Here is a 72,009-nt window from a genome sequence, read left to right on the forward strand (position 1 = left end):
GCAGTGTATCAGTCCGTGGTCATCAAATATTAAGACCAACTCAAAAAATCTGGGTGTAATTTTTAACCAGCACATGAATTTTGAACAAAACGTCAAGATGCTGACTAGGTCATGTTTTTCCAGCTGAGAAACATTGCAAAATTAAGATATGTGGTGTCTGCTTCTCAGCTGGAAACAATTATCCAATCTTTTATTTCATCCCGTCTAGACTATTGCAATGCGCTTTTTACTTGCCTTAGCAAGTCAGCACTGAATCGACCCCAGTTGGTCCAGAATGCCGCTGCTAGGCTGCTGACTAGATCCCGCTGAAGGGATCATATAACCCCCATGTTGGCCATGCTTCACTGGCTACCAGTTAAATTCAGGATCAATTTTAAAATCATGGTGACGACTTACAAGGCATTACATGGTCAGGCTCCTGCATACATTAGTGAACTGCTGTCTCCATACTCCACCGGTAGGCCTCTTAGGTTTTCGGACCAAGGACTGCTGGCTATCCCTCGGTCTAAACGGAAGACGAAGGGTGATCGTGCTTTTGCCACTTTGGCGCCTAGGTTATGGAACAGCCTTCCCATTGATTTCAGATATGCAAACACTGTGGACACTTTTAAGCGGTGTCTAAAGACTTATTTGTTCAGACAGGCTTTTAATTGGTGCCCAAATTGCTTTATGCTGTTGTTTTTACCGATGTGTGTGTATGTGTGTGTGTATACATTTGCTGCTTTTATTTGCACCTTGTGAAGCATTTTGTGGCCCTTGTTCTTGAAAAGTGCTATATAAATAAAGTTTACTTATTTACTTAATCGTGATTAAGGAAGAAGGTATAAGCAGGGTCAGACTTAGATGTTTAAAGTTTGTAATCAGCATGGGTGTGCCTCTTGAAGACTTAGACAGATGTATCTAAAGTTCCAGAAAGCAGAAAGGCTAGATTTGGAATGTATGTGGCACAACTTGAATTCAAACAAGGTAATCAAATCACAGATGAGGTGTTGGTTTTTACTGCTGATCTGCTAGCGATAATTTGGCTGCTATGGCGGATGAAGAAAGCGAGACCTGGCAGTGTCATTCTGCTTCAGCTTCTGTCTTGTTGGCTTTGATGAGCCGTAAATCAGAAGCACGTCAGATCTAGTGAACAAGATTCTGATGTATTTATCCACACTACAGAATACTTTGGTATGTGGGATGGGAAACAGTAAAATGTTCAGTGTTAGTTCAACTCGTAACAGAGTACATATGGTGCTACTATGCAACCAAGCAGGACCATATATCCTCTGTCAGAGTTGAATGTTTTACTGTGTTCTGTTGGTTCCGGGACATTCTGGGCTTGAGGGAAATTGACAGGTGGTACATCTTCGCAGAATATCAGAATCATATCAAGAGGGAATTATAAGGCCCATGGCAGGAGATATGGGAAAATTATGAAAGAGGGAGGCTTTAGCCTACCTTTCAATTCAAGAATCCATCCAAAAATTTAAATATCTATGACAGGAGAAAGGATCAATGTAATTAAACTAACAACATTAAGACTGGGGCACTGTGGGTAAATCGATGGTTAAACATGGTAGGGAAGCGCCCAGATCGGTTATGTGATTTGCATGCCTGAGTTGAACATATTATAACATTTAAGAATTACCAGAAGTAGAAGAGGATATTATTCAAAGATGTTTCAGAATTATGAGTTCGAAACAAAAAAAATCAGCAACAAATTTAAAGGAAAGTTGTGAATTTTTTGGAAGTTTTTTATTAACCAGCGGAGGGCAGTATAGGCCTCGAACCATTGACATTACCGAAAATTGTAAAAGAAGACAAAGAAGACGTCATTGTGTTTTGTCAACGCGCTTGCGTATAAGAACCTTTTACTTGAAAAAGAACGGAGTCTCGAATGGTACGTCAAATATAATGTTTTGCATATAATGTTTCATGTTTTAGATCAGTGGTAGTGTTATTGCTCGTATGAATGCAGAAGCAAAAATTATTGGTGCATACAGTTAGCTTGCCTGAATTTGCCATTTGCGTTTTGTATTCGTGTTCCAGGAGCTGTTGCCACTGCTGAAGACCCATCAGCCATTGCAACTAACCAGTCAGCAACTACCTTCTCTTCGGAGCAACCAATCAAATATCTGTGAAAGACTGAGGGAGCTGGGGGGCAGATACTGTCAAGGAGCTGAACCCTCCCACTACACAGGTAGGAGGGGAGAGGATGCAACTCTTACACTGCAAAAAATAAAGGTTAATTGGGGTTCTATATAGAACCTTTAGGTTATTTGAATAGTATTTTAGAACCATATTTCAGAAAAGGTTCTGTCATAAAAATAACAAAACCTTTAGGGTTCTTAAAAAATTCAATCATGAAATAATAGTACCTTCAGGGTTCTAAAAAGGTTCTATCGTGAAATAATAGAACCCCTGGGGTTTTAAAAGTTCAAAATATTTAAAACACAGGCACGTGAAGACAGAAGAGTCACTGACGGTTACAATCTACATTTTGACACGGTGAGTGAGTGAGCAGATTGTATCTTCTGTAACGTTGACATTAACTGACATTTCATTTGTGTGATTAACCAACAGTTAATGTATGACTTAACTGTTAGCACAGTTAATGTTAGTTTTGACTTGAATAAAGCTGACCGGTAAGTAGCTGAAGTTCAAGAATATTCACAGAGAAAAAAAAAGACTACGGCTCTGGCTATCATTAGCCTACATGCGATATATCATAGCTAACACGCAACTGGCTAGTTAAATGCTATAACTTACAAGGCAACGGAACAGGGCCCGATTTCTCAAAAGCATCGTAGAGTCATTTTAAGATTGTATTTTATTTTCCTTGTTATTCATTACAAATCTGATTCAAACTGTAAGTTCCTTAGGAGACATGTGTACGGGTTAAAACGAAACTTCTTTATTGTCAGAATCCAAAAACAATGAGTACACAAATGAAATAGATAACTCAAAACTAAATCTAGACTTTCCTTTACATTTTCCTCTTTAAACTAATGAATTGACACACGGTCGAAAAACCGTGCGGCCCCACTCTCTAACAAACCCGAGAGACTTTTTACAGTCTCTGGAGACTTCCAGACAGGTTGAGAGGTTTACACATTGTTACTTCTTTCTTAAAGGAGTACCATGGTGGTTGAACGTGACACTTCCCAGTTGTCTTCAGGCAACAACAAAACAAATGTGCATAATTTTTTTATTCTTCAGTCATTTCAATGTACTTTAAAACGTATTTTTCTAAGCCTAAATTTCCCACTATAAAAATTCACCCGAACCGTCTGGGCGTGGTAATGAGAACTGTCAGTTAGCTATGATTGACAGACCGTGCCCCGTTACTATAGCTTCCCCCATGATACGCTCTCTTTGGGAGACTGAATTTTCACAAGCTAGCTAGCTTAGTAGTATATCAAGTATCGATAGATAGCTAAGGTAAGGACGTTGACTTATATCCAATTATAATTTTTGCTATCTAGCTAGCCAAGTTAAGATAAAAGCACAACTATAACGTCCTCATAAAAGCAAACTAGTAAGCTAACGTTATCGATAACATTGCCTTATGAAAGCAAACCTCCTAGCTAGCTAACGTTAGCTAGCTAGCTAAATGAATATAACCAGAAATAATCTAAAGGCACTCTAATTTAAGTGAACCTAACGTTAGTCAAATATTTGCATTGTCTGAACAGCAGGGCGGTGTGTCCTGTCAGATTTCTTTACGGGGCGTGGAAATGGGAGTGGTTACTGTATTCGTGACGTAGAAAAATGACAACTTTCTCAACCGGTTGAAAATAGGACGATGAATTTAAAACGCATATTTCTCCAAAAATACAGAACGGACATATTTAATACTTTGCTTACTGTGTTTCTTCAATGCCTCTTGTGCAAATAGCACATAAAACCGAGAAAGTGTGAAAATCACCATGGTACTCCTTTAAAGAGACATGCGCTAATTATCTAAACCATAGAAACATAGGTCTACCTGAACACTATCACTTAAGAATACTATAATGAAATTATATGTTAATATATATACATATCAATAACATAGATTTAGCTCCTACACTAACTGTCATAAAATGAGACAGGCAGAGAGAAGAAAATAGAGAAACGGAAACCAGCAATGAAAAACAAGGAAAACAAAATTATTTAAGATCATTATTTCTTTAGCAAGCCTGTTCATATTGAAACTTGTTGCAATAACGTCACTAAAGTAATGACTGGGAATGTAGCTAACTTAGCGTCCATATGTTTTGCCATCAAGACTTGACTCAAAGCGAAGCCTAACGTTAGCTAAGTTGAATAGCCTACTGGTTACAAACCTCAGCCGGGCTCGGCGTCTAGCTGCTATCGTAACATTAAAAATCTGTTTTTCAAGGGAGACCTGGGGGGTATACTACAGGATTACTGAGTTAGCTGGATAACTGCGCTGAGTAAAACCCGGAAGCATCCAAAATATGGAACATGGATTGAAGTAAAAAGAGCCGTTCCGCGTTTTACTCGGCGCAGTTATCCAGCTAACTCAGTAATCCTGCTTCATATTATACCCCCTGGTTCAAGGGAGATCCCAAGGGAGCAGTGACTCCTCGAAAGAAACGATTCCTCGAAAGACTATCCGCCTTAAAGCTATGCAACCATTATAACACCAATATCTGATTGTGTATTTATTTATTTATTTATTCATCAACAATAGACAGACAGTGAGCTAGCTAACAATAACAGTCAGCAACATTACAGCTTGTTCAACTTTCATTGACTAAATAGTTTTTTATTTGAATTTTGTTTGTAGTTCCAAAAGGGAATAACAATAACCATGAAATGATTTTATTCTTGATTTATTACAAGTATTTTTCTATTTCTTCTTGATTTCAGATGGATGTTGAGAAATGGAGTACTGACACATGCAAACGGCTTCAAAACATAGACCTTATTGACGGCAAAGAGACTTTGTTCTTATTTTATGCTGTACTGTACTATTGCACTGTTAAATCTGAATAAATTGAAATGTTTTTCCCCTGAGATTCTTGTTTCTTCAAAACAGAATGTCACATTCAATAAATTATATTTATTATTATTCATAAATAACAACAATAATAATAATAATAATAATATTGAACTCTTTCTGGTTCTACAAAGAACCCTTCTTTCTAAAAAATGGTTCTATTTGGAACTAAAAAGAGTTCAATAGCATTCTTAAAATTTATTTAATAAAGGTTCTATATAGAACCCAAATGGTTCAATGACATTGCACCCTAAGGGTTCTTTTTAAAAATAGAATCATTTAGGAACTTTTTTGGGGGCCATATATAAACATTTCTATTGAACCCTTTTTGGTTCCATATAGAACCTTTTTTTTTTTTACAGTGTACAAAGCACTATAAGCCATTAACACATGCAAAATCTAGGACTACCATTAAAAGTACTGATATCAAAATTATGCCAAGTTACAATAAACAATATTGCCTACCTTAGCTAACACAAATGCAACATGCTATTCCAAAGCAGTGCTGCTACCCAATGCTTCCTAAATTCTTTCAAGTAACTTGGCCCTGTGTTTTTTCATCTTATCACGTGAAGAGAACGTAATAAATGTTGAAAAAGTGAAGGGGTCTGAAAACTTTCCGAAGGCATTTCCATTTATTAATCATTAATTTATACATACACACATCACTCACACTCGCGCTCACACACCATGGCCTAGATGAGTACTTGAGTCTAATTACCTGATGACTTGTGGCTTTCAGTATTTCAGCATTGTGCCATGTTACCACCCCAAGTGTACATATATTACGAGAACTGCATGTGTGATTGCGGTTCATTTCTTATTTAAATGTGTTCTTTATAATTTGGCATTGTCTCTGTTGGTATTCAGGGATGGGTTTCTCCAGTGTACATAGCATGATCAAGTTTACTTGTCTGGGTGTGTCGGCTTGAGGACTGGCTTGGCTGTGGGAACATGGCTTCTCATCCATGTCTGTCTTTCGGTTTTATTCAGATTCTGTTCTATCTCTGTCCCTGAAAACCTGCCCTGGCATGTATGCCTCATATCTCATGACTTTGTATGTGTTCTGCATTCTTCCATGAAGTGTCTTCTGTATGGTCCATGAATATGATGTGACAAATCAGATGAATATGAATATGATGTGACAGTACATGCCATTTGCGTTTTGTATTTGTGTTCCAGGAGCTGTTGCAACTGCTGAAGACCCATCAGCCATTGCAACTATCCAGTCAGCAACTACCTTCTCTTCGGAGCAACCAATCAAATATCTGTGAAAGACTGAGGGAGCTGGGGGGCAGGTACTGTAAAAGAGCTGAACCCTCCCACTACACAGGTAGGAGGGGAGAGGACGCAACTCTTAGTACAAGAGGACCCATTTGGACCAAAAGATTTTAAAGCAATTTTTATTGAGATACCTACCAGAGGAGGCTGGTCCATAGAGGCAGAGGAGGTTGCTCCTCCTCTATTTTTGAGAGGCAAGCGGGAGATCAAAATATAAATAAGAGTAATTGGTTGAAATAAACCATTACCAAATCTCAGTATCATTTATAAAATATTTTTATCTCTTCTTTGGAAAAAATCCATTCTTGAAATTCTGATTAAAATGCTTCAACAGCGACACCTGCAGGGCAAGCAAGAGGGGAAAGGGCAGTCTGTGTGAAGTGGTGGTGGGGGGCAGTGTCATGTTCCGGTGTTCCTGTCTGCGTTTTCCCTGTTGGGCCGCCAGATGGCGGCACTTCTGTTTTGTGTCCTGTTCCCCCCTGTTAATTGTATTATTGTTTGTCTCGTTATTCCATCATTGTTCCCACCTGTGTCTTGTTATCCCCTCCTTTTTTGGTTTGATTGTTTTTTGAGTTCACCTGTGTCTTGTTACTACCCCTTGTCTATTTTAGTTCTCTTGACTCGGGTGCTGGTTCCTTGTGTTTGTTTCCGATGTCTGTTTGCAAACTGTATGTACCTGCCTGTGTTTGTTCCCGACTTCTGTTTGTTTCAAACCGCCTGTACCTGACTGTGTTTTGTTTGACCTGCCCTTATGCTCTGCCTGCCCGTGTTCTGCCCTGCCCGTGTTTGTGAGTTCCTCTAGTTTTCTGTTTTATTTCGTTTTTTTTTGAGTTCCTGTTTTTTGCCCATTGTGGCCTTGTCTGTTCCCTGTTTGTTTGCCTGTTTGTTAGTAAAATCTTTGTTAATTTTCCCTTTTTGAGTTTGTCTTTTGTTCCTCTGCGTTTGGGTCCCCCCTACCCGTACCGTGACAGGCAGAGGAGGACGGGCTCCTGCTGTCCTCCTTAGGGCGGGATCTCTTATATCAATTTAATGTGCTTCATTTTTCATGCTAATCTGTTATTGGCCAAAACACGTTTAAATTATGCGCCAAGGGAGGCGTCCACCGTAACCAATCAAAAACCAGAATACAATATTGACATCGCGTTGGTCCAATGATAATTACCAAATTTCATCTTCAATTCTCTACCACTGTATTGTATTATAGCGTGCAGATTGCGAACTACTTTTAGAACACATCACTAAAAAATGACATTTTATTTAAGACTTTTCAACCAGAGGAGGGTGGTCCATAGAGGCAGAGGAGGTTGTCCAAATGTACTTTTTTCAGATTTACGTTTCCCTTTTTTTCGAGCAGTAGCTAGCTACTTGCGTTAACCAACGCAACAGTTAGCTTGTTGTAGCAGCCCTGAAGGACTGAGCAGCGAGAATGGATTTTGAGGAGAGTGGTGCTGCTATTGCTAACGAGGCAATTAACGGCAGCGTGATTGAGGTGGTCACAGAGGGGCATGGACGCAGACGCAGAGAGTGGAATGGGGAGAAACGTGGATTATTTGTTGTCACGGCCATTCCACAGTTTAGATTACGCAGCAGGTGAGGATCAAGACTGCTGGACGACCAGCTCCACAGATAACCATGATCAAAAATGCTAATTCTAGTGACACATGCACACACGAGGTTCATTCCCATCCAGAGCCCGCAGATGTGTCTTTCCCTCTCGTTCACCTGGCCCATTTTTATATTCATCCTTTGTGTTGTAATATGATATGTAAGGAATAAACCACGACGGCTGTGCGGTTATTGGAAAATAATGTAGGGTCGCTTAACCAGCCCCGAAGTAGGCTACATTATTTTCCAATAACGGGACAGCCTGGAGGAGTTTATTCCACTTCTACAACCGGTTACCAACAATGACTATATATGGTTACCTTTATATTTGTTGATTTTTATCGATTGAATCAGCTGAAAGTGAAATATCCTTCAGCGGGCGTTTGGGCATATTATTTTACCGTTGTCAAGCAAAACTCTGGTTGTTAGTTCCAATTTGCACCATTGTTAAGCAAAAACCTCTGCTCTGGCCGTAAATTCTATGAAAACAATGATTCTATCAAGAAAAAATAGTTCCTTCTCGTTTTATACCATACAGTTAGCACCAATTTTGGTCATTTTTGTCATTACATTATTTAATAAAACTGCATGAAACCATAAGGCAATCAAATCCCTAGCGCTGTCTTAACTTTTAAATGTTGTGGTCGCGCAATGTAGACATAAGGTTTTTCTAAGACCCTCTGAAATGGGTTTTGAATGCCAGCTAGCTTCATGACAGGTTCGCCATCACTTGTCACCTAGCCAATATTAAATTTATTGGTTTTTAGGTCAGAATGGTCTCACGGCACGCTTGTTATCCCGGCTAGCTAGCTAGCTAACTATTGAATTGTATTCAAAACAATGGTTACTATAAACTCAATCGTTCACAAACATACGGATGAAAATGCGTCCCGTAGCTATGAGTTAAATGCAGAACGCCCAGTGGTTAAATTGGGTTTTCTAAGGAGGGGGAGCCCTTGTTTACATATTACCGTCAATGGTCAACATCTTTCAATGCATCTTTATTTACATCTCACAACATCTTACGCCACATTTACATCTCACACCACTTATTTATATCTCATGCCATCAGTTCACATATTAGCTTTACAGTCATTTCATTTTAATTCATGAGGTTCCAAATAGGGCTGAAAGCATGTTTCTCCTGTCTTTCCTGTCTCTCTCTACAAGCTGTATGGTCTGCTGACCTCCTGGTCATGACCCACTTCTTGACATACTTTGTTGGGTTCCAAACCTCTAATGGTGGACCCACTATGTTGATAAACATTAGGCAGGAAACATTCTGTACCTTCAGCTGAGTGCGAAGTGGTGAGACAACAGTGTTCATGACAGAAAATCCTCGTTCACATTCAGCTGTGCTTACAACCATTGTATCAGCTGCTTGTTTCAGTTTTAAGAGTCCCTCCCTGGGTGTCATATCTGGATTCTGTTTAAAGTCCCTGAAGGCTTGCTTTACACTAGAGTAACTTATTTTGAAACAATCACAGAGTTCTCTTACTTCGAGCTCTCCATAGAGCAATGGCACTGGAGTAGGCCAGGTTTTAGGTGAAAGCACATTCAGCTTTTCAAAAAGTTCAAGTTCATCCTTTGGGACCATCCTTGAGATCATGCTGTTGCTCAGTTCATGGAAAAACTTCTTAGGTTCAATGAGTTTTTGCTTCGCATTTGTTTTAACCAACACGCCTTTAAAAGTGCCATTCTCAACAGCCTGAGAGACAATTTGATAGTGTGGCCCTGGTGTCTCCTTCATAACTGAAAAAACTTCAGCCTGCCTTTTTACCATATTGACAGCATCTGACAGATGGACATTCCTGTCCTGCAATGACTCTGACAAGTCTTTTAGCTCTTCTAAAGCATCAAACATAAGTCCAAGATTTTTAATAAAATCTGTGGAGGCCAGTTTTGCTGAGAGCCCTTCATACATGCATCTCTCAGCAGAGCTCCTTCTTTCATCTTTACCAGCACATGACAAATGTTGGTGCAAAGCACTGTACATGTTCCACACAGCTTCAACAGTTCTGTAGGAAGAAGCCACCCATCTCACATTTAAAACACGGCCTATCTTGCGCAACTGTGCACCCACTGCTGATGCTGCTTGATCCAGCTCTCTGAGATTTTTAGGAGATTGACTATAGAGACAATACAGCTTGTCTAAGAAACTGGTAAAGTGGTTTGTCTCTACACAGCTCTTTACAGCATCTCCTACAGAAAGTTCTAACCTGTGATTTAAACAGTGCCAGCCAACTAATAAATGTGGAAAAAAATGTGGAAAAAGTGAAGGGGTCTGAAAACTTTCCGAAGGCAGATTTCCATTTATTAATCATTAATTTATACATACACACATCACTAACACTCACGCTGACACACCATGGCTTAGATGAGTACTTGAGTCTAAAGCAGGAACTTTACCCCGGAACTAGGAACCTTTTGAGGAACTCAGTGCGTTTCCACCGCAGGAACTAGGGTCTAAATTTAGTTCCGGGGGCTTTATTTTACCCCGCAAAAAGTTCCTGCTCGGGGGTAGTACTTTCCGAAAGTACAGGAACCTTTTGGGTGGAGCTTGCAGCGCTGAACATTTCTGATTGGTCGAGTACTCGCAGCATTTTTTTGTATTTATTTTCAACCGCCATGTTTAAAAATATGCAGCCGCAAACCAATTTATTTTCATAATAACTTCAAATCAAACTTGTATGTTATGCAGCGCAGTAGCCTAGTTTTGGTTATAGCCTGCCAACGTCTTGGAATTATAACGTGTGCTCTTCTGTTCTTTTCTTGCTTTAGTATTCGTTTTATAAAATGCTAAGCATTCGTGCTGGGACAACATATTACGTACCAAAACATTCAAACGGATTAATTCGGTTGCTGAATATTTTCTTCCGGATTTTCTTTGTTAGCCCGTTGTAATTGACTCAAAACGTTTGATACAGTTATGTGAGGTATGCGGTAGTTCTGCGTAATTCACATTGGTGATGGACTAATTTATGGTGCATGGTTCGCATCTGGAGGGCACACTTCGCTGCTCGGCTAGCAGCAACTTTGAAGGAAAGCAAACGGTGGCTGTACCACCACTGCTAATTTAAATTTTCACGCAAGTCCGAGTTTTCGTTCTATTCTTGTCATTTTGCGATTAGCCTATATGGAATTGACGATGAGAAAGTAATCAAACAGCAAATTGTTTACAACGTGTGCATGTTTTCTGCTGTTGTTGCCAGTTATATTGGAAATGTGAATGCATTCTGTCGCCTCGGATGTCAAGACATGAAAGTGAATGTTCGCATAAAAACATAATGAATGTGTTTGAGAGGATATATAAAACAGTTACAATCTGACTATTGGCCTGTTATATCCTATTTGTTGCATAACAACGGTCCAAGTTCAACTACCAATGACAGTTTTGCTTGACAACGGTAAAATATGCCCAAACGGCTGCAGAAGAATATTTCAATTCCAGGTGATTAAATCGATAAAAATCAATAAATACAAAAGTAACCATATACAGTCATTGTTGGTAGCCCGTTGTATATAAGTGGAATAAACCCCTCCGGGCTGTCCCGGTTATTAGAAAATAATGTAGGCTACTTCCGTGGTAGTATGGGGTTACAGAAGAAATCATAGGACAGATGGACCGACGACAACGTCGCTTTTTCATATGTCAGTGGGCTAATTTGCCTAATCTTCGCGGGACTTTAGACCGCGGTGGAAACGCAGACAACCATGGGCTGAAGGAACCTTTTAGTTCCTTGAAAAGTAGTTCCTTGGACTAAAAGTTCCGGGTACTTTTGGTGGAAACGCGGCTTAATTACCTGATGACTTGTGGCTTTCAGTATTTCAGCATTGTGCCATGTTACCACCCCAAGTGTACATATATTACGAGAACTGCATGTGTGATTGTGATTCATTTCCTATTTAAATGTGTTGTTTATAATTTGGTATTGTCTCTGTTGGTATTCAGGGATGGGTTTCTCCAGTGTACATAGCATGATCAAGTTTACTTGTCTGGGTGTGTCAGCTTGAGGACTGGCTTGGCTGTGGGAACATGGCTTCTCATCCATGTCTGTCTTTCGGTTTTATTCAGATTATGATTCTGTTCCATCTCTGTCCCTGAAAAAGTGCCCTGGCGTGTATGCCTCATATCTCATGACCTTGTGTGTGTTCTGCATTCTTCCATGAAGTGTCTTCTGTATGGTCCATGAATATGATGTGACAGATCAGATGAATATGAATATGATGTGACAGATCAGAGTAAGTAAGTAAATAAGTGCAGTGTTTCCATAATTTTTGCCAGCACTGTATATTTTTGAGTGCACTACTGATCACAACTGAACTGCCCACTGCACAGCCCTCCTAAGTGGACAAGCACAGTCTGGACAATAGATCAGATTTTGGCATTGAAGTACCTGACTTGAAACAAGGTTCATAAATGGGGTATGAAAATGAATTTTAATTCATTCTGCTTGCGAAAAGAAGGAACTTAAAAGGAAGATGGTGACAGAACAATTTGTACAGAGTATGCACTGAGCAAATTCTTCTGTGTCTGTTAAAAACCACTGCTTTGTGTTTCACCAGTGGTGACATAAGAAGACCTGACCCCACCCATAATTTAAAATGGCAAGAAGGAGTTGGGTTGATACAGATTTAAGATTGTCTGACATATGTATAAGATCTCTGCATGTACCCTTAACATATGCAGTTCACACTAACTGCATTTAAATTACCCAGTTCCAGAAGGTTTAATCTAAAAAAACACAACAAGCCAAAACCAAACCTCTATGTTCCCTAAAAACATGTAGTGCACTACATTAAAAAGTTTTCTTCAACTTTCCAACATGAAATGTAATTAATTTCCACGGTATCTGCCATGCCTGGTATAAGGTCGTACATTCTGATAACAGAGTATCTGCTTTTTCTTTTTTTTTTTAAACTAAAAAGTGAAATAAAAAAAAAAGAAATAGCCACTCTTGGAATAGTCACAAGATTTTGTTTTTGCATGTTAAGACAAACACATCTACGTCTGCATTATCATAAAGGAAACGATAATTTAAACTCTTACATGATTATAAAAAAAACTTCAGCACACCATTTGGCACACCACACAGTGACAGGTGTGTTGGGAAAAAGTATATTCTCTTCCTTCCCGTCCCTCCCTCCCTCCCTCCCTTTCCCCTCCATCTCTCTCTCTCGCTCCTCTCTCTCTATCTATGTTCATGCAAGTTTAATTGAAGGTGGATCAACCCTGTCATTCAGACAGATTTTTCAGAGCTCTTGTACAACAGATCCCACTGCCAGGTAAGAAATATTGATTCAATATTTATGAAAATACATAAATTAAAGGAAAAGTGTACATGTGGTTGACTTCATCAGTGGTTTTAACTTTGCAATCCCAGAATTTTAACAAACTGGTAGTTTTTTTGTAATGTTCATGTTTTGAGGGATTAATAGCATGTTATGTCAGAAACAGTGATGCATGCCATGTAGATTAAAAGTCCCATATTCACATTTTTCTCTATAACAAACAATTTACATAAAAAATAAAAAATGAAAAAAATGAAACAGATTGAAGGCTGAGGTGACTCAACAGGTTCTTAATTATAATGAAAGTATGGGCACATTGCTGCTAAAGCAGTTGGTAGATGATGAACAATTCAAAGACAAAGCAACTGATAATAACAAATCAGCTTACCACTCTGAAAGACTGATGCTAACATTCTTATTTTAAATGTAAGAAATACAGATAAAATTGACCCTGAGGCAGTGGGGGATCATGATGGCCCCATCACCCAGGTTTGTTCTTATAAATACCTGGTTGTTCATATTGACAACACATACTGCTGGAAGGCCCATGTGGAGAGTCTATGTTCTCTTTTATAACAGATGATGCATTTTTTACATTGACTTAAGGTGTTTGGGGTGGGGCAGAAGCTGATGCTTTATTCTACCAGAACTAGAGAGCATAATTAGGTATGGTATGCAGGCATCAAGTTTGTATTTGTGTAGTTTAGCATTCTTGATTGTATGTATGACATGGAATATATTAATTATGGAACTAACATTTTTAGTAGCCGTTTTAGTATGTATGATTGTATTTGAATGTATGTGTCTATGATTGGGGGTGCATGCAGGTAGACTAATTGGAGACTCTAAATTGCTAAATTGAGTGTGTGAGTGAATGGTGTGTGCACCCTGCAATAGATTGACTCCCTGTTCAGGGTTTATTCCTGGCTTTCACCCAATACATGCTGGGATAGGCTCCAGAACCCCCCACGACCCTGACCAGGATAAGCGGGTATAGATAATAGATGAATGGATGGATGTGTATGATTGCATATATTGTGAAATGTATGCAGCTTATTGAACTGATGTTTTTAAAAGATGTAGTTCAATAACATGGAGTCCAAGACAAATTTCCATATGGGGACAATAAAGTATATATCTAATTTAATCTAACCTAATGAGCCAAACCTACATTGTGTGTTAAGGAGAAAATTATGAAAGAAATTGAGATTCTTGAACATGCGTTACAAAATTACAAACTAGTGGTTCTCAAACAAATACACCCCCTAATGATGGATCTGTTTTCAGCTAACGGTTTTGTTTCCTGAAATTAATTTGAAACGAATTATCATTCAAGATGGCTGTAAATGTTATGTTTATGGTTTACTGAAATTAATATTGTGAACATGCAGACATCATCTCCATGAAAATTAAATAAATTGTTATTTATGCTGACAAATGTCCCTATGGGGACAATAAAGTATATATCTAATCTGAAGAAAAATACGTTTTCACCGTACACAAATGACGAGTTACTCACACATACAAAGCACTAAAAGCCATTAACTCTTGCATTAAGAATTTAGGAAGCATTGGGTAGCAGCATTGCTGTGGAATACAGCATTTTTCATTTGTGTTAACTAAGGTAGCCAATATTGTTTATGGTAACTTGGAATAATTTTGATATCAGTACTTTTAATGGCAGGCCTAGATTTTGCAAGTGTTAATGCCTTATAGTGCTTTGTATGTGTGAGTAATTTGGCATTTTTGTATGCTGAAAACATGTTTTTCTTCAGATGACATTAAAGTAATAATCTCGAAGATTTTCATTAAAAAACATGCGGCGCATAGCTAGTGACGCGCTTTCCATCACCCACCAGTGGTTTGTCCGCCAGAGAGGGTAGGCGGAGCTAACGCAACAGGCTCGCTGTTCAACGCACTTGTGTGTGGGCAGCGTACTGTTTTTTCCGCTGTCTGCTAGCGTTACAATAACAAGGGGGGGGGTGGTGGTTATGGAACCCTAAAAAGTTTTTGTGTAATATGAGAGGTCATATTATTTGTTGATGTAGATTTTGTATTACATTTGATGACAATGTAATGTTACTAAATTACACAGCTATTTGCACAGCTAACGCTAGCTACCGGACCATGTCAAAAAAGACAACATTAGTTTAGACAACGTTGCGCACAGTATCCATCTCTCATATCAGGTAACGTTGCGTTAGCTAGCTAGCAAATGCAAATAACACAATCTAATGTCAGCTAACAATTAGAAAAAACGCTAGCTAACGCTACCGACCGGGACCGACCTCGCAAACCGTCTCTTGAATGCAATGCTACCTTGTTGCAACGTTGCAGTGTAGCTAACTAAAGGCCAGTTTAGATCAATGATTCGCAATGAGACTGGATGCAACTTGCAAAATTCCAAGACATCTGATTGTAAACGTTCTAAAACTGCATTTGGCTATATGACAAGGAGGTATTTTTGAGACCCCAGAGCAGGCAACGACTCAGCTACTAACCAGTTCACACCGCTGCAATTTTCTCTGCAACATTTTAAAACCGTTTCGTCTCGTTGCGAATCATTGATCTGAACTGGCCTTAACGTTACCGTTATTTACATTGCAATCAAGTTCACCAATATATTATAATTATCGGAATAAAGCCGGGGTATAGGTGGAGCAGAACTGGGTCTGATTTCTGTGTAAAGATGTCAAGCCGGAGAAAACTAAATAAAAGTATACGGCATTATGGATCAGCGTTGTTATTATTTTATTACGCTTCCTCATATGTTCCTTCACCCTTGATGCCCTTTTTTTGATGAAATCTCCTTTGTTTTTGTTTTATTCTTCTTGTTCTGATTGCTAATTTAACACCCAGCTCAGCTTTATTCTCTGTTATATTTTTTTATAACAGTTTAGCTAGCAAAACCAGAAACACCAGGGTTAACATTTTGCGAAAAATTCGCATTCACGAAAAATACTTTATTGTGCACGAGATACATAATTGCATGAGCCACAGTTAATCCCGCGAATTCTTCTCTGCAGTGTAAAGATGTTCATACCAGAGACTGTAAAAAATATGGACAAAGCTACTCTGACATCATCCATTGACTCTCCGTGGGTCTCTAAAACCAGAGACTGTAAAAAATATGGACACAGCTACTGTGACGTCACCCATTGACTCTCCGTGGGTCTCTAAAGCCGCGTTTCCACCAAAATTACCCGGAACTTTCAGTCCCAGGAACTGCTTTACCAGGAACTAAAAGGTTCCTTCAGCCAATGGCTGTCTGCGTTTCCACCGGGGTCTAAAGTCCCGCGAAGATTAGGCAAATTAGCCCACTGACGTATGGAAAAGCGACGTTGTCGTCGGTCCATCGGTCATATGATTTTTTCTGTAACCCCATACTACCACCGAAGTAGCCTACATTATTTTCTAATAACCGGGACAGCCCGGAGGGGTTTATTCCACTTATATACAACGGGTTGCCAACAATGACTATATATGGTTACTTTTGTATTTATTGATTTTTATCGATTTAATCACATGGAATTGAAATATTCTTCTGCAGCCGTTTGGGCATATTTTATCGTTGTCAAGCAAAACTGTCGTTGGTAGTTGAACTTGGACCGTTATGCAACAAATAGGATATAACAGACCAATAGTCAGATTGTAACTGTTTTATATATCCTCTCAAACACATTCATTATGTTTTCATGCGAACATTCGCTTTCATGTCTTGACATCCGAAGCGACAGAATGCATTCACATTTCCAATATAACTGGCAACAACAGCAGAAAACATGCACACGTTGTAAACAATTTGCTGTTTGATTACTTTCTCATCGTCAATTCTATATAGGCTAATCGCAAAATGACAAGAATAGAACGAAAACTCGGACTTGCGTGAAATTTTAAATTAGTAGTGGTACAGCCACCGTTTGTTTTCCTTCGGAGCTACTGCTAGCCGAGCAGCGAAGTGTGCCCTCCAGATGCGAACCATGCACCATAAATTAGCCCATAGTCTTCCTGGTCTTTTTGTGAAATTGAAGAATGGCAGAGTAAAATTACGGCAGTCTGAAAAAGCTAAAGGTACTATTACTAGAATTAACCTGTTATTTTACCATGACAAAAAGTGCGGAAGGTGATTTCCAGTTTGCTTGTACTGTATCACCAATGTTAATTACGCAGAACTACCGCATACCTCACATAACTGTATCAAACGTTTTGATTCAATTACAATGGGCTAACAAAGAAAATCCGGAAGAAAATATTCAGCAACCGAATTAATCCGTTTGAATGTTTTAGTACGTAATATGCTGTCCCAGCACGAATGCTTAGCATTTTATAAAACGAATACTAAAGCAAGAAAAGAACAGAAGAGCACACGTTATAATTCCAAGACGTTGGCAGGCTATAACCAAAACTAGGCTACTGCGCCGCATAACATACAAGTTTGATTTGAAGTTATTATGAAAATAAATCGGGTTGCGCCGGCATATTTTCAAACATGGCGGGTAATGGCGGAAAATAAATACAACACAAGTGCTGCGAGTACTCGACCAATCAGAAATGTTCAGCGCTGCAAGCTCCACCCAAAAGGTTCCTGTACTTTCGGAAAGTACTACCCCCCGAGCAGGAACGTTTTGGGGGGTAAAACAAAGCCCCCAGAACTAAATTTAGACCCTAGTTCCTGCGGTGGAAACGCACTGAGTTCCTCAAAAGGTTCCTAGTTCCGGGGTATAGTTCCTGCGGTGGAAACGCGGCTTTAAACACGTTTTGAAGCTCAATGGCGGGCGCGGCCATTTTCTCGATTTGGAGCCAAAACCATAGAGTTAAGCGGTCTTGTGATTTTTACAATTTGATTGACAGTCCGGTGCGGAAAAGCCCCTCAACCTGAACGAGGCTAGCTGACTGTCTGCCGTTATGTTTTAAAATATATTATCAGATGTTTACGGAGTTTAATTTCCATCCGTGACTGTACTGTGTCATGTAATCACGTTATGTATGACATTAAAAATACAATTAGGCTATGTTCAGTTATCTTCAATTTATTTTTCTCAGCAAAACGAATATGCTTAGCTAGCATATCAGCTTGCCAGTGAGCTAGGTAGGCTGTCCGTGGTTAGCTCACGCGTTAGCAATATGAACCACAGGGGAAGAACATTGACTACACTGGTGATGGTCAATCAATCGGAGATGTGTAGGCTACTGGTGATTTGACTAGGCAAATTTTCGTATAACTGTCTGGTAGATCTGTTAACCGAGCAAGTTATCGTCGTAGGTTTTCGCCAGTCAGATAATGAGCCTGCTACTACTAGCTACTCCATCGCCGTTTGTGGTGTTCACTTGCTGGGTGACGCTAGCTGACCGATCGTTCGCAAATCACTTTCTACCGAACAAAAATTAACACTCAGCGGTGATTAACAAATCTACCAAGTATTTTAATAACTGATCTGCAGGCGTGTAAATATGACAACGCACTTTGTACGGCAAGTTTTCCACCTGGTGCATGAAGAAAAATAATGTAGCCTACGTTGAATTTCTAATTATTATTAGGCTATTATTTTTTTCTTGTAAATCATCAAAACCAATGGAGAAAAGCCAATATACGCAAGGAGCCCCCAGAACCGATTCTGAGAACCACTGTCTTAAATGCCTAGCTTGTCGGTCTCTTAAATGCTAAAAACATGTTCCTTTCTAAATGCCAAGATGGTTAATTTCGTTAAATTCTGTGTGTGTGATTTCATCGTGTGTTGTATGTTATTCAGCAAATGAACCTTGAGACTCTTAATTCGCTTCGTGAAACTGAAAAAGTGTTTATCCCAAAATCGGGATTATAGTAGCTTTGTCACATGCGTGAAGCATGGCCCAGGTAGACATTTACGGAATGTACACGACTGACAAGCCGCCAAACACGTTTGACAGATTGAATGTTTGCCGGTTAAGGTTAGCTAGCTAGTCAAATGGCTTGGTAGCCGAAGTTGCGAACTGTTTTAGCACAGGCTACTACTGGACTACCAAATATAGCAAGCTGATTACGCTTTCTGCCAAGTAATTATTTGGTTAAGTAGGCTAAAGGAAATAGTAAAAATGACTCGGATACCGAAAAACTTAAGGGGAGGATTATTTTATGGTCGTCTAGAGCAGCTGTAAATAGCACACGCCATAATGAAATCACCACGAAATGGGATGCCTGCATTTTCAGACTTAGCACAGGCGGACCGTAGCCGGAGCCGCAATGGCAAGGCCAAGAAGCGCCACCGCCCACCCCAGTGACCATAGACTGTAGCCCCTACTGTAGCTGAGTCCTCTGCAGTAATCCGGAAGTGACGCAAGCTGTACCTCATTGGTCCAGAACAAATATTGGCACTGTGCCCAAATGACGCAATAAATCATGAAATCGACCCATGGACAGTCATAAGACCAATAAAATACACCTATTATGACTATTTGTTCTTTTGAGAAAAAATTATTGACTTTGTATTTTGATCGCATTTGTACCGTAGACTTACATGGAAACCGGATATGAAAACACCTATACTGGAGCCATCCGTAGTGGCGCTAGTGAGCAACCAGGAACTACAACACCAGGAAATGAGCTTCAAAAACGAAGTCTGGTTTTGGCCGCTTGGTTCATACCGGGCAAAATGATAAAGAACGTTTGTGGAAATTGATCATTCTACCCCAGGTCTGCTACAGCATTTTAACCCGGCTCGGCAGTGTAAAGACAGTTTAAGTTAGCTTAATGTTAGACAAGAATGAGTATGTACATAACGTTACTTTTATAACAACCATTTTTTATTCAGTAAATAGTGTTATAGTTGGCGTGGCCCAGGTGCCAACTGACTGACATCACACAGGCGACGCTGGTTGGATCTATGGGAAGTGAGGTCCAAAAACACACCTGCAATTACCGGTTCTCGCCATTGGTATCGCCAAAGAGAACGAAACGGAAATCTTCGAGATTGTAACTTTAACCTTGGTTGTTTTCAGCTGAATCAGTTTATCAGAACGAGCCCTCCTGCCACAAAGCCATGAAGATGCATCTTTTCATCACATTGTGTCTGCTGGGTAAGGAATCACTATGTTCACCCTGGCAATATGTGATAGCAAATAAGGGGTAATTATTTTAATGCCCCAATACAATAATTCATGTGTTTACTTGTTGTTTTATCTAGCACCCAAAATGTATTTAATTACAGAGCATAATGCAATTTACTAATAACATGATATAGAATTTATTCATTATTAAATGAAAATGTTGAGTTAGTATTCATCCACAAGAACTGAAACGCTTACTTGCAATATGTACTTTTAGGGTGTGTTTATATTGCTTTATTACATTTTCATTTGGATTTACGTAATTGCATGAAAAACATAAAGGTCTTCACATTAATATGTTGGGTGTGGAGATTTACAGAACACATTAATGTGAAGACCTTTATGTTTTTCATGCAATAACGTAAATCCAAATGAAAATATAGTAAAGCAATATAAACACACTAAAAGTACATATTGCAAGAACATGTTTCAGTTCTTGTGGACGAATACTAACTCCACATTTTCAGATCCCAAACACACTGCATGACCAAAAGTATGTAGACAACTTTTGGTCTGGGGCTGTTTTTCAGGGTTTGGGCTAGGCCCAATGAAGGGAAATCTTAATGCTGCACATTCTAGATAATTCCGTGCTTCTCCAAAAGTTTGGGGAAGGCTCTTTGCTGTTTCAGCATGACAATGCATATAGAAATGGGGTCAAAAACAAAATAAAAAAATATAAGGATGGACAACAAGTATATTGTACAGGATACATCCTAAATGCCGACTAATACTACCTGTAATGCTAGCTTATAAAACATTATGCATGCAAGGTTTGAGGTCTCACATGTATGAAAACAACATGCCCAAAAACTATACCTGCATCATCACCCAGGGCGAAACTGCAAACAAGACTGCGGTTGTGGACAGCAGTAAGCCTTATTTACACGTTAGACATTACAGGCATTTAGCAGACACTCTTTTCCAGAGTGACTTACACAACTATTACATGGCATTTATATTGCATCCATTTATACAGTTGGATATATACTTAAGCAATGCAGGTTAAGTACCTTGCTCAAGGGTACAACGGCAGTGTCCATCCTGGCTATTGACCAACTTCTTAAGCATTATACTACAGTGCTGCCCCAGTAATGCTACCTGTAATGCTAGCTTATAAAACAATATGCCTGCAAGGTTTGAGGTTTCGTATTTACGAAACGAAACCCACTGATTCACTCACGTTCATTGTGACACAAAGGACAACTTAAAATATGAATTAAATTAAATCAAATGTACTCGGATTGGGGTAGAGTGCTTTGGTAAGATATGATCATTGAGAATTGAAATAATGTAATTATCCTTTTCAGTGGTGCAAGGTTTATCCTCAGAAGTGGAAGTGAACGAATTGACTTCTTCCTGTCAAACAAAAGAGAAAATTCTAATGATGGACTGCAACTATACTGTCTCAAATACATCCAAAGCGCTGACTTGCGAGTACAGACAAGAAGACAAAGTGATCGGCAGTACGGATCCCAAAGTTGCAGTGGACCCCACCTTCAAGAACCACGCTAATGTAACTTTGTTGGATGGAAATGTGTGTCGCCTCCTCTTGATGGGATTCTCTGAAGACACGCCCAAAAACTATACCTGCATCATCACCCAGGGCGAAACTGCAAACAAGACTGTGGTTGTGGACTGCAGTAAGCCTTATTTACACGTTAGACATTACAGGCATTTAGCAGACACTCTTTTCCAGAGTGACTTACACAACTATTACATGGCATTTATATTGCATCCATTTATACAGTTGGATATATACTTAAGCAATGCAGGTTAAGTACCTTACTCAAGGGTACAACGGCAGTGTCCATCCTGGCTATTGACCAACTTCTTAACCATTATACTACAGTGCTGCCCCAGTAATGGTACCTGTAATGCTAGCTTATAAAACAATATGCCTGCAAGGTTTGAGGTTTCGTATTTACGAAACGAAACCCACTGATTCACTCACGTTCATTGTGACACAAAGGACAACTTAAAATATGAATTAAATTAAATCAAATGTACTGGGATTGGGGTAGAGTGCTTTGGTAAGATATGATCATTGAGAATTGAAATAATGTAATTATCCTTTTCAGTGGTGCAAGGTTTATCCTCAGAAGTGGAAGTGAACGAATTGACTTCTTCCTGTCAAACAAAAGAGAAAATTCTAATGATGGACTGCAACTATACTGTCTCAAATACATCCAAAGCGCTGACTTGCGAGTACAGACAAGAAGACAAAGTGATCGGCAGTACAGATCCCAAAGTTGCAGTGGACCCCACCTTCAAGAACCACGCTAATGTAACTTTGTTGGATGGAAATGTGTGTCGCCTCCTCTTGATGGGATTCTCTGAAGACACGCCCAAAAACTATACCTGCATCATCACCCAGGGCGAAACTGCAAACAAGACTGTGGTTGTGGACAGCAGTAAGCCTTATTTACACGTTAGACATTACAGGCATTTAGCAGACACTCTTTTCCAGAGTGACTTACACAACTATTACATAGCATTTATATTGCATCCATTTATACAGTTGGATATATACTTAAGCAATGCAGGTTAAGTACCTTGCTCAAGGGTACAACGGCAGTGTCCATCCTGGCTATTGACCAACTTCTTAACCATTATACTACAGTGCTGCCCCAGTAATGCTACCTGTAATGCTAGCTTATAAAACAATATGCATGCAAGGTTTGAGGTTTCGTATTTACGAAACGAAACCCACTGATTCACTCACGTTCATTGTGACACAAAGGACAACTTAAAATATGAATTAAATTAAATCAAATGTACTGGGATTGGGGTAGAGTGCTTTGGTAAGATATGATCATTGAGAATTGAAATAATGTAATTATCCTTTTCAGTGGTGCAAGGTTTATCCTCAGAAGTGGAAGTGAACGAATTGACTTCTTCCTGTCAAACAAAAGAGAAAATTCTAATGATGGACTGCAACTATACTGTCTCAAATACATCCAAAGCGCTGACTTGCGAGTACAGACAAGAAGACAAAGTGATCGGCAGTACAGATCCCAAAGTTGCAGTGGACCCCACCTTCAAGAGCCACGCTAATGTATCTTTGTTGGATGGAAATGTGTGTCGCCTCCTCTTGACGGGATTCTCTGGAGACAAGCCCAAAAACTATACCTGCATCATCACCCAGGGCGAAACTGCAAACAAGACTGCGGTTGTGGACAGCAGTAAGCCTTATTTACACGTTAGACATTACAGGCATTTAGCAGACACTCTTTTCCAGAGTGACTTACACAACTATTACATGGCATTTATATTGCATCCATTTATACAGTTGGATATATACTTAAGCAATGCAGGTTAAGTACCTTACTCAAGGGTACAACGGCAGTGTCCATCCTGGCTATTGACCAACTTCTTAACCATTATACTACAGTGCTGCCCCAGTAATGGTACCTGTAATGCTAGCTTATGAAACAATATGCCTGCAAGGTTTGAGGTTTCGTATTTACGAAACGAAACCCACTGATTCACTCACGTTCATTGTGACACAAAGCACAACTTAAAATATGAATTAAATTAAATAAAGTGTACTGAGATTGGGGTAGAGTGCTTTGGTAAGATATGATCATTGAGAACTGAAATAATGTAATTATCCTTTTCAGTGGTGCAATGTTTATCCTCAAAAGTGGAAGTGAACGAATTGACTTCTTCCTGTCAAACAAAAGAGAAAATTCTAAGGATGGACTGCAACTATACTGTCCCAGATACATCCAAAGCGCTGACTTGCGAGTACAGACAAGAAGACAAAGTGATCGGCAGTACAGATCCCAAAGTTGCAGTGTACCCCACCTTCAAGAACCACGCTAATGTAACTTTGTTGGATGGAAATGTGTGTCGCCTCCTCTTGACGGGATTCTCTGGAGACAAGCCCAAAAACTATACCTGCATCATCACCCAGGGCGAAACTGCAAACAAGACTGCGGTTGTGGACAGCAGTAAGCCTTTTTTAAATTTTAGATTTTACATTTCATTACAGGCATTTAGCAGACACTCTTTTCCAGAGTGACTTACACAACTATTACATAGCATTTACATTGCATCCATTTATACAGCTGGATATATACTGAAGCAATGCAGGTTAAGTACCTTGCTCAAAGGTACAATGGCAGTGTCCATCCTGGGTATTGACCAACTTCTTAGCCATTATACTACAGTGCTGCCCCAGTAATGGTACCTGTAATGCTAGCTTATGAAACAATATGCCTGAAATGTTTGAGGTTTCGTATTTACGAAACGAAACCCACTGATTCACTCACGTTCATTGTGACACAAAAGACAACTTAAAATATGAATTAAATTAAATAAAGTGTACTGAGATTGGGGTAGAGTGCTTTGGTAAGATATGATCATTGAGAACTGAAATAATGTAATTATCCTTTTCAGTGGTGCAATGTTTATCCTCAAAAGTGGAAGTGAACGAATTGACTTCTTCCTGTCAAACAAAAGAGAAAATTCTAAGGATGGACTGTAACTATACTGTCCCAGATACATCCAAAGCGCTGACTTGCGAGTACAGACAAGAAGACAAAGTGATCGGCAGTACAGATCCCAAAGTTGCAGTGGACCCCACCTTCAAGAACCACGCTAATGTATCTTTGTTGGATGGAAATGTGTGTCGCCTCCTCTTGACGGGATTCTCTGAAGACACGCCCAAAAACTATACCTGCATCATCACCCAGGGCGAAACTGCAAACAAGACTGCGGTTGTGGACAGCAGTAAGCCTTTTTTAAATTTTAGATTTTACATTTCATTACAGGCATTTAGCAGACACTCTTTTCCAGAGTGACTTACACAACTATTACATAGCATTTACATTGCATCCATTTATACAGCTGGATATATACTGAAGCAATGCGGGTTAAGTACCTTGCTCAAAGGTACAATGGCAGTGTCCATCCTGGTTATTGACCAACTTCTTAGCCATTATACTACAGTGCTGCCCCAGTAATGCTACCTGTATTGCTAGCTTATGAAACAATATGCCTGAAATGTTTGAGGTTTCGTATTTACGAAACGAAACCCACTGATTCACTCACGTTCATTGTGACACAAAGGACAACTTAAAATATGAATTAAATTAAATAAAGTGTACTGGGATTGGGGTGGAGTGCTTTGGTAAGATATGATCATTGAGAACTGAAATAATGTAATTATCCTTTTCAGTGGTGCAATGTTTATCCTCAAAAGTGGAAGTGAACGAATTGACTTCTTCCTGTCAAACAAAAGAGAAAATTCTAATGATGGACTGCAACTATACTGTCTCAAATACATCCAAAGCGCTGACTTGCGAGTACAGACAAGAAGACAAAGTGATCGGCAGTACAGATCCCAAAGTTGCAGTGGACCCCACCTTCAAGAGCCACGCTAATGTATCTTTGTTGGATGGAAATGTGTGTCGCCTCCTCTTGACGGGATTCTCTGGAGACAAGCCCAAAAACTATACCTGCATCATCACCCAGGGCGAAACTGCAAACAAGACTGCGGTTGTGGACAGCAGTAAGCCTTATTTACACGTTAGACATTACAGGCATTTAGCAGACACTCTTTTCCAGAGTGACTTACACAACTATTACATAGCATTTATATTGCATCCATTTATACAGTTGGATATATACTTAAGCAATGCAGGTTAAGTACCTTGCTCAAGGGTTCAACGGCAGTGTCCATCCTGGCTATTGACCAACTTCTTAGCCATTATACTACAGTGCTGCCCCAGTAATCCTACCTGTATTGCTAGCTTATGAAACAATATGCCTGCAAGGTTTGAGGTTTCGTATTTACGAAACGAAACCCACTGATTCACTCACGTTCATTGTGACACAAAGCACAACTTAAAATATGAATTAAATTAAATAAAGTGTACTGAGATTGGGGTAGAGTGCTTTGGTAAGATATGATCATTGAGAACTGAAATAATGTAATTATCCTTTTCAGTGGTGCAATGTTTATCCTCAAAAGTGGAAGTGAACGAATTGACTTCTTCCTGTCAAACAAAAGAGAAAATTCTAAGGATGGACTGCAACTATACTGTCCCAGACACATCCAAAGCGCTGACTTGCGAGTACAGACAAGAAGACAAAGTGATCGGCAGTACAGATCCCAAAGTTGCAGTGGACCCCACCTTCAAGAACCACGCTAATGTAACTTTGTTGGATGGAAATGTGTGTCGCCTCCTCTTGACGGGATTCTCTGAAGACATGCCCAAAAACTATACCTGCATCATCACCCAGGGCGAAACTGCAAACAAGACTGCGGTTGTGGACAGCAGTAAGCCTTTTTTAAATTTTAGATTTTACATTTCATTACAGGCATTTAGCAGACACTCTTTTCCAGAGTGACTTACACAACTATTACATAGCATTTACATTGCATCCATTTATACAGCTGGATATATACTGAAGCAATGCAGGTTAAGTACCTTGCTCAAAGGTACAATGGCAGTGTCCATCCTGGGTATTGACCAACTTCTTAGCCATTATACTACAGTGCTGCCCCAGTAATGGTACCTGTAATGCTAGCTTATGAAACAATATGCCTGAAATGTTTGAGGTTTCGTATTTACGAAACGAAACCCACTGATTCACTCACGTTCATTGTGACACAAAGGACAACTTAAAATATGAATTAAATTAAATAAAGTGTACTGAGATTGGGGTAGAGTGCTTTGGTAAGATATGATCATTGAGAACTGAAATAATGTAATTATCCTTTTCAGTGGTGCAATGTTTATCCTCAAAAGTGGAAGTGAACGAATTGACTTCTTCCTGTCAAACAAAAGAGAAAATTCTAAGGATGGACTGTAACTATACTGTCCCAGATACATCCAAAGCGCTGACTTGCGAGTACAGACAAGAAGACAAAGTGATCGGCAGTACAGATCCCAAAGTTGCAGTGGACCCCACCTTCAAGAACCACGCTAATGTAACTTTGTTGGATGGAAATGTGTGTCGCCTCCTCTTGACGGGATTCTCTGGAGACAAGCCCAAAAACTATACCTGCATCATCACCCAGGGCGAAACTGCAAACAAGACTGTGGTTGTGGACAGCAGTAAGCCTTTTTTAAATTTTAGATTTTACATTTCATTACAGGCATTTAGCAGACACTCTTTTCCAGAGTGACTTACACAACTATTACATAGCATTTACATTGCATCCATTTATACAGCTGGATATATACTGAAGGAATGCAGGTTAAGTACCTTGCTCAAAGGTACAATGGCAGTGTCCATCCTGGGTATTGACCAACTTCTTAGCCATTATACTACAGTGCTGCCCCAGTAATGGTACCTGTAATGCTAGCTTATGAAACAATATGCCTGAAATGTTTGAGGTTTCGTATTTACGAAACGAAACCCACTGATTCACTCACGTTCATTGTGACACAAAGGACAACTTAAAATATGAATTAAATTAAATAAAGTGTACTGGGATTGGGGTAGAGTGCTTTGGTAAGATATGATAATTGAGAACTGAAATAATGTAATTATCCTTTTCAGTGGTGCAATGTTTATCCTCAAAAGTGGAAGTGAACGAATTGACTTCTTCCTGTCAAACAAAAGAGAAAATTCTAAGGATGGACTGCAACTATACTGTCCCAGATACATCCAAAGCGCTGACTTGCGAGTACAGACAAGAAGGGAAAGTGATCGGCAGTACAGATCCCAAAGTTGCAGTGGACCCCACCTTCAAGAACCACGCTAATGTATCTTTGTTGGATGGAAATGTGTGTCGCCTCCTCTTGACGGGATTCTCTGAAGACATGCCCAAAAACTATACCTGCATCATCACCCAGGGCGAAACTGCAAACAAGACTGCGGTTGTGGACAGCAGTAAGCCTTTTTTAAATTTTAGATTTTACATTTCATTACAGGCATTTAGCAGACACTCCTTTCCAGAGTGACTTACACAACTATTACATAGCATTTACATTGCATCCATTTATACAGCTGGATATATACTGAAGCAATGCGGGTTAAGTACCTTGCTCAAAGGTACAATGGCAGTGTCCATCCTGGTTATTGACCAACTTCTTAGCCATTATACTACAGTGCTGCCCCAGTAATGCTACCTGTATTGCTAGCTTATGAAACAATATGCCTGAAATGTTTGAGGTTTCGTATTTACGAAACAAAACCCACTGATTCACTCACGTTCATTGTGACACAAAGGACAACTTAAAATATGAATTAAATTAAATAAAGTGTACTGAGATTGGGGTAGAGTGCTTTGGTAAGATATGATAATTGAGAACTGAAATAATGTAATTATCCTTTTCAGTGGTGCAATGTTTATCCTCAAAAGTGGAAGTGAACGAATTGACTTCTTCCTGTCAAACAAAAGAGAAAATTCTAAGGATGGACTGTAACTATACTGTCCCAGATACATCCAAAGCGCTGACTTGCGAGTACAGACAAGAAGACAAAGTGATCGGCAGTACAGATCCCAAAGTTGCAGTGGACCCCACCTTCAAGAACCACGCTAATGTATCTTTGTTGGATGGAAATGTGTGTCGCCTCCTCTTGACGGGATTCTCTGAAGACACGCCCAAAAACTATACCTGCATCATCACCCAGGGCGAAACTGCAAACAAGACTGCGGTTGTGGACAGCAGTAAGCCTTTTTTAAATTTTAGATTTTACATTTCATTACAGGCATTTAGCAGACACTCTTTTCCAGAGTGACTTACACAACTATTACATAGCATTTACATTGCATCCATTTATACAGCTGGATATATACTGAAGCAATGCGGGTTAAGTACCTTGCTCAAAGGTACAATGGCAGTGTCCATCCTGGTTATTGACCAACTTCTTAGCCATTATACTACAGTGCTGCCCCAGTAATGCTACCTGTATTGCTAGCTTATGAAACAATATGCCTGAAATGTTTGAGGTTTCGTATTTACGAAACGAAACCCACTGATTCACTCACGTTCATTGTGACACAAAGGACAACTTAAAATATGAATTAAATTAAATAAAGTGTACTGGGATTGGGGTGGAGTGCTTTGGTAAGATATGATCATTGAGAACTGAAATAATGTAATTATCCTTTTCAGTGGTGCAATGTTTATCCTCAAAAGTGGAAGTGAACGAATTGACTTCTTCCTGTCAAACAAAAGAGAAAATTCTAAGGATGGACTGCAACTATACTGTCCCAGATACATCCAAAGCGCTGACTTGCGAGTACAGACAAGAAGACAAAGTGATCGGCAGTACAGATCCCAAAGTTGCAGTGGACCCCACCTTCAAGAACCACGCTAATGTATCTTTGTTGGATGGAAATGTGTGTCGCCTCCTCTTGACGGGATTCTCTGAAGACACGCCCAAAAACTATACCTGCATCATCACCCAGGGCGAAACTGCAAACAAGACTGCGGTTGTGGACAGCAGTAAGCCTTTTTTAAATTTTAGATTTTACATTTCATTACAGGCATTTAGCAGACACTCTTTTCCAGAGTGACTTACACAACTATTACATAGCATTTACATTGCATCCATTTATACAGCTGGATATATACTGAAGCAATGCGGGTTAAGTACCTTGCTCAAAGGTACAATGGCAGTGTCCATCCTGGCTATTGACCAACTTCTTAGCCATTATACTACAGTGCTGCCCCAGTAATGCTACCTGTAATGCTAGCTTATGAAACAATATGCCTGAAATGTTTGAGGTTTCGTATTTACGAAACAAAACCCACTGATTCACTCACGTTCATTGTGACACAAAGGACAACTTAAAATATGAATTAAATTAAATAAAGTGTACTGGGATTGGGGTGGAGTGCTTTGGTAAGATATGATCATTGAGAACTGAAATAATGTAATTATCCTTTTCAGTGGTGCAATGTTTATCCTCAAAAGTGGAAGTGAACGAATTGACTTCTTCCTGTCAAACAAAAGAGAAAATTCTAAGGATGGACTGCAACTATACTGTCCCAGACACATCCAAAGCGCTGACTTGCGAGTACAGACAAGAAGACAAAGTGATCGGCAGTACAGATCCCAAAGTTGCAGTGGACCCCACCTTCAAGAACCACGCTAATGTAACTTTGTTGGATGGAAATGTGTGTCGCCTCCTCTTGACGGGATTCTCTGGAGACAAGCCCAAAAACTATACCTGCATCATCACCCAGGGCGAAACTGCAAACAAGACTGCGGTTGTGGACAGCAGTAAGCCTTTTTTAAATTTTAGATTTTACATTTCATTACAGGCATTTAGCAGACACTCTTATCCAGAGTGACTTACACAACTATTACATAGCATTTACAATCCATCCATTTATACAGCTGGATATATACTGAAGCAATGCAGGTTAAGTACCTTGCTCAAAGGTACAATGGCAGTGTCCATCCTGGGTATTGACCAACTTCTTAGCCATTATACTACAGTGCTGCCCCAGTAATGCTACCTGTAATGCTAGCTTATAAAACAATATGCCTGAAAGGTTTGAGGTCTCGCATGTACGAAAACAAACCCACTGATTCACTCACGTTCATTGTGACACAAAGGACAACTTAAAAAATGAATTAAATGAAATAACATCAAGTGTATTGGGATTGGGGTTAAGGGCTTTGGTAAGATATGATCGCTGAAATTTGAAATAATGTGATTATCCTTTTCAGTGGTGCAATGTTTTTCCTCAAAAGTGGAAGTGAACGAATTGACTTCTTCCTGTCAAACAAAAGAGAAAATTCTAAGGATGGACTGCAACTATACTGTCCCAGATACATCCAAAGCGCTGACTTGCGAGTACAGACAAGAAGACAAAGTGATCGGCAGTACAGATCCCAAAGTTGCAGTGGACCCCACCTTCAAGAACCACGCTAATGTATCTTTGTTGGATGGAAATGTGTGTCGCCTCCTCTTGACGGGATTCTCTGAAGACATGCCCAAAAACTATACCTGCATCATCACCCAGGGCGAAACTGCAAACAAGACTGTGGTTGTGGACAACAGTATGCCTTATTTAAATTTTAGATATTACATTATATTACAGGCATTTAGCAGACACCCTTATCCAGTGTGACTTATACTATTTCATAGCATCCATTTATACAGCTGGATACATACTGAAGCAAAGCAGATTAAGTACTTTGCTCAAGGGTAGAATGACAGTGTCCATCCTTGGAATTGAACCTGTTATCTTTAGGTTACAAGATCTACTTCTTACCCATTATACTACACTGCTGACCCAGTAAAGCTACCTGTAATGATAGCTTATAAAACTAGAAAGGTTACAATTCCTGAAGGAATTGTGTGGGCTTGCTTCAAATTCCATCTGGCACTGTCCTCAAGCCTCAATGCATTTCAATGAGGGCGCATAGCTCAGATGACGCCTAAAACCGTCCAGACCCACGGCACACCGTAGCGTTACATATACAGCCGGGGATCAGCAAGTAGCGATTACGTTCCAGGGATTAGTCATATCCTAAAAGTGTCATGAGTATAACTTGGCTAACTATATAGCTAGCTAGCTATAGCAGGTCCTCACCTCCCACTGTAATGTTATTTATTGTCCTCCGTGTGTACATACATCTGTATCGGTGGTCGTAGCGTCCATGTGTCCATACATCTGTATTGGTGGTCGTAGCGTCCATGTGTCCATACATCTGTATTGGTGGTTGTAGCTGTGTGTCATTAGCTCCTACTCATGTGTGCTGGATAGCATCAGTATGCGGGTTGTAGCTGTGTGTCCGTAGATCCTACTCATGCGTGTAGGATAGCATCTGTACGCGCTAAGTTAATTAAGTAGGTGAAACGCTAACATGTTAGCATAGGCGATAAAGCTGTGCTTAAAAATCTCGTGTCATTGGAAGTGCGTCCTACTAAACGTGCATGACCACCTGTGCATGTGTCCTCCTAAACGTCCATGAGAGTGACCACCTGCGCATGCGTCCTACTAAAGCATTCCACTAAACATCCATGAGTGACCCTCTATGGACTGACCACACTAAAGTTGAATATTTCAAAAAGTTTGTATATTTCAAAAATCTGAATACAATGTCTGGAATTAGCCGGTCATTTTGGTGTAAAAAGTTTGAATGTAGTGCAAAAACTGTAGGTCTAGTTAGAGCTAGAAAAATTGGGCAGAAAGTGCAGATAATAAGAAATATGAAAGGTACCAACAGTGGGTTGCCGAAAGCAAGCCCACTGACAATATACATGCAAGGTTTGAGGTCTCGCATGTACGATAACAAACCCACTGATTCACTCCTGTTCATTGTGACACAAAGGACAACTTAAAATATGAATTAAATAAAATAAAGTGTACTGGGATTGGGGTAGAGTGCTTTGGTAAGATATGATCATTGAGAACTGAAATAATGTAATTATCCTTTTCAGTGGTGCAATGTTTATCCTCAAAAGTGGAAGTGAACGAATTGACTTCTTCCTGTCAAACAAAAGAGAAAATTCTAAGGATGGACTGCAACTATACTGTCCCAGATACATCCAAAGCACCGACTTGCGAGTACAGACAAGAAGGCAAAGTGATTGGCAGTACGGATCCCAAAGTTGCAGTTGAATCAACCTTCAAGAACCGCGCCAATGTATTCTTGCTGGATGGAAATGTGTGTCGCCTCCTCTTGACGGGGTTCTCTGGAGACAAGCCCAAAAGCTATACCTGCATCATCACCCAGGGCAAAACTGCAAGCAAGACTGTGGTTGTGGACGGCAGTAAGCCTTATTTAAATTTTAGACATTACATTACAGGCATTTAGCAGACACTCTTACCCAGAGTGACTTACACAACCATTACATTGCATCCATTTATACAGCTGGATATATACAGAAGCAATGCAGGTTAAGTACCTCGCTCAAGGGAACAACAGCAGTGTCCATCCTGGGTATTGACCAAATTCTTAGCCATTATACTATAGTGCTGCCCCAGTAATCCTACCTGTAATGTTAGCTTATAAAACAATATGCATGCAAGGATTGAGGTCTCACATGTACCCACTGATTCACTCACGTTCATTGTGACACAAATTTCGACTTAAAATATTAATTAAATTAAATTAAATAAAGTGTATTGGGGTTGAGGGCTTTGGTAAGATATGATCACTGAGAATTGAAATAATGTAATTATCCTTTTCAGAGATGCAATGTTTTTCCACACAAGTGGAAGTGAAAGAATTGGCTTCCTGTAAAACAAAAGACAAAAATCTAAGGATGGACTGCAAGTATACTGTCCCAAATACATCCAAAGCGCTGACTTGCGAGTACAGACAAGAAGGCAAAGTGATTGGCAGCACGGATCCCAAAGCTGCAGTTGAATCAACCTTCAAGAACCGCGTCAGTGTGACCTTGCTGAATGGAAATGTGTGTCGCCTCCGCTTGACGGGATTCTCTGAAAACAAGCCCAAAAACCATACCTGCATCATCACACAGGGCACAAGTGCAAGGAAGTCTGTGGTTGTGAACAGCAGTAAGTCTTGTTTAAATTATAGACCGTAATGCTAGCTTATAAAAATATATGCACAGAAGGTTTGAGGTCTCACATGTACGAAAACAAACCCACTGAGTTAGTCATGTTCATTTTGACACAAAGGTCAACTTGAAATATGAATTGAATTTAATGAAATCAAGTGTACTGGGATTGGGGCTGAGGGCTTTGGTATGATCACTGAGAAATGAAATCATGTAATTTTCTTTTTCAGTGGTGCAATGTTTTTCCTCACATGTGGGGCATCCAGTTATGGGTTGGGTAAGGTAAATGGTAAATGGACTGCATTTATATAGGGCTTTACAATTGATGCCTCATTCGCCAGAGCAGTTAGGTGTTAGTTGTCTTGCTCAAGGACACTTCGACACGCCCAGGGCGGGGTTTGAACCGGCAACCCTCCGACTGCCAGACAATCGGTCTTACCTCCTGAGCTATGTCGCAACATCTGTTTCTAGATTTGATGCCTTAATTATTTGAGCAGCCCAACCGTTTTTTGTGATCTTCAAGTTTACCTACATTTGTTGTTAAGGTCTTGAGTGACAGCTGACGACTAACCTTGTGTCCCTACATAAAATGTTGTAGTAGCGTTCTGCTCCTCCTTAAAAGCCAGAGTTGCTCTTAGGGTTAAGATGTTTTGTGTGCGTGCAAAACCCATAGGCAAAAAAACAACGTCCAATCCATTGATTTGCTTTAATTCCAAACAGTCTATTTATTTGCTTACTGTAATGTCATTGCATCTGTTGGGTCCCAGAAAATCTCAGCCAGACAGAAGATGCACAACCCAATTCAATAACGCAAGTTTTATCTGCACACTGTCACCCCGCTGTCTCCCCTAACATTCAGTTTAACATCTTTTTATACTTTATATGGTTCCTGTGACTCCTAGGATAAGGAGGGTACGTCTGTGGTCATTGCGCGTACCCGCAGATGAAACTACTTGGGAAAATTACAAAGCATATTCTGCATGTTTTTCTCATTCATTTGGCTCAGTACCGTGAAAGCAATTGTACCGAACAATTCAAATATTACATGACAGACAGACAAGCCAAACGCTGTTGCACATACAGTAGGCATGGTCAAAAACTGTGTGCTTCCCCAAGTAAGCATCAACTTGTTTCCCTAAGTAAGCAACACCTTGTTTCCTGTTCCAGTGTGCTCATGTTAAGTGCAGCTGTAGCCCTATACACCGCTCAGTGTTTGACAGTATAAGTGCACACATACAAAATAACATAGATGAGCAAAATGACATACTAGCTCCAAAAAATATACCACCATAAAAAAAGTTTAATGGAGTGCAGTGGTGTGTATAACTAATTATCCAAATGAGACAGTTTAATTGATTGAAAAAAACCTGCACATACAGTCATCCAGGAAAGGAAATGCCCACCTCTGAACTAAAGCATTGCGTCCTTGGTAAAGTGTAACACCACCACAGCCCAGAATCCAATTCTCGCTTCTCCACTTAACAACTGGGTCCAGGAATCACGCAGGGTGACGCATAATTTTAATTAAACACAATTAGTGTTGCTTAGTGAGGTTTTTGTGCATTAGAGACTCCTGTGGTTTATTCCAATGTCTGTGGTCTACTTGTGCATAGCCTCAGTGAAAAGCAGCTGCAGTTAGCTTAATGCATTTCAGAGTATGGACATGAAATTCTTCTTTCCACAGAAATGGGTAGGACCTGAAATTGCACTCATGCACTTAAAATCATGAACATGAGCAAAGCATATTTTCAAGATCAGATAAGAAATGTGGGTGCATCACAAAGTGATGCAAGGCTGTTACAAATATATGGCTATTATAATACATATATTTTAAACACATCGCAAAATATTTATATTTTCCACATGTCCAATATACTGCAATATATTCAATTTCTGAAAGGGGCAAGGTTGGTTCTGAGGGGATGGGTAAATGATTTGGTCACTCCCAGTGCACCTTGAATGGAAGCTTATGATTCTGGCCTGTGCTTTTCTTTTCAGAAACTCTGATTCCCTGTTCTGCCATCAGCGTGCTGTTCCAGACGAGCCCTGCAGTGCTGCTAACGCTGCTCCCTGTGCTGCTGGAAATATGGCATTTGTGAAGCGGTGGAGTGCGGAAGGCATGAAATCACTAGCTTTATTTGAATCGGGCCTTTAAATCCGTTTTATTTGAATCAGGCCTTTAAATCCGTTTTATTTGAATCAGGCCTTTAAATCCGTTTTATTTGAATCAGGCCTTTAAATCCGTTTTATTTGAATCAGGCCTTTAAATCAGTTTTATCTGAATCAGTCCTTTTTTGTTTGGCTCACCTACTGGATATATAAACTTGCTACCTGACATTCTAGAATGCCTGCAGATTTCTGTATGGATATTGCAAAAACACACAATTTATAGCTTGACAGGATTATTTTATGACTGAAAACATTTATGACCATCCAGTGTGAATGCCTTTTTATTTTTTCTTTTCTCACAATGTTTGTGTTTCTTCAAGCTTGTATAACCTTTTTAGTAATTGTGTATCTGAATAAACATAATAATAATAATAATAATTATAATAATAATAATAAATAGCCCCTTCATTCATAGGTTAGGCTAAGGGAAATAAATAGTTCAAGTAAATGTGTGTGTGTGTGTGTGTGTGTGTGAGAGAGAGAGAGATAACTCCTGCTCATATACCCACACTTGATTTTTAATAAATGTATAAAACATTTATTTTCATATGCATGTTACTCGGTTGTATGTTAATGTCTGGTTCTTGTCCATCCTCATCCATAAATTGATATTAATTTGAACGATGACACTGTCATGTTGCTTCTTAGTGGGAAGCAATTGGGGAGCAGGGAGGGAGTCCATGATCTCAATTTATCAATTTATCAGTTGCTCCCCACCGACTGCACAACTTCATGCATGATGGGAAACGACTTGCTCTGGTTTGAGCGAAGCGCCAGTTGGCTCAGAAAAGCTGTCACCACCCACAAGGAAGTTATGAAACTTCTATCTTATCCATCATTATTCCAAGATGAACTTCATGAACTGTCAGACAGACACCAAATTATTTTTATCAGAGTACTGACATTCACAATTGAACGCTTTACACATTCTTCATAAATGCTGTCTTAATAAACATCTCTGCAATGGAGTTTATATCGAAATAACTGTATCAAAACCCCTGAATAAAATATAGTGAGAAAGTAATTAGAAGAAGCTCTTGGTACACAAACTCCTGTATCCAATAATAATAATAATAATAATAATAATAATAATAATAATAATAATAAATGAAGACTTGATTCATATCAATTTGTAGTGAGTGTTATAGTATTTCTCGCTATTCTCGTATACCCCCAGTAAACCAAAGAATAATTAGCTGGCCAAACATTATCAATGGTCTCGAAATTATAATTAGCCAAAATTGCCAGACGTACTGGGATTTCTACTGCATCCATTTCATCGGCAACAAAAAACGCGAACGCAATATCTGCCATTGCTAGATGAGGCGAGCAGGCTAGTCAACCAAGAAGTGTCCGACTTCTTGACTCCTCCCCCGACTGCAATCAGCTTGTTTGATGAGCCGAAAGTCATCAAACAAGCCTAATGACAACCTATGAGTCGCAGGATGTTAGTGACATAGAGGTTTCACATTAATAATTAATGGTTAATGTGAATTACTAGTAAATAAAATAAATGTGAAAAAATAGTAAATGTTTTGCAAATCTTAGTGGGAAGCAATTGGGGAGCAAGGAGGGAGTCCATGATCTCAATTTATCAAGTAACGATAAGATCTATTTTTGAATATGGTTTTATTGTTTTTGGATCTGTTGCCAAGGCAACTCATGATAAACTTGATATTGTCCTAGCAAAGGTGCATAAAAGTTCGAATTGCAGTATTTCTGAATTGAGTGGCTTGAACTGCCATAAATTCCCAGCTAGGTTCCTTCTTCAAGAAATTTGTGGATTTTGTAATAAGAATTTAAAAAGACATTTTCTGGGAAGTATGAATGAACAGCCTGGGAAGCTATACAGTGGTGATGAAATGATTATAGATCATCCTTGCTGGCCAGCTAACCCCTTCTAGTTACTCCCTGATCCTGAGATAGATCACTTTATTAACTGTGATTAAGGAAGAAGATATAAGTGGTCAGACTTAGATGTTATCTTAATTAGTCGTGGGAATGCCTCTTGAAGATTTAGACAGATGTACGTTCCAGAAAGCAGAAGGTCTAGATTTGGAATTTATGTTACACAACTTGAATTCTAACAAGGTAATCAAATCACAGATGATTATGATTATGAAGCCATGGCAAGAGATGTGGGAAAATCACAAAAGAGGGAGGCTTTAGCCTACTTTTCAATTCAAGAATCCGTCAAAAATGTAAATATCTATATGACAGGAGAAAGGATCAATGGAATTAAACTAACAACATTAAGACTGGGTCACTGTGGGTTAATCGATGGTTAAACATGGTAGGGAAACGTCCAGATCGGTTATGTGATTTGCATACATGTAATAAATATCAAATCAAATCAAAATTCAAATCAAATTTTTATTTGCATAGCGTATTTTACAGCTGTTGTCACAATACGCTTTACAGACAACCCTGGCCTAAACCCCCACAGGAGCAAGCCTAAGTCAACAGTGGCAAGGAAAAACTCCCTGTGGTAGGTGGGAAGAAACCTTGGAAGGAACCAGGCTCAAGGGGGAAACCCATCCTCCTCTGGTCGGCTCAGGGTGCCGACTGGTGACCAGCATGTCAGCCAGTTTCATAAGATATGTGATGTGGCTCAGATGATGGGTGGGGCCGGGTGGCGGTGATGGGGAACAGCAGGTGGCGCCAGATGTGGGCAGGGTGGAGGCAATGACGAAGGAGGGGCTGGACCAGAGGTGGGGGAGACCAGACGACTCTCGAAGCACTCTCGAGGGTTGGGGCAAGAGTCGGCAGCGTGGGGAAGAGGGTAGAAAGGCAATTAGGGAATTTGCAATATAGCAGACAGTGAGTAAGGTGGCAGTGGTATGTATTGGGGGGACCCCGCCAGGAGTAGAATATGGCTGCATATCTACTAGGACAGGGATGGAGACCCCATGCAGTCATGAGGGGTAGACAACCATACCCGCCTATCAAGAGCCAGCCCATGTAAAGTCGGGTCACAGCTGATTGACAGGTGACAGTAAGGAAAGGATTGCCACCTACAAAGCTCTATGACTACAGGCTTCTCGCACCCTGTCTCCAGACTACAGCTGATTGTAAGCCTGACCATAGAGGTGCGTTTTTAAATAAATATGGAAAATAGAGGAGAATATTATTCAAAGCTGTTTCAGAATTATGAGTTCGTTTAAAAAAAAAACCCTTGCTTGGTCGAAACAAAAAGAATCAGCAACTAATTTAAAGGAAAGCTGTGGATTTTTTGGGAAGCAACTGGACGTATATACGACGAGGGTCTGTTTAGTTTTTTTTTAATCAACCAGCGGAGGGCAGTACAGGCCTCGAAGCGTCGTACCATCGAAAATCGTAAAAGAAGACGAAGAAGAAAGACGTCATTGTGTTTCGTCAACACGCTTGCGCATGAGAACCTTTTACTTGAAAAAGAACGGAGTCTCGAATGGTACGTCAAGTATAATGTTTTCCAAATAATGTTTCATATTTTAGATCAGTGGTAGTATTGTTGCTCGTATTAACGCAAAAGCACACATTCTTGGTGCATACAGATTGCTAGCTTGCTATAGTATTTAGTGAAGTTTGCAGGGATAGCCTTGAAATTACAATGTTTGTTTTCGCTTGTTTTGGCAAGCTCGCTAGTTAGCTAGCAAGCTATACAGTTGGTCTTTATTATGGACCAACAGATCAGTGATCTCGTTCTCCAACAAAACCAAAGCGTGTCCTTTACTGATGTACCATTAATGGCCATTTAGGTTAATTTTGTTAGGAAAGTATTCATGAAGCGATGAGATGCTTTATCAGACATCTGGCTAGCTACAAAAAGTTGCTAATTTAGCCAGCTAGCTAGTGTAGTAGTGTGGCTGATTGTTCCGTGCTCTTTGTTAGCTGGCTATAGCCAAGCTACCTGTCATTTCTTCATTGTTTTTGGATTGCACCAATGTCCTGTACCAGGATTCATACTTTACAAGTTAAGCTAACATAAATGTCCATTTTATCGGTTTTGCTAAAGCTAGCTACCTGGCTAGCCGTACAAATGGACAAATCCGCGCTGTGTTGATCGATGTTTTCGATTTTAGAATTGTAATGAATATACTTTATAGTAACTGGCGTTGCATTAATGCGAGTGATCCGAAAGTTGTGTTTGCAGTTAAGTGTTTTTTATTGTATGGAAATGTTTTATGAGTATACATTTCTTAATATATTTTGATGGTGATTATTTGACTGGTGTTTACCGTACTGTATAACTTTCAGGTTTCGTGGCGGTATATCGGTTCATCGTGAGCGTTTCACCCAAGAAGAGAGTACTTTTATCCAACTCTCACTGGAAATGAAGGGGTAAGTTCCAATATAATGCCTTGCCCCAATTACAGTGGGAAGTGGAAATATCAGTGGCTTGGACTTGGCTGGGGAGCTGACGGTATACAGGCACAGAACATTTTAGAACGTTTTTGCTTACAAACAAAAGATAATTTTAAAGTTCTCATTTTTGTGAACTGTTGTTTTCCAGGCAACAGAAAAGCCCAGATCATGATGGGAATGGTCCTGTTATTGAAGAGGGTAAGATTACTCGGAACTAATAATGCGATTACAACTGCTGAAAGGGAGATCCAAAAAGATGAGCACTATGTGAATAATACTGAACCCCTTCTCATTTGCATTTTGTGTTTGTGTTCCAGGAGCTGTTGCCACTGCTGAAGACCCATCAGCCATTGCTACTATCCAGTCAGCAACTACTTTCTCTTCGGAGCAACCAATCAAATACCTGTTCAAGACTGAGGGAGCTGGGGGGCAGGTACTGTAAAGGAGCTGAACCCTCCCACTACACAGGTAGGAGGGGAGAGGACGCAACTCTTAGTACTAGAGGACCCATTTGGACCATAAGGTTTTAAAGCAATTTTTATTAGGATACCTGCACAGGTGACTTGCCATTGATGGGTATTAATGTCCTGTCTTGAATCTAACCCAATGTGCTGAAATAAAAATATGTATTACCTTTTGGATTTGCTGTCACATGTTAAGCACCCATTAGTAGCCTCTCTGTAAATAGAAGATGTGATTGATAGTGCTTCTCTAATTGGATAGTCATTAGCTGTAGCGATACATGGCAGTTGGTTGTATAAGATTGCCATGAGCACATAACATCTTTTCTCTGATGAAGGCCTTACGCCAATATGTTTGAATCTCGTTGCATCATCTTAATTGAAATGTTGATTTTTGTTCTTTTCTGAATGTAGTAATTGAATGGCTTAGATGATGCTACTCTGTTTTAAACTCAAAGGGTTGAAATTATAGTGCAGTCTATTTTTCTTTTAATTATTTAGATAGAAGATTAGTTTATGAATCCATTTTTAAAACTCTTCCCAGATGTGCTGAATGCAAGGGAATGTCTTGCCTGTGCATTTCTTTGAAGTTTGTATTTGCTTCCAGGCCAAATAAACTACATGGTCAAAAGTATGTGGACACCCCTAATAATTAGTGGTTTCAGCTATTCAGACACACCCAGCGGGTTTATAAAATCAAGCATACAGCCATGCAATCTCCATAGACAAACATTGGCAGTAGAACGGGTTGTACTGAAGAGCTTAGTGACTTTCAACGTGGCACTGTCATAGAATGCCACCTTGCCTACAAGTCAGTTTGTCAAATTTCTGCCCTGCTAGTGCTGCCCCAGTCAACTGTTTGTGCTGTTATTGTGAAGAGGAAACATCTCTGAGCAACAACAGCGCAGCCGCAAGGCGGTAGGCCGCACAAGCTCACAGAATGGGACCGCTGAGTACTGAAGCGTGTAAAAATAGTTTTTCTTGGTTACATTCTCTACCGGGTTCCAGACTGCCTCTGGAAGCAGCGTCAGCACAAGAACTGTTCGTTAGGAGCTTCATGAAATGGGTTTCTATGGCCGAGCAGCCACACACAAGCCTAAAGTCACCATGTAGAATGCCAAGCGTCGGCTGAAGTGGTGTAAAGCACACCGCTTATTGGACTCTGGAGCAGTGGAAACGTGTTCTCTGGAGTGATGGATCACACTTCATAATCTGGCAGTTTGACTGACGAATCTGGGTTTGGGGAATGCCAGGACAATGCTGCCTGCCCGAATGCATAGTACCAACAGTATGGCGGCAGTGTAGTATAATGGCTAAGGAGTTGGTCTTGTAACCTAAAGATCGCAGGTTCGATTCCCCGGTAGGACACTGCCATTGTACCCTTGAGCAAGGTACTTAACCGGCATTGCTTAAGTATATATCCAACTGTATAATTGGATACAATGTAAGTCATTCTGGATAAGATAAGATGATGATAATAATAATTAAATTTAGTGGAGGAGGAATAATGGTCTGGGGCTTTTTATCATGGTTTGGGCTAGGCCCCCTAGTTCCAGTGATGGGAAATCTTAATGCCACAGCATACAATGACATTCTAGAGAACTGTGCTTCCAAATTTGTAGCAACAGTTTGGGAAAGTCTCCAAATTAATGCGCATGGCTTTGGAATGAGATTTTCAACAAGCACACATCAGTGTGTTGTTCGGGTGTCCACATACTTTTGGCCATGTAGTGTATCTTAGAAGTTGTCTCATTACTCCACCTACTGGACAGTCTGCACCTGACTCCCGTGGTTTAGCATTTTTAGTTGTGATATCCTTCGTAATGGAATACATAGGCTAAAAGTATGTCAGGATAATATCTGAATTTTCATGTAGGTGTCTTTAAGTCTCTGATTCTGGGCATCAGCGGAGTTCCCAATTTGGAGCACTTTGTACTGCATATAATGGGGCTGTGATAATTTGTAAGGGGAAAAAACACATCACACTGACCATATTTTAACCAAAGGGCAGTTTTATTTTGCACACTTAGACATATTTCTGTGTCGCACAAGCGTTTGGCTTCAGAATCCAATAACAACCCTGGATGTTGTCTTAACACAACCTTAACAAAAGTCTTCTTCCCATCATTGTGAATAAGGCTCCCAAATGCTTGCCAGTTGAGTCGCTGCAACAAAGTTGCTGTTGAACTTGTATCGTCAGAGTCGCCATTTTGAATGTCAGATGTCTGTCACATGCCTCAACTTGATCCCTGGTGCCTGTTGAACTGCGTTTTTTAGTCAGTTCTTTGAAGGGTAGCAGTGCAGTATAACGGTTAAAAAACTGGGCTTGCAACTCAGGTTCGCTTCCCAGGTTGGGGCACTGCCACTTTATCTTTGAGGAAGGAACTTAATCTGAATAAATGGATTGTGTGTAGCACAAATTTGTCAGAATTTTTTTGGATTTGGGAATCTGCTAAATTCTCATTATAAAGTGGTTCATTGTGACTCCCCGGAAGCCAGCCATGCAGCTGTTTTATAATAGGACGCAGTGCTGATTCTCAGGGGGACGCTGTCTCCTTCAGGTGACGTACCGGGTGATCCAGGTGTCAGACGGACAGCTGGAGGGCCAGGCAGACGGAGCCACAGCCGTCAGCGTGGTGACGGGATTCCCCGCGTCCACACAACCCGTCACCCAGGTAACCCCCTTAACCCTAAAACTTGCGTTCGGCGAAAGCAGAAGGAGCGCTGCTTTAAGCCTGGCGCGTGAGGCTGCCCCTTACGGTCGCCGCGGTGACGGCTCGGTCACGTTGTGGCTCCTCTTTGTTTCAGGCTGTGTTTTCCCAGTCTGATGGCCTGGAGGGAGATGGCTCTGAGACTCACTACACCTACTACCCTGCCACCATATCGGATGCCGCGCCTGGCGCCATGGTTACCAGCGTACAGGCCCCTGACACCCTGCTCAGTCAAAACACACCCACAGGTGAGGAGTGTGCATCTGAAAGAACTGTGTGAATGAATCGGGTGCTTGGTTTGGTCCAGTTGGACAGCACATGCTCAGTCTATTTACAGTTCAGGCACAAGGTTGCAACGTTTATTATGCTAATATCTTACTTGGAACCATGCAGGAAAACATACGATATATCTTACTTCCCAAAATTCAATCCATAAGACACTTCAGAGATATTAGAATACAAAAAAAAAAATAATTTCATGACTACAAAGGAAAAATTTCATGTGTGCAAAGAAAAAAATCTTCAAACAATACTAATTTTTTTCTGTAGCACCTGTATATGAATGAATGAATGAATGAATGAATGAATGATTGCATTTATATAGAACTTTTCCGAACGCTCAAAGTGCTTTATAGTGATGAAGGGGAACTCCCCTCACCCACCACCACCAATGTGTAGCACCCACCTGGGTGATGCACGGCAGACATTTTGTGCCTGAACACTCACCATACATTAGCGAAGGTGGAGAGGGAGAGAACTTTTTTTTTTTTTTTGCCAATTAAATGGGTAAAAATATGTGCATACTGATTAGTGACAATTATCTAGGAATCATTTTTGCATGCATATATCAGATCATAAACATCCAAAAATATATTGTTTGCAGTAGAGTGGGTATGAGGTGCATATGATATTGCCTCAAGTTTAGTTTTCAATTTGTGTTATCGCTGGCAGTCAGTGTCATCTGTCTTTAGTCACCATAGCGACAGCCTTCTTCCTGTTCTTCTGTGCTGTACAGGGCAGTTGTACGTGATGATGTCTCCTCAGGATGTTCTGGCCGGATCCAGTCAGAGGTCCATTGCTCCCGGCACACAGACTTACAGCACGTAATGTACTCCTCCAGTGTCTGGGCTGAATGGAGATTAGGTGGAGGGTCCGTGAAACATGGCTGCTGCTGCTGCTGCTGCTGCCTTGGGGAAATAGGCTGTTCATTTGATCAGTTACAAGCAGTTTCAAGGTGGGATAATGTAAATAGCACAGGATGGGAATCTTTGTGCTAGAAGATGGCACTTGGGGGCATACATCTTTCAACACTATGCAATTGTGAAGATATGCCAGGTTCACATGTGGGATAATTACCAAATGTTAACCATTTCTTCCATGCCCCATTACTAACTTGTTTTACATGAGGAGATTCACATTATGTGCACATTTTCATGACTGTACCTCAAACGAGTCCTGAGATATGCCTGTTCAGATTCAAGCCACTGTTAAGCTGGTTATGACACCACCGCATAGGCCAGTGAACACTATATTTGTTCAGTGACCGGAAACAAGCTCTTCAACAGCACCACCCATTTTGTTTGATTGGGCTAAAAATGTCACAAGGCCAATGAGCACACTTCTTCAGTGGTCAGAAGTGGGCTCTGCAGAATCCCCGTTTGCTTTATTTGGCCAATTATGTAGGGTTTGCCTCTTTTGCCTGCTGGTAGGCACATAAAGTTCCGTGGTCCTTTGTGAATCTGTTTGCAGGTTATATGCCTTTTGTGAGAAGCCACGTCCACTGCCGCAGCCCGCTATGGGCAATCGGTGTAAAGCTGTAAGATGTATATTTGCTATGAAAACTAACTTCGCCTAACTTTGTAAGGTCAATACGGAGATGGCCTGCAATTGGTCTAAAATATCAGATGGGTGGCTACAGTGGCTGCATCCCATCTCCTTGTCTGAGCAGGCCAACGTACCTATTTCCCTTTGTTTTGTTTTTTTTTGCGCAAAATGAACTAATGCAACTTTTAAATAATCTATGTCCATCTGTCGAAGTTTCTGCTCCTTTACCACTGCCATTGTTTTATGTGCTTGATGCAGCAAATGTAAAAAAAATTTATTTAGCCTATGAAATGCAAAATATACAAACATATGTAGCATTTAAAGCTAAGCCATAGAATGTTTTTACACATTAATTCAAATCAAGCACACTATATATGAATATATAAAGGAAGCGCTGGAAAATGAAATGGTGTGGGAAACGTTGTCACTGCTGTGTTTCCCGTGGCTATCACAACCGTAGAATAATGTGGGCTTCACACTGCCGTGGCGGGTCACTAAATGGACGCTGCAGTGAGCACACACATTAGTATGCAGTGCCGTGTTTGGCTGCAGTTTGATTTCGGCTGAGTTCGACTTTGTACGCGCCTAGCTTAAAAGTTAACCAGAGAAAGTAGTTTCCTTCAACAAGCAAAGTAGCAAAAGCAAAAATTATATGAACTGTATTTATTGTGGATGATTTTCAATACGTACAGTAGAGTAATAATTTAGCCTATACTAATTTTGTGCTCCAGAAATGGGAAAACAAATAATCGTCACACAAAATATTCTTAAAAGAAGACCAGAGGAAATTTTCAAAGGTGCCGAGATGACATATAAATAAATTAATATAAAACGTTAATTAAAAAAACATTTTTGGAAGATTTTCATGGAGAATGTAGAAATTCAATCCTGCTCATGTTAAGGAAGTCTTGGATGTTTTTGTACTAAAGATATACAGAGTTCTTTGATGGCATTTGGTGGATCGTGCCATGTAATTGTATCTAAAGCTTTTAATAACACACCACCAGAATGATTCATGATGAAACTGAAATGTGTAGGAGTTACAGAACTGGAATTGGATAGGATTTTATTTAGAATTAAAATGCATACTTCATGTGTACAAAAGATGGCATGTATGTGTATATATGACATGTTATGTGATATATTTGAGGCGAAAGGATAGAAAATTAAAGTGGTACTGACTGTCATTGCATGTACACATTGGTTGCTTTGGTTTTCGTAGTAAATCGGATACCCCACGGACCTCTCGAGATGACAAAAGGCGGGCCCAGCACAATGAAGGTGAGGAAGTGTCCATGTACAGTGGATTGCAAAAGTATTCACCCCCTCTGAAGTTTTACACTTTACTGTGCCACAGAAAGATTTCAAAACACATGTATTTGGGATTTATTTAAGATGTATTCAAAGTCCTCTATTGTACCACAGTTGAATGAAGTTCTACAGATGTGTCATTTTATTTATAAGATTCGTAGGCACTACACTTGGATGACATTCCTAAGTCAATAACATATTTAACACTATGCTTGAGTATTCTAGAATCCATCCTGAACCCAAACCCTGTTGAAGTACATTGAAAACAACTGATGCATTGGTTGATATACCACCCCCCTCCACACCCCCATAAATAACCCGTTATTGGTGTACCACAGTTGAACGCAGGCGGCGAGACAAGATAAATAACTGGATCGTCCAGCTGTCCAAGACCATTCCGGACTGCACCATGGACTCCACCAAGACGGGGCAGGTGGGGGGAAGTCACAATACATTACAATCTGTATGTATATATGTGTGTCTGTCCCCTTAATACTGTTGGTTTGGACCATGGTGCATTTGCGTAGAGTATTTCCCCATCATCAATGTGCCTGTCTGCTAACCATTTTGCTTGTCCCTTGCGATATCCCTTGCGATATCTTCGCCTCATACTTGTTCTTCGGGACCAGGGGGTTGGCGTAGATCGTTTGCTCACCAGCCTCAAAGCTGGCCATAGTTGAGTGCAGGCCACCTATGTGCTACTGCACAAAAATGTTGTGTCTGTTGAGCGAAATGACATGGGACACGGGGTGGGGAAAGGCCTCTGGATGAGCAGAGTGTGGGACCCAGCCTGACTGTGTGCAGGACTGAAATGAGGGCAGGGGTGCTCAGGTTTGGGGGGAACGGGCTCTGGATGTGTGGGACTCGGCCTGGCTGTGTACGGGACTGGCGTGCTCGGGTTCGGGGGGGGGCGGGGGGGGGGGGGGGGGGGGGCCTCTGGATGTGTGGGACCCGGCCTGACTGTGTGCGGGCTGTGTGTCGCAGAGCAAAGGGGGCATCCTGTCCAAGGCCTGCGACTACATCCAGGAGCTGCGGCAGAGCAACGGCAGGCTGGTGGACGAGCTCAACACGCTGGAGAGGCTAAGGATGGACAACCAGCTGCTGCGACAAGAGGTAGCTGCTGCAGCACAGTGCCCCCCACACGCAGCACAATGCTCCCACACACCAAGCATCATTACTTCAGCTTCAAAATAGGCAAGATTCCTGCATGTTAGGAAATGTAATGTAATTCAGTATTGAGTAAATATATAATTGAAAAATTGCAACATTTTACCGTGTGTACAGATATAGAAATTGTTCCTCCTTTAAGCTATATTCAATGTATTGTACTGCCGTGATACATATTTAGAAAATTAATTTACAGTTTTTTTCCATTTTCATTAGGGTGGCATCAGTTGATTTTTCAAAGCAGGTGTTTTTACCCTGAAAAGAAGTGGAGAACATGTGTTATTAGTCTCAGTAAATTAAAAACCCCACAGCAGACCCATCAATGATCAAGTTTAACGTTAACCACATGCAAGTGCTATGTAAAGCTTGGTAAATACTTAATGGTGAAATTTCACTTCTCATTCAAAACACACTCCCTCTCTCTCACTCTCATTCAGGTAGAGGACTGGAAATCCAAGAACCAGATTCTGAGGAACCAGCTACGACAGCATGGCATTGTGGGAGTGGCGAGTACAGACTCGCAGTGAGGGCATTAGTGAAGCAGGAAGTGGAGGGAAAGAGAGAGAGAAGGATGGTGCTGAGACAGTGGCAAGCATCGGCTCGTCAGAATGGACGATGAGTTCCAGAAAGGGATCCTCCGGCCAGTGGCAGTACTGGATCCGCCATGTAGATTATAATATACTCAATATTTTTTTATGTGTTACTCGAGACGCCACTTTGCTTCAATAGGTATGAAACAACTTTAGCAAATGTATGCCCTTTTTAGGTCCTGAGAAGACTCACAAAACTGAAGTAAAATTATTTTATTTTTTTTCCTGTGTGTATTTAATTTTTTCCTTTCTCATACCGTTCATGAACATTGTAAACTTTTTGGTACTGCCTGACCTTTTCTAAAGATGTTCACTCCAGGACCTGTGTTGTCAGTGTGGTCTTTGTCGGTTTTTATCAGTCGAATAGGGTGGGTGGGGTGGGGTGGGGGGGGGGTTCTGTCCAATCATTTCTCTTTGCGTTGGCTAGAGATGATTCTCAATCTTCTTTGAGCCCTAGTTTTAGTGGAGCCAGTGAAAAGGTAAAGCATGACTCCTCTTCCAGCCAATGAATAAATACAAGTTAAAAGCCATGATTAGTGCCTGAGAGATCCCCGGGCAGGCCAGAGGTCCTCCTGTATATGAAGAGACTGTTTAAGGCAGGCATGATGGACTTTGAGGGCCATGAGATGTGCAGAAACTATGATAACTAGACTTACACCTATTGTCCCTAAATGCTATTGAGGTCTCTGCAGGTGAATTTAGTGGTCCGTCTAAGCTACAGAAATATTGAGTGCCATGCTATTTATGTGGCATTTCTCATGTTTTCTGTTGCTTTTTTAATGTTCTGGGTTCCATTTTTTATGTACTGCACCCACAGCAAAGCTAAATAAATGTATGTGCCAGTCCTTGGTTAATATGGGGGTTCCCATAGTTTTGTTGGTGTTGTATGTATTTTTTTTGTCCCCCCACTCCCCCCCCCTTGTGCTTGTCTACCAATTCATGTTTCAGCACATGAACCCTTCATTGGTTTTGGACAATAAACAAAGGTCATTCTATTAAAAATAATATTTATAATTACTGTATCCATTTACTTAGTCTAAATACGCCTGTGTTTTGTATGCATTGTCATTTTTTTGTAGAGCAGTGATTTATTTACATTATTTACAGCTATATTATTGTATAGCTATATTTATTGTACTGATTCAATTATTTTGACAAATGTTTCTTCAGAAATCAAATCAGAGTACAAGTGATTGATTCTTCATAATCCAGGGCATCATTCCAAACGTCCTTTCAAAATTATCCTTTAAACCTTCATGTTTGGTAGTCTGAAATGCTAATCCCTAAGAGTTCAAGGTACTTCCAAAGTTGTCACAGTGAGGTTGCTTAACTCTCTCAATATCACCTGTTTATGAAGTGGAAATCGACGGTAGCGTCCTGACTAACGGGGCACCCCAGAAGCCACCACGAACAGTCCACAAATCGACAGAGCTTGAACTGACTGCCTCCTTCAGAGCTGGAGGCAGTACTGTGGCTTGCTCACTTGCAGGACTCCTACATAGGCTACTCTAAACCACAGGAGAGCGAAGAATAACTACCATCCCAACAAGGATAGAGAAACAATTTACTAAGTACTACTACTATTATTATCATCAACATCATCAAGCAGGTAAGCATTCAAATACGGCAAAATCAGGTCTGTGTTCGTTCAGACTATTGAAGTCCAACAATTTCCACCGTATTTTATTCAAACTTCAATTAGACTGTTAAAACACTGTGTGACTTCCTAAAGAATTTTTTTTTTAAAAACGCAGTCATTGGTCTCGTGTTTTTTTTTTTTTTTCGCTTAAAAAAAAAAAAAAAGCCTTTCATGGATTAAACACTTTTGGTAGCCCTTCTGAGATGGTTATATACATCCCAAAGAGTGTCTGTACCAAATTTGGAACTTTTTTTGTCTAACTCAACATTACATTACATGTATTTAGCAGACGCCTTTATCCAAAGCGACCTACAATATGTGCATAAACATACTCAACAATCCAGCAGGCGTCAATAATAGAGTACGTGGGATCTTTTTCACCAAAAATGGAAAAGAGGAAGCAAATTACTGCATTAGAGCTGACCTCAAAGATCCAACCAATCGACAGGACTGAAATGGGTTGTTTCTTCTGCAATTCCAGTTACGTTCACTCAGCCTCCATCTGTTCGAGCTCAGATAAATAATGTTTACCATAAGTAGGTAGAACTCTCTTCTGGTTTACAGTCGGACATACATTTTCATTTTTAAATAACTTTGCTTACCTTAAGCATGGAACAACATAGGCAGAGCAATATGTAACCGGTCAGGTCTTTGAAGCACCGTTCATTGAAATCAGGAAGCATTATACATGATAGATAGATAGATAGATTACCCGGGCATTCTAAACAGAGGAGTCATCTGTAGCATTCAATCAGGGAGAAGCGGATTGGTCTCGAGTCTCGACAACACGACCGGTGGAAAGAGCACCTGGGTTGCATTAAGTAGGCTAATCAGCCCACGTGCTTAAAGGTGTGTTCCTTTCCACAGTTCGCGGCTGAGACCGGGAGTGTACATTGAGAGAGCGAGTTTCTTTTGAAGTTTTGTATGTCCGGGCACACAGAAAGAAAAGAAACCGCTGTCGCTCAATTTTGCTTTATTTTGTCTTCATTGTTTTGGTTTATTGTTTCGCCCAGAACCCGTGAGGCGGAAGTCGGAAAGTGTTTGATTTTGTGTAGGTGTGGGTGCGCGCTCACTCTCTTTCCATGCAGCAAAGGTGCACACCTGGAACTTCCGCGTCTACCTCCCTGGGGTGTCGCGCACGTCAAACTTTTGTAAATGTGTGAAATATCCTTCCTTCATCACACTAAAAACTGTTGGGGTCCATCGAAAAAGTAAACAATAAAAAAATGTTTATAGAAAGACTACAGTGAGCTATTTCCTCAATATTGTTCTCTGTGGGTCAGGTAACCAAATTATGTTTCTACTTGATGTGACATTCAACATTTTATCAGTTTGTGATAATGTTCTGTGCCGTTCTGACATGGCGTGGGCTATATTTACAGTGTGGTTAAGTACAAGGGGCTTTTCAAAATAAATGGTAGCCTAATATTTCAAAAACGGATAACACAAATTATTTTGTAGCGCAAGCCAGCAAAAAACAACATTCCGGCAATAAAATTATTGCTAGTCTCCAGAACAGAAATGGAACCGTGTATGGCAGTGTACAGCACAGACGAATGGTAATGTTTTGTACGTTTTAAACAATATGCATCCTGGGTGTGCTGAATGAACTCACTCCCATACAAAACCGTCTCAACAATTGTATACAAATAATATTCATACAGTACCAAGCAACACATACGTAGCCCAATCGAAATATTATTGAGCAATGTCGGCAATTTAGCGATTCCCTACTGAGTGAGGCCAAAATGTGTTAGCCTGATATTTCTGGTTATCTACAAATTGTGTTTTAACGGCACAAGCCAGCACACGATTGATTGATTACTGTGACCTTTGGTGCCTATTCGAGAGCGTTGTTGTACATTTAGTTCATGAAATCATATTTCAGTACATGGAGATCTAGAAAATAAGTAGGACTATGTCATGTTCAGTATTGCAAATTGCGTATTAGCCTATTGTAGGCTATGATGCATGCTTTTCAAACTTAAAAATAGGTCTATAGCCTATTAATGCTGATTTTTTGTATGGATAGATTACATTTTACTTCATTTATTGACTTGTTTATTTGTCGAGCGGTTTATTTGCATTTAGCGTGGAAAGCTACATTTGAAATGGTTAAATGCCAGTGACGGCTTTGGAAATCCTGATGAGAATATAGCCTTATTAAGATGTATTGAATTGAATATATTTTATTTCGAACATGTAACAAATAAGTAAGAAAACAAACACACAAAAAAGAATAACCAATACAATTAACAGTAAACATGTAAAGCAAATTCTCCATAAACAAAATAAATATTACATGTCCGAATGTAATATTTTTTCTATAACTTAAATGATGAACTTCATGTTTATCATATTGTTACGTCCCAGTCTAGGGTTGAGCCGTAACATAAAGTGGATGGAGTCCCTTCTCCCGTCCTCAGACAACCAGACCACAACCAGATTTTTCAACAAAAATCTTACAATTTATTAAGGAAGCAAAAATAAAAACAAACTTCAGGAGTGGGCTAGGCCAAAATAATGAACAAAACACATCCACCTCAACATAGGAAACTAAATACCCTAATAAAACAAAAACTCCAAAGGAGAACAAAAGAACAAAGAATCTTACCTTCCTCCCTTACTAACTTTAAACAAGAGAAAAGGGTATAGGCTATTAAACAAAATGGCACCCACTCCCTAGCTTCCTGGAAAGAATATCTGAAATCTTTTTACTGCTTTAATAATTCAGGTTTCCACACAACACCAAGATAGGGCCACAACAGGCCAAAGTAGTTTTTTCAGTTGTTAGAGATGACTGCTCTAGGGATAGTCTGATGGCAGGAGAAAGGAGTCCAACCACCCACATCTCAGCTCCCAGGTATTTATGCTTGTCCCGCCTTCTCCCACACCTGCAACTTGTTACCTCAATCACTGTTGTAGTGGACGGAGCAGCCTGTCAGGAGGAGCGGAACAAAGGCGAAACGAGAGAGAGAGAGAGACCAAACAGACACATACATATCAGAAGGGGACAATTGGACCGATTGATAATAAATACGTCCTTGGACGTAACAATATATACATAAATAATTACCTTCAAGTTCACCATATACAACTTAAATATTTACCTTAGTTTTTATGAAATATAACTTAAGTAATTACCTTAATGTTTATCAAATTTACACATACATAATCATCGTGCAGGTGCTCATCCAGCATGTCTCAACAATCACATAAAGAAAACAACAACATCATCAACAACGAGCCTCTCAGTCCTGAGAGATACAAGGCCCCTTCTTCATTCCACATCCTTGTACCTCTCAAAAATAATTTTTTGTACATCTTCTTGAGCTGGTTTATATATATACTTTGCTTCAGTTCAACATCTAGACCATTCCACAAATTCACCCCACAAATTGAAATACACATACTCTTCAGAGTAGTACGAACACAATGTTTTTTAGATTAAGCTTTCCTCTTAAGTCATAACCCCCCTCTCTGTCTGAGAACATTTTTGTATGTTGCCAGGAAGTAAATTGTTTCTTGCTTTGTACATTATTTGTGTAGTCTTAAATTCTATCAGATCCATGAACTTCAAAGCATGTGTCTTTATAAACAGCATGTTAGTGTGCTCACAAAATCCTGCATTGTTTATTATCCTCATGGCTCTTTTTGTAGTATGCATAATGAGTGTATGGTGCTTTTGTGCATGTTACCCCATACCTCCACACAGTAATTCAGATATGGTAATACAAGTGAACAATACAGAGTGTATAACGCTTTATGATCCAATCTGTGCCTAGTTTTTCCCAGAACTGCAATGCTCCTCGCCAACTTTGCGTGTACATATTTTATGTGAGGTTTCCAGCAAATTTTGTGGTCTAATATCACACCCAGAAATTTATTTTCATATACTCTTTCAATATTAACATTGTCTATCATCACTTGTACATGAGTGTTTATTTTACAATTTCCAAACAGCATAAGCTTGGTTTTGTTCAAATTTAATAATTTGTTGATGTCAAACCACCACAACCATTTTAATTTACTCACTTCAGTCGTAACCACCTCCAAAAGCTGCTGCAAATTCTCCCCAGAACAAAAAATATTAGTGTCGTCTGCAAATAAAACAAATTTCAGTATCTTTGATACCCTACATGTGACATTTATATACAAAATGAACAGTTTTAGGCCTAATATTGACCCTTGTGGGACTACACAAGTAATATCCATACATGTTGATTTATACTCACCTATCTTTGCAAATTGCTGCCGGTTTCCTATATAGCTTTTCAACCAATTCAGCACAACCCCTCTAATACCATACCTTTCCATTTTGTTGAGTAATATGTCATGATCAATAGTATCAAATGCTTTTTTTTAGATCTATACATACTCCCACTGCATACTTCTTTTTGTCTATACAATTAGTTATTTCTTCTATTAACTCAAAGATGTTGATCTGTTTGTTCTAAATCCATACTGACTGTCAGTCAACAATTCATGCTTTTCAATAAAGTTGTCTAACCTCTAAATGAGGAGTTTTTCCAACACCTTAGAGAACTGGGAAAGTAAAGACACATGCCTGTAATTAGTAAAGTGATGTCCATCCTCAGCTATATATAATGGGACAACTTCATCAATTTTCATTTTACATGGAAATGTACCTGTTTGGAAGGACAGGTTACAAATGTAGGTTAGTGGTTTTACAATACCATCAATGACGTTCTTGACTATTGTCATATCAATTTCATACCAGTCAGTAGACGTTTTATTCTTGCACTTACTAACAATATCTATAATTTCCTTTTCTTCCACTGCTCTAAGAAAAATTGAGCTTGGATTTGTGTCCCCATAATCATCAACACCAAAAAATTATTAAACCCATTAACGACATCATTCATATTATTCATGGTCTTATCATTGTAAATAAAGTACTGCAGGTAACTTGAGTTTCTTGATCCATTTCTAATAACACATTCCATATGCCCTTAATGCTGTTTTTGTTATCCTCCAATATTTTATTATAATAATCCTTCTTACATATCCTCATAATAGTAGTTAACTTATTTTTATATTTTTTATATTTATTTTCTGTATCTATGGTTCTATACTTTATGAATTGTCTATATAGGGTTTTTTTTGCAGGCATTTTGTAACCCCTTTGCGATCCACGGACTATCTGTATAGTTTTGTTTTCTGCTGTATTTTTTTTTATTAATGTAGGCCTATGCCACTACATTAAAGTGCATTTTAACAGCTGAGTGAATATCGTGATTTTCTCCGTATAGAGGGCATTACATTACATTACATTGATTCGGGCAATGATTCATTTTTTTTGTTTAGAAATGCCGCAATTTGTCCAAAGTCAGACTTGTTTGACCACTTATTTTCGCCAAGATAACGATAACAAATTAAAGCCGCAAGCGGCGTTGGAAGGGGTCCAAGCATTGGCAGCATCGCGCCCCCTGTGGAGCGATTTTAAAATGGCTTTGTCCTCATGGTTATACGCCTTCACCCAACATATCTACTGAATATCATGATGATCGTATGAAATATTGATGACTTATGGCCAATTTTGGGCTAAGAGACGCTGTCGGATGACTTAGTTACGTCGCCATGGATGTGTCCTGGCCGCTTTCCGTCAAGGCCTTTACTATGTCGTAACACTTAGATGGCATGTCATAACACTTAGATGGTCCGGTGTGCATGCACAGCTGCAGTGTTTCTGCGCCGCAACTAAAAAAGGCGTCACACTAGTGTTGTCAAGATACCGAAATTTTGACTTTGATACTGATACCAGGTTTAGTATTACGATACTCAATACTGAAATGATACTTAAAACTTAAACGGTGCTAATTCGATACTCGGTACCTAACGATACTGAAATTACCTTAATAGATCAGAAACGTAATGTCCACAAGGGTTGACCTCATTTTCAAATTCATGGTTTATTAACAACCTGGTTCATTAACAACCTGTAAGTTGAAGTCTCTTCAACATATTAATATGCATAGGCCTATAGTGTTACAACACTGAACAATAGAAAAACATGTTAAACAGATGTAAAGTAAATAATCTTTAAAACAGGTCTTTCACCTTTAAATAGATTTAAAAACAGCATATTGTAATAACAATACAGCATCTATCTATAATAAAATATTTCCAAATTGGAACACCTATTGCTACTGAAGTGAACTGAGTCAAAGCTTGCGCTGTATCAGGGAAGTGAATGCACAAGCGCATGTCACCTCACTTGGCAGCCTTAGTTGCTACTGCCATCTAGCGAAGATTCTGACAAACTACACTTTTCATCCTCTAAATCAGTAATGCGGGAGACACATTTCCCTGGCTTTTACATTTGACGCAGAACTACCGAACGTCGGAAAATTCAAATACGAAACCGTTTTTTTTTTTTTTTTTTTAAGTACCGTGAAAGTGCTGAAGTTTTGGTATACCGTGCAACACTACCTCAGACACATATTCCATTCCATTGCTCAGTTTAGCAGAGAATGCACATTTCAGAGCGCCACAGAGACAGATAGAATAATAACACATGAATGCACATTTCAAATAATAAATACGACATTGAGAAAAAACGGAAGAAAGACTGAATATCAACTCGCGAATTGCGTGCTGCTGGCAAAGAAGCCTACCGTTTTATTTATTTAGACATTGGCAGATGAGAAGAGTTTTAGTAACGCTGACCTATAAAACGCTATTCCAAAAGCAAAATCAGACATGTTATACATCGTTAGAAAGCTTATAATCTCACCTACTGAATAAATGAACTGTCAATCAAGCCAAATTGGACTAAGAAGAACGACAACGCCGTACGCAACAGGTGTGGTATTACGCACAGCTATTTTTGAAAAAATCCGACATTTCACAAACGGATTATCCAAGACAATATATGGCCACTCATTCGCAAAAGGGACATCTCTACGCGTAAAACCAATGGTAAGATTGTATATATGTTCAACGTTTAGTCCCAGATATTGTCCTATCCTATCCGCTTCTGTTTTGCGTCAGAAAACGATGTCAGATAGGTCTATCAGCAAAGAAATGGCTTAGCTCTGCCCCGAAGTCATCAATAATAATAGTACTCTCCAAGAAATTATGAAAATCGTTGACAGCGTTTCGTTAAGTGCATCGTCTTTAATGCTACGCCACAGTGTATGCGATAAGAAAACATTCTGTTACGCTGAACTATAAAACACCGTTCCAAATGCAAAATCAGACATGTTATACATCGTTAGAAAGCTTATACTCTCACCTACTGAATAAATGAACTGTCATTCAAGGCAAATTGTACTAAAAACCGCGACAACGCCGTAAGCAACAGGAATCACAAACGGATTGTCCAAGACAATATATGACCACTCAGTCGCAACAGGGACATCTCTACGCGTGAAACCAGTGGTAAGATTGTATAATTATTCAAAGTTTAGTCCCAGATATTGAATGTAGACATGGTATAATTAAAGAAAAATTGTCTCGTTTATGTCGTTATTCAGTGAGCAGCGTTGTCACTGCTGTATTGGCATATTTTAGGGCTAATGTCGGGTTTATCTTGTTGCTAGGAAATATAACATTACATTACATTACAGACATTTGGCTGGCGCTCTTATCCAGAGCGACGTACAACAAAGTGTATAACCATAGCCAGGAACAAGTGTGTCGAAAACCCTAGAGGGCAGTAGCCTACAGTTCCAAGTGCAGGGAACAACCGCATAGTTCAACTTGGACCCAGTTGGTTAAACTGATTAACGCTAACACAAACAAGAACAGCAACAACGCAGTCTATGAGAACATTCAAGCAATAGTTAAGACGAGTTAAGACTAAGTCACCTACGGAACAACTACCTAGTTACAACCCTAAACTTACAGTCAATTTAGAGATTAAATTGAGAATACGATTTCTCAGCACAATGACGGATTTAAAGACTAAACGAACTCACCCTATATTGTCTTCAAATGGACCGTATTATTTATTTAGACATTGGGAGACTACAGCGTAAAATGCGTATTTTGTTTATATTCAATATTAGTAATTGCAGCGAGAAACCGCAGCTGTAGGTCGTTATGTTATGGTAGCAACGGAACGAAGCGGACTATATATGTATTAGGCTACCGTCATTGTTTCATTATACCAGCGTGTTTTCGTGCGTTTGCACAGAAACTCAGAACCTATAAATAAAATGGTTTAGCTGTTTCTCAGCATAATGACGGATTTAAAGAGTAAACGAACTCACCCGTTTTTGTCTTCAAATGGATCCATGTCAAAGAAAAGTAATGATTCATCCTCTCAAAGCTTTACCGTAGCGTATTATTTATTTAGACATTAGTAGAGTACAGCATAAATTGCGTTTTTTGTGAATATTCAATGTTAGAAATTGCAGCGAGAACTGCAGCTGTAGACATAAGATAGTCTGTTATGTTATGGTAGCAACGGAACGAAGCGGACTATATATGTATTACCGTCATTGTTTTATTATACCAGCGTGTTTTCGCGCGTTTGCACAGAAACTCAAAAACTACCAATAAAATGGTTTAGCTTTTTCTCACCATAATGACAGATTTAAAGACTTAACGAACTCACCCGATACTGTCTTCAAATGGATCCATGCCAAAGAAAAGAAATTATTCATCCTCTCAGAAAGGTTTTACTGAAAAACTTTGGGTAGCCTATCCTAGCATGCACGCTAGGTGGCAGTGTCAGACCGTCTAGTCACTGCTAAAAACTTGCGTCGCCATGGTTGTCGCTTGCCGTAAAGAAGTTTACTCGATGTCGTAAACGTTTAGATTTGGAGCTCCAGCCTTTTCCGCACCCCACCTAATGAAAAAGGCCAAATGGTGTGCAAACCATATGGCGGACATAGGTGCTCCCAATAGGAAAGTTGTAGAGCACATTCAGATGCATCAGTCGATGAAGTTTTGTGTTGATCTGACTTATGGTGTGGGAGTTATGGCCTTTTAAAGTATGACCCTCTTGTTATAGCGCCACCATCTGGCCAACATAGGTGATTTTTAGTGTCTGAGTAGTGGGGGGCCATAGGAACCCACCTGCCAAATTTGGTTGCTCTAGGACTTATGGTTGCTGAGCCTCAGACATTTTAGCGGAGAAAACTGCCACGCCCCAACTAAAAAGTCTAAATGGCGGGCAAACAATATGGCGGACAAAGATGAGGCCAATGGCAAAGTTGTAGATCACGTTGAGATGCATAGGTCGATGAAGTTTTGTGTTGATCTAACTTATGGTGTGGGAGTTATGGCCTTGTACGCGTTACCCTTTGTTATAGCGCCACCATCTGGCCTATATAGGTGACTTTTAGTGCCTGAGTAGTGGGGGGCCATAGGAACCCACCTGCCAAATTTGGTTGCTCCAGGACTTATGGTTGCTGAGCCTCAGACACTTTTAGCGGAGAAAAATAAGAATAATAATAATAATTAAAGCCGCAAGCGGCGTTGGGAGGGGTCCAAGCATTGGCACCATCGCGCCCCCTATGGAGCGATTTTAAAAAGGCTGTGTCCTCATGGTCATACGCCTTCACCCAACATATGTACTGAATATTGCGATGATCGTATAAAAAATAGATGACTTATGGCCAATTGTGTGCTAAGAGACGCTGGCTGATGACTTAGTTGCGTCGCCATGGATGTGTCCTGACAGCTTCCCGTCAAGGCCTTGACTATGTCGTAACATTTAGATGGCATGTCGTAACACTTAGATGGCCGAGCGTGTATGTACAGCTGCAGCGCTTCCCTGCCGCAACTAAAAAAAGCGCCACACTAGTGTTGTCACAATACCAAAATTTTGACTTTGATACCGATACCAGGTTTAGTATCACGATACTCGATACTGATAAAATACTCGGTACCTAACGATACTGAAATTACCTTAATAGATCAGGAAAGTAATGTCCACAAGGGCTGAGCTCATTTTCAAATTCATGGTTTATGAACAACCTGGTTCATTAACAACCTTTAAGTTGAAGCCTCTGCAACATATGAATATACATAGGCCTATAGTGTTACAACACTGAACAATGGAGAAATATGTTAAATATATTTCTGAAATTGAACAGTTGTAAACTAAATAATCTTTAAAACAGGTCTTTCACCTTTAAATAGATTTAAAAACAGCATATTGTAATAACAATACAGCATCTATCTATAATAAAATATTTCCAAATTGGAACACCTATTGTTACTGAAGTGAACTGAGTCAAAGCTTGCGCTGTATCAGGGAAGAGAATGCACAAGCGCAGGTCACCTCACTTGGCAACCTTAGTTGCTACTGCCATCTAGCGAAGATTCTGACAAATCATAACTTTTCATCCTCTAAATCAGTAATGCGGGAGACACATTTCCCTGGCTTTTACATTTGACACAGAACTACCGAACATTGGGAAATTCAAATACGAAACCGTTTTTTTTTTTCTGTTTTTTTTTTTTTTTTAAGTACCCAGAAAGTGCTGAAGTTTTGGCATACCGTGCAACACTACGTCAGACACATATTCCAATCCATTGCTCAGTTTAGCAGAGAATGCACATTTCAGAGCGCCACAGAGACAGATAGAATAATGACACTAAATGCACATTTCAAATAATAAAGACGACATTGAGAAATAACTAAAAAAAGGACTTAATATCAACTCGCGACCCGCGTGCTGACCGCAGAGCAGCCTACCGGTTTATTTACGTAGACATTGGCAGATCAGAAAATTTTCGGTTAAGCTGACCTATAAAACGCTATTCCAAAAGCCAAATCAGACATGTTATACATCGTTAGAAAGCTTATACTCTCACCTACTGAATAAATGAATTGTCAATCAAGCCAAATTGGACTAAGAAGAACGACAACGCCGTAAGCAACATGTGTGGTATTACGCACAGCTATTTTTGAAAATATCCGACATTTCACAAACGGATTATCCAAGACAATATATAACCACTCATTCGCAAAAGGGACATCTCTACGCGTAAAACCGATGGTAAGATTCTATATTTATTAAATGTTTAGTCCCAGATATTGACTGTCGAATGACATGGTATAATTTTTTTTTTAATTGTCTCGTTTATTTCGTTATTCAGTGAGCAGCCTTTTCACTGCTGTATTGGCATATTTTAGGGCTAATGTCGGGTTTATCTTGTTGCTACGGAATATTGCATTGCATTACATTACATTACATTACAGGCATTTGGCAGACGCTCTTATCCAGAGCGACGTACAACAAAATGTATAACCATAACCAGGAATTAGTGTGCCGAAAACCCTAGAGAGAAATACCGTTCCAAGTGCAGGAAACATCCGCATAGTTCAACTTGGACCCGGTAGGTTAAACTGATTAACGCTAACACAAACAAGAACAGCAACAACGCAGTCTATGAGAACATTCAAGCAATAGTTAAGACGAGTTAAGACTAAGTCACCTACGGAACAACTACCTAGTTACAACCCTAAGCTTACAGTCAATTTAGAAATTAAATTGAGAATACGATTTCTCAGCACAATGACGGATTTAAAGACTAAACGAACTCACCCGATGTTGTCTTCAAATGGACCGTATTGTTTTAGACATTGGCAGACTACAGCGTATAATGCGTCTTTTGTTTATATTCAATATTAGTAATTGCAGCGAGAAACTGCAGCTGTAGGTCGTTATGTTATGGTAGCAACGGAACGAAGCGGACTATATATGTATTAGGCTACCGTCATTGTTTCATTATACCAGCGTGTTTTCGCGCGTGTGCACAGAAACTCAGAACCTATCAATACAATGGTTTAGCTATTTCTCACCATAATGACAGATTTAAAGACTGAACGAACTCATCCGATATTGTCTTCAAATGGATCCATGCCAAAGAAAAGTAATGATTCATCCTCTCAAAGCTTTAACGTAGCGTATTATTTATTTAGACATTAGCAAAATACAGCATAAATTGCGTCTTTTGTGAATATTCAATGTTTGAAATTGCAGCGAGAACTGCAGCTGTAGACATAAGATAGTCTGTTATGTTGTGGTAGCAACGGAACGAAGCGGACTATATATGTATTACCGTCATTGTTTTATTATACCAGCGTGTTTTCGCGCGTGTGCACAGAAACTCAGAACCTATCAATAAAATGGTTTAACTATTTCTCAGCATAATGACAGATTCAAAGACTAAACGAACTCACCCGATACTGTCTTCAAATGGATCCATGCCAAAGAAAAGTAATTATTCATCCTCTCAGAAAGCTTTTACTGAAAAACTTTTGGTCGCCTATCCTAGCATGCACGCTAGGTGGCAGTGTCAGACCGTGCTTTCACTGATAAAAACTAGCGTCGCCATGGTTGTCGCTTGCCGTAAAGAAGTTTACTCGATGTCGTAATCGTTTGGATTTGGAGCTCCAGTTTTTTCCGCACCCCACCTAATGAAAAAGTCCAAATGGTGTGCAAACCATATGGCGGACATAGGTGCTCCCAATAGGAAAGTTGTAGAGCACATTCAGATGCATCAGTCGATGAAGTTTTGTGTTGATCTGACTTACGGTGTGGGAGTTATGACCTTTTAAACTATGATCCTTTGTTATAGCGCCACCATCTGGCCGACATAGGTGATTTTTAGTGCCTGGGTAGTGGGGTGCCATAGGAACCCACCTACCAAATTTGGTTGGTCTACAACTTATGGTTGCTGAGCCTCAGACATTTTTGCGGAGAAAACTGCCACGCCCCAACTAAAAAGTCTAAATGGCAGGCAAACAATATGGCGGACATAGGTGGGGCCAAAGGCAAAGTTGTAGAGCACGTTCAGATGCATAGGTCGATGAAGTTTTGTGTTCATCTAACGTATGGTGTGGGCGTTATGGGCTTTTACGCGTTACCCTTTGTTATAGCGCCACCATCTGGCTGACTTACGTGCTTTTTAGTGCCTGAGTAGTGGGGGGCCATAGGAACCCACCTGCCAAATTTGGTTGCGCCAGGACTTATGGGTGCTGAGCCTCAGACACTTTTAGCGGAGAAAAATAATAATAATAATAATTAAAGCCGCAAGCGGCGTTGGAAGGGGTCCAAGCATTGGCAGCATCGCGCCCCCTATGGAGCGATTTTAAAATGGCTTTGTCCTCATGATCATATGCCTTCACCCAACATATCTACTGAATGTCATGATGATCGTATGAAATATTGATGACTTATGGCCAATTTTGAGCTAAGAGACGCTGTCGGATGACTTAGTTACGTCGCCATGGATGTGTCCTGGCCGCTTCCCGTCAAGGCCTTTACTATGTCGTAACACTTAGATGGCATGTCATAACACTTAGATGGTCCGGTGTGCATGCACAGCTGCAGTGTTTCTGCGCCGCAACTAAAAAAGGCGTCACACTAGTGTTGTCACGATACCGAAATTTTGACTTTGACACTGGTACCAGGTTTAGTATTACGATACTCAATACTGAAATGATACTTGAAACTTAAACGGTGCTAATTCGATACTCGGTACCTAACGATACTGAAATTACCTTAATAGATCAGAAACGTAATGTCCACAAGGGTTGACCTCATTTTCTAATTCATGGTTTATTAACAACCTGGTTCATTAACAACCTGTAAGTTGAAGTCTCTGCAACATATTAATATGCATAGGCCTATAGTGTTACAACACTGAACAATAGAAAAATATGTTAAATATATTTCAAAAATTAAACAGTTGTAAAGTAAATACTCTTTAAAACAGGTCTTTCATCTTTAAATAGATTTAAAAACAGCATATTTTAATAACAATAAAGCATCTATCTATAATAAAATATTTCCAAATTGGAACACCTATTGCTACTGAAGTGAACTGAGTCAAAGCTCGCGCTGTATCAGGGAAGTGAATGCACAAGCGCAGGTCACCTCACTTGGCAACCTTAGTTGCTACTGCCATCTAGCGAAGATTCTGACAAATCATAACTTTTCATCCTCTAAATCAGTAATGCGGGAGACACATTTCCCTGGCTTTTACATTTGACGCAGAACTACCGAACGTTGGAAAATTCAAATACGAAACCGTTTTTTTTTTTTTTTTTTTTTAAGTACCGAGAAAGTGCTGAAGTTTTGGTATACCGTGCAACACTACCTCAGACACATATTCCAATCCATTGCTCAGCTTAGCAGAGAATGCACATTTCAGAGCGCCACAGAGACAGATAGAATAATAACACATGAATGCACATTTCAAATAATAAAGACGACATTGAGAAAAAACGGAAGAAAGACTGAATATCAACTCGCGAATTGCGTGCTGCTCGCAAAGAAGCCTACCGTTTAATTTATTTATTTAGACATTGGCAGATGAGATGAGTTCTAGTAACGCTGACCTATAAAACGCTATTCCAAAAGAAAAATCAGACATGTTATACATCGTTAGAAAGCTTATAATCTCACCTACTGAATAAAAGAACTGTCAATCAAGCCAAATTGGACTAAGAAGAACGACAACGCCGTACGCAACAGGTGTGGTATTACGCACAGCTATTTTAGAAAAAAATCCGACATTTCACAAACGGATTATCCAAGACAATATATGGCCACTCATTCGCAAAAGGGACATCTCTACGCGTAAAACCAATGGTAAGATTGTATATTTATTCAATGTGTAGTCCCAGATATTGACTGTAGAATGACGTGGTAATTTTTTTTAAAAAGTTAGTCTCGCTTATTTCGTCATTCAGTTAGCAGCATTTTCACTGCTGTATTGGCATATTTTAGGGCTAATGTCGGGTTCATCTTGTTGCTACGGAATATTGCATTACATTACAGGCATTTGGCAGACGCTCTTATCCAGAGCGATGTACAACAAAATGTATAACCATAACCAGGAACAAGTGTGTCGAAAACCCTAGAGGGCAGCAGCCTACCGTTCTAAGAGCAGGGAACAACCGCATTGTTCAACTTAAACCCTGTAGGTTACACTGATTAACACTAACACAGACAAGAACAGCAACAACGCAGTCCATGCACAAATACAAGCAATAGTTAAGACGAGTTAAGTCACCTACGAAACAACTACATAGTTACAACCCTAAGCTTACAGTCAATTTAGAGATTAAATTGAGAATACGATTTCACGCAGCATAATGACGGATTTAAAGACTAAACGAACTCACCCGATATTGTCTTCAAACGGACCGTATTATTTATCTAGACATTGGCAGACTACAGCATAAATTGCGTCTTTTGTTTATATTCAATATTAGTAATTGCAGCGAGAAACTGCAGCTCTAGGTCGTTATGTTATGGTAGCAACGGAACGAAGCGGACTATATATGTATTAGGCTACCGTTATTATTTCATTATACCAGCATGTTTTCGCGCGTTTGCACACAAACTAAGAACCCATAAATAAAATGGTTTAGCTGTTTCTCAGCATAATGACAGATGCAAAGACTAAACGAACTCACCCGATACTGTATTCAAATGGACCCATGCCAAATAAAAGTAATTATTCATCCTCTCAGAAAGCTTTTACTAAGAAACTTTGGGTAGCCGATCTTAGCATGCACGCTAGGTGGCAGTGTCAGACCGTGCTTTCACTGATAAAAACTAGCGTCGCCATGGTTGTCGCTTGCCGTAAAGAAGTTTACTCGATGTCGTAATCGTTTGGATTTGGAGCTCCAAGCTTTTCCGCACCCCACCTAATGAAAAAGTCCAAATGGTGTGCAAACCATATGGCGGACATAGGTGCTCCCAATAGGAAAGTTGGAGAGCACATTCAGATGCATCAGTCGATGAAGTTTTGTGTTGATCTGACTTACGGTGTGAGAGTTATGGCCTTTTAAAGTATGACCCTCGTGTTATAGCGCCACCATCTGGCCGACATAGGTGATTTTTAGTGCCTGAGTAGTGGGGGGCCATAGGAACCCACCTGCCAAATTTGGTTGGTCTACAACTTATGGTTGCTGAGCGTCAGACATTTTAGCGGAGAAAACTGCCACACCCCAACTAAAAAGTCTAAATGGCGGGCAAACAATATGGCGGACATAGGTGGGGCCAATGGAAAAGTTGTAGAACACGTTCAGATACATATGTCGATGAAGTTTTGTGTTGATCTAACTTATGGTGTGGGAGTTATGGCCTTGTACGCGTTACCCTTTGTTATAGCGCCACCATCTGGCTGACATACGTGATTTTTAGTGCCTGAGTAGTGGGGGCCCATAGGAACCCACCTGCCAAATTTGGTTGCTCCAGGGCTTATGGTTTCTGAGCCTCAGACACTTTTAGCGGAGAAAAATAATAATAATTAAAGCCGCAAGCGGCGTTGGGAGGGGTCCAAGCATTGGCACCATCGCGCCCCCTATGGAGCGATTTAAGAATGGCTTTGTCCTCATGATCATATGCCTTCACCCAACATATCTACTGAATATCATGATGATTGTATAAAATATTGATGACTTGCGGCCAATTTTGAGCTAAGAGACGCTGTCGGATGACTTAGTTACGTCGCCATGGATGTGTCCGGGCCGCTTCCCGTCAAGGCCCTTACTATGTCGTAACACTTAGATGGCATGTCGTAACACTTTGATGGTCCGGCGTGTATGCACAGCTGCAGCGTTTCTGCGCCGCAACTAAAAAAGGTGTCACACTAGTGTTGTCACGATACCAAAATCTTGACTTTGATAGTGATACCAGGTTTAGTATTACGATACTCAATACTGAAATGATATTTGAAACTTAAACGATGCTAATTAGATACTCGGTACCTAACGATACTGAAATTACCTTAATAGATCAGAAACATAATGTCCACAAAGGTTGACCTCATTTTCGAATTCATGGTTTATGAACAACCTGGTTCATTAACAACCTTTAAGTTGAAGCCTCTTCAACATATTAATATGCATAGGCCTATAGTGTTACAACACTGAACAATAGAAAAATGTTAAAAATATTTCAAATATTAAACAGTTGTAAAGTACATAATTTTTAAAACAGGTCTTTCACCTTTAAATAGATTGAAAAACAGCATATTTTAATAACAATACAGCATCTATCTATAATAAAATATTTCCAAATTGGAACACCTATTGCTACTAAAGTGAACTGAGTCAAAGCTTGCGCTGTATCAGGCAAGTGAATCCACAAGCGCAGGTCACCTCACTTGGCAACCTTAGTTGCTACTGCCATCTAGCGAAGATTTTGACAAACTACACTTTTCATCCTCTAAATCAGTAATGCGGGAGACACATTTCCCTGGCTTTTACATTTGACACAGAACTACCGAACATCGGGAAATTCAAATACGAAACCGTTTTTTTTTTCTGTTTTTTTTTTTTTTTTAAGTACCCAGAAAGTGCTGAAGTTTTGGCATACCGTGCAACACTACGTCAGACACATATTCCAATCCATTGCTCAGTTTAGCAGAGAATGCACATTTCAGAGCGCCACAGAGACAGATAGAATAATGACACTAAATGCACATTTCAAATAATAAAGACGACATTGAGAAAAAACTAAAAAAAGGACTTAATATCAACTCGCGACCCGCGTGCTGACCGCGGAGCAGCCTACCGGTTTATTTATGTAGACATTGGCAGATCAGAAAATTTTCGGTTAAGCTGACCTATAAAACGCTATTCCAAAAGCCAAATCAGACATGTTATACATCGTTAGAAAGCTTATACTCTCACCTACTGAATAAATGAATTGTCAATCAAGCCAAATTGGACTAAGAAGAACGACAACGCCGTAAGCAACAGGTGTGGTATTACGCACAGCTATTTTTGAAAATAACCGACATTTCACAAACGGATTATCCAAGACAATATATAACCACTCATTCGCAAAAGGGACATCTCTACGCGTAAAACCGATGGTAAGATTGTATATTTATTAAATGTTTAGTCCCAGATATTGACTGTAGAATGACATGGTATAATTTTTGTTTTTAATTGTCTCGTTTATTTCCTTATTCAGTGAGCAGCCTTTTCACTGCTGTATTGGCATATTTTAGCGCTAATGTCGGGTTTATCTTGTTGCTACGGAATATTGCATTACATTACATTACATTACATTACATTACAGGCATTTGGCAGACGCTCTTATCCAGAGCGACGTACAACAAAATGTATAACCATAACCAGGAATTAGTGTGCCGAAAACCCTAGAGAGAAATACCGTTCCAAGTGCAGGAAACATCCGCATAGTTCAACTTGGACCCAGCTGGTTAAACTGATTAACGCTAACACAAACAAGAACAGCAACAACGCAGTCTATGAGAACATTCAAGCAATAGTTAAGACGAGTTAAGACTAAGTCACCTACGGAACAACTACCTAGTTACAACCCTAAACTTACAGTCAATTTAGAAATTAAATTGAGAATACGATTTCTCAGCACAATGACGGATTTAAAGACTAAACGAACTCACCCGATGTTGTCTTCAAATGGACCGTATTATTTTAGACATTGGCAGACTACAGCGTAAAATGCGTCTTTTGTTTATATTCAATATTAGTAATTGCAGCGAGAAACTGCAGCTGTAGGTCGTTATGTTATGGTAGCAACGGAACGAAGCGGACCATATATGTATTAGGCTACCGTCATTGTTTCATTATACCAGCGTGTTTTCGCGCGTTTGCACAGAAACTCGGAACCTATCAATGAAATGGTTTAGCTATTTCTCAGCATAATGACAGATTTAAAGACTTAACGAACTCACCCGATACTGTCTTCAAATGGATCCATGCCAAAGAAAAGTAATTATTCATCCTCTCAAAGCTTTATCGGAGCGTATTATTTATTTAGACATTGGCAAAGAACAGCATAAATTGCGTCTTTTGTGAATATTCAATGTTTGAAATTGCAGCGAGAACTGCAGCTGTAGACATAAGATAGTCTGTTATGTTATGGTAGCAACGGAACGAAGCGGACTATATATGTATTACCGTCATTGTTTTATTATACCAGCGTGTTTTCGCGCGTGTGCACAGAAACTCAGAACCTATCAATAAAATGGTTTAACTATTTCTCAGCATAATGACAGATTCAAAGACTAAACGAACTCACCCGATACTGTCTTCAAATGGATCCATGCCAAAGAAAAGTAATTATTCATCCTCTCAGAAAGCTTTTACTGAAAAACTTTTGGTCGCCTATCCTAGCATGCACGCTAGGTGGCAGTGTCAGACCGTGCTTTCACTGATAAAAACTAGCGTCGCCATGGTTGTCGCTTGCCGTAAAGAAGTTTACTCGATGTCGTAATCGTTTGGATTTGGAGCTCCAGCTTTTCCGCACCCCACCTAATGAAAAAGTCCAAATGGTGTGCAAACCATATGGCGGACATAGGTGCTCCCAATAGGAAAGTTGTAGAGCACATTCAGATGCATCAGTCGATGAAGTTTTGTGTTGATCTGACTTACGGTGTGGGAGTTATGACCTTTTCAACTATGATCCTTTGTTATAGCGCCACCATCTGGCCGACATAGGTGATTTTTAGTGCCTGGGTAGTGGGGTGCCATAGGAACCCACCTACCAAATTTGGTTGGTCTACAACTTATGGTTGCTGAGCCTCAGACATTTAAGCGGAGAAAGCTGCCACGCCCCAACGATAAAGTTAAAATGGCAGGAAAACAATATGGCGGACACAGGTGGTCCCAATGGCAAAAGTATAGAGCACGTTCAGAGGCATGGATCTATAAAGTTTTGTGTTGATCTAACTTATGGTGTGGGAGTTATGGCCTTTTACGCAAAACCCTTTGTTATAGCGCCACCATCTGGCCGACGTACGTGGTTTTTAGTGCCTGAGTAGTGGGGGCCCATAGGAACCCACCTGCCACATTTGGTTGCTCCAGGACTTACGGTTGCTGAGCCTCAGACACTTTTAGCGGAAAAAAATAATAATAAGAATAATAATAATCCTAACAGATACAATAGGGTTCCACCAGCTTCGCTGCTTGGACCCCTAATAAGAATAATCCTAACAGATACAATAGGGTTCCACCAGCTTCGCTGCTTGGACCCCTAATTAAAGCCGCAAGCGGCGTTGGAAGGGGTCCAAGCAGTGGCAGCATCGCGCCCCCTATTGAGCGATTTTAAAATGGCTTTGTCCTCACGATCATACGCCTTCACCCAACATATCTACTGAATATCGTGATGATCGTATGATATATTGATGACTTATGGCCAATTTTGAGCTAAGAGACGCTGTCGGATGACTTAGTTACGTCGCCACGGATGTGTCCTGGCCGCTTCCCGTCAAGGCCTTTACTATGTCGTAACACTTAGATGGCATGTCATAACACTTAGATGGTCCGGCGTGCATGCACAGCTGCAGTGTTTCTGCGCCGCAACTGAAAAAGGCGTCACGCTAGAGTTGTCACGATACCGAAATTTTGACTTTGATACTGATACCAGGTTTAGTATTACGATACTCAATACTGAAATGATACTTGAAACTTAAACGGTGCTAATTCGATACTCGGTACCTAACAATACAAAAATGACCTTAATAGATCAGAAAAGTTATGTCCACAAGGGTTGATCTCATTTTCAAATTCACAATTCATAAAAAACCTGGTTCATTAACAACCTTTAACTTGAAGCCTGTTCAACATATCAATAAGCATAGGACTATAGTGTTACAACAATAAAATGCATATTTAAATGTATTATTTAATGTAACCAGTAATAGGAGAAAAGTAATTGTTTATTTGAAAGTGTTTTGGAAAATGACACAGAAAAGACTGGGAATCGCAAATAAAATGGCATGTGATGAGAAAAAGACCAAGTAAAAATGTATGCAAAAAAACGTGAAAAGACAAATAAAAATCATGAACAAAATGGCAAGAGATTAGAAAACATCAAGTGAAAATCTATGGAAATGAAACATGTGAAAAGGAAAATCACAAAGAAAAAAGACAAGAGATCACAAAAAGATTAAGTAAATTTCTTTAATTGTAATATAAATAAAGAGAAAAATACAGAGTGAAATCATAAGTAAAATGGCAAGAGCAAAGAAACGCGAAGGGAAGTCTATATAATAGCTGTAATTTGTGTGAAAGAACTGGAATGCGTATATACAGTGAGTGCCCAATTGGTAGTTTGTGAAATAAATGGGAAAATATACAGTGAGTGCTGCATTGCTACACTTTAAGTGACTGCTGCACAGCCTACCTGTTGCAAAGTGTGCACTGTTTGTTTCAACATCTTATTTTATGGGGCTTTGTGGGAACATATTCCAATGCACTATCATATGGGAAGGCGTCAAGATGGGGTCCATTTATGGAGATGCTGAAGTAGGCAGCCAGGTGTTGTTCCTTGAAGCTGGTTTCGGAGGTCTGTGTTCACCTGAGGATAAAGGAAAGAAAAAAGGAAAACCAGAAAGTGCAGTAATATAAAGAGAATGCGTAATTATTCGTTGTGCTTTTCAACGTGATGCTCTTACCCTGTTCATCGTCAAGAAATCATGTTCATACTGGAAATGGGGTCAAGTAGTGCAATGTATTTACAGAATATAGTGTTGTTTGCCCAGAGATGGTATTTGTTGATATAATTGTGGTGCATATTGGTTTTCTATTTTCAAAATGTATCCCAAAATGTCTTCATGATTAGAAGAAATTTTTGGATAGCGCTTTCGATATTGCTTGTGTTGAAAGTGCTGTAACTGAAACAGGGATAGGTGTAGTCACTTGCCACATCTGTCCAAAATGTAAACAAGTCAGGCAGTTTACAGCCTGCTAACCTTGACAAGCCAGCTGTATTTTAATGTTAAGTTATATCTATCCTTACTAGCTAGGGTCTTTACCTGCTTGCTAATAACTTATTTGAAGAGTTGGGTCTTGGAGATTGACAGTGTTTTGTTAAGAACATAGGGAGAGGAACGTATGAGAGTTAAGTTGAATGCATCAGTTAGGGAAAAATGTGTGCAGAGGTGTTAATGAGACTAACCATTTGTGATCTGTGGATTGATTGTATTCAGGAATGAGACCAGCTGTGTTGTCTGTGGGGAAAAGCCAAGAACAAATCTTCCTCCTGTGCATGATCACGTTTTGAGTGTGCACGGAGAGGAGGGCCTATTCACAGATGGGCTGGGACAAATAAATCAATGTACCGGATTTACTGGAAAACATCCATAACAATA

General features: G+C 39.8%; 3 protein-coding genes and 2 long non-coding RNA genes across 8 annotated transcripts in view; 3 read left to right on the top strand and 2 right to left on the bottom strand.

Annotated features, from left to right (window-relative positions):
* Window positions 1–246: 246 nt before the first annotated feature.
* Window positions 247–5,010, top strand: LOC118235507. The gene is made up of 3 exons (XR_004766864.1): window positions 247–1,885; window positions 2,035–2,185; window positions 4,864–5,010. It is a non-coding gene; the product is annotated as an uncharacterized LOC118235507 (long non-coding RNA).
* An 8,022-nt stretch (window positions 5,011–13,032) lies between these two features.
* On the top strand, window positions 13,033–36,450 carry LOC118235266 (obscurin-like). Of its 4 annotated transcripts, XM_035432436.1 has the most exons (18): window positions 13,033–13,165; window positions 20,147–20,224; window positions 21,562–21,894; window positions 22,333–22,665; window positions 23,104–23,436; window positions 23,875–24,207; window positions 24,656–24,988; window positions 25,437–25,769; window positions 26,208–26,540; window positions 26,989–27,321; window positions 27,770–28,102; window positions 28,551–28,883; window positions 29,332–29,664; window positions 30,113–30,445; window positions 30,899–31,231; window positions 32,619–32,951; window positions 33,373–33,702; window positions 35,703–36,450. In XM_035432436.1, exons 2-18 carry the CDS (start codon window positions 20,188–20,190, stop codon window positions 35,801–35,803), a joined length of 5,130 nt encoding a protein of 1,709 aa, XP_035288327.1. In that variant the 5' UTR covers window positions 13,033–13,165; window positions 20,147–20,187; the 3' UTR covers window positions 35,804–36,450. The 4 variants fall into 4 exon arrangements, with proteins under 4 accessions (XP_035288327.1, XP_035288329.1, XP_035288330.1 ...); XM_035432438.1 differs by lacking the exon at window positions 30,899–31,231; XM_035432439.1 differs by lacking the exon at window positions 23,104–23,436.
* Window positions 36,451–39,226: 2,776 nt separating this feature from the next.
* LOC118236061 (upstream stimulatory factor 1-like) lies at window positions 39,227–49,137 on the top strand. Its single transcript, XM_035434085.1, is given in 12 exon segments — window positions 39,227–39,303; window positions 40,110–40,193; window positions 40,366–40,415; window positions 40,535–40,650; window positions 40,653–40,685; window positions 43,240–43,353; window positions 43,487–43,637; window positions 44,405–44,492; window positions 46,436–46,494; window positions 46,863–46,957; window positions 47,509–47,637; window positions 48,129–49,137. Coding segments are annotated over 11 exon segments (933 nt in total). The 5' UTR covers window positions 39,227–39,303; window positions 40,110–40,185; the 3' UTR covers window positions 48,219–49,137.
* Window positions 47,869–50,698, bottom strand: LOC118236063. Its single transcript, XR_004766977.1, has 3 exons — window positions 50,523–50,698; window positions 50,345–50,431; window positions 47,869–47,946 (listed from the first exon to the last, which is right to left on the bottom strand). It is a non-coding gene; the product is annotated as an uncharacterized LOC118236063 (long non-coding RNA).
* A 20,197-nt stretch (window positions 50,699–70,895) lies between these two features.
* LOC118236301 overlaps window positions 70,896–72,009 on the bottom strand; it is a 13,511-nt gene continuing 12,397 nt past the window's right edge. The window contains exon 8 of the mRNA XM_035434552.1: window positions 70,896–72,009. This exon is cut by the window's right edge and continues 8,174 nt beyond it. Coding sequence (XP_035290443.1) covers window positions 71,985–72,009 — 25 coding nt within the window. The 3' untranslated portion in view covers window positions 70,896–71,984.

Source organism: Anguilla anguilla, chromosome 9, assembly GCF_013347855.1.
Source record: "Anguilla anguilla isolate fAngAng1 chromosome 9, fAngAng1.pri, whole genome shotgun sequence".
Classification (NCBI taxonomy): domain Eukaryota; kingdom Metazoa; phylum Chordata; class Actinopteri; order Anguilliformes; family Anguillidae; genus Anguilla; species Anguilla anguilla.

Bases quoted from the DNA above. Each gene is read 5' to 3' on its own strand.
- LOC118235266 (XM_035432436.1), top strand. From the start codon at position 20,188: ATGAAGATGCATCTTTTCATCACATTGTGTCTGCTGG. The intron at 28,884-29,331 runs GTAAGCCTTTTT...TATCCTTTTCAG, and splicing joins GACTGCGGTTGTGGACAGCA to TGGTGCAATGTTTATCCTCA. The intron at 33,703-35,702 runs GTAAGTCTTGTT...TTTTCTTTTCAG, and splicing joins GTCTGTGGTTGTGAACAGCA to AAACTCTGATTCCCTGTTCT.